Raw genomic sequence first — 72,089 nt, forward strand, 5'->3', positions numbered from 1 at the left:
AGAGGCAATAATACCATTACTTGATAATCATCTCAAGGGACTTCCATCTTAGGAAATTTGGGAAGGGTCCCGGCTACTCTTCAGGGCCTCGTAATACGGTTGCATTCAATATACCTATTAAATATGACGTTATGGCAGTTCTGCCCTTTGGTATTCATTCTTTTTAAAATAGACAATTAAACTTCACCTGCCAAATTGAAGTCCTGTTGTTATCGGTGCTCTTTTTTTTAGAAGAGCGTAGCCAGGCACTCGTTAAAACAAATTATGAGGAACCATTTGGCCGTGGCCGTAAGCAAGGGTCCCCACCGACGATGAAGGGGCTCTCTTGGGCCCGATCATAGGATCCAATCATATATATCAATTCGCATAGAATTAATTCGAATGATAATATGTGAAAATTCTTTTCTTATTATTATTGATTCAATGGGCCCAGGCGGCGCCTTTCCACCGGGGCCAGTCCGCACCTGTCTAGAACTTTTTAATTTTGCATGTCCGGTGACTATACAATATTTTATTAATGACCGTATACTCGCGTGTAATGTCTGCAACACCATTTTCCTGGAAGTACAGAAGGAAAAAAAATATAGACTCATGTAATGTTCATTTCCTAATTTCCACTAGCATTTCCTAATTTTAGATATTTTTCTAATAAATGAAGTTCGCACATGTTTGTCTCTCTAAAATAGCCAAACAACTCAGGTCTGTGTAGTAAAGTACCGTATATAGCAATATTGAATTGTGGTATTTTCGTTTGCTCTTTAAACACCTTTTATTTGCTTCACACACGGTACAAATACCAGTATTCAAGTTTACGAACTGAAAGGCCCGTGTAATGTACACATCCTGAAATGTTGGGTAAAAATGTGTGGACATTAGACGAGCGTATACAGTATGTTTGTTTTTGTTAGGCTAGTTTTAGACGGAAGCATTTATCGTAGCAAAAATAGTATCATGGATATCCTACCGTGTAAAGTAGCAAATGCTATAGCATTTCCCATGCCATGGCATATCCTATGGCATTTCTTGTCGATAGAACCTGCTCTATTTCGTAGCATTTTCCCCAGCATTTCTGGTCCGATTGCAGCGCCGTGGTGTGTTATAAAGAAGCGAAAGATTTTGTGCCAAATATCCATGCTCTTTGTTTTGTGTGGGAAATTGAATTGTAGTAAAGAAAAATGAGTTGGAGTAGGGATGCTCTTTGCCCACATACTTCTTTGTTATTTTCGTTTTTTAATATGACCGGCGAGAACTGTTGTTACAATTACTATAGCTTTAGCTACCTCACGCTTAATTTCGGAGCCATAATTGCGTTCTTCTCCAGTGATTTGTTTGCTACGTCACGACAGATGCTTATCAAATGCTACCGTTTAAAAAATGCTACCATATAGGCCTACTTTTGATGCCATAGAATATTATATAAATTTTCTGGCAGCACATTTACTACGAGAAATGCTACGATAAATTCTTCCGTCTAAAACTAGCCTCAGGGGTGTCTCCAAAATCAGTATGGATGAAGCTCCTGATAGGTCTCACTTCTAGATTAACTCAAAGGTAGAATTTCAGATTTTTTTTTTTTTTTTCAACGTAAATGTAATTAAAAAGCATATTTTACGCAGAGGAGAAACCAGCTTTTGTTAGGATCGTCGCTAGAGGTAGTAGACATACATTTAGCATACCGTAAGACGGGGTTACTTTGCACAAAATATGAAAAGAGAAAGTCCTCTGTCGGTAAAACCATGAACAGAAAAGAGAAAGTTTCTACTGGCACCTTAAGATAGAACATCTAGCTGTATTTTGGCTATAATGTTGGCGGTTAACATTAGTTCTAATTACCGGGTGGGTTCATTGTTGTAGAGGTATGGAACGTAGTCACTGTAAAGGCCGCCAAAATTTGAAAGATATCACGTAGAAGATTTTCCGTCAAAATTAAAGTCAGTTTCGTAGAATACTACTGTGTATAATGGGACTTTGATGCAATAGTTGAAATTGAAATGTGAAACGTTTCAAAGTCATAAAAAATGTAAAACTGCGAGAAGGTTTTAGCCTCTGCTCGGGGTTACTTTGCACCGGTCCAAAATACCGCTTAGATAGGAAATTATTACTACTAAGATGCTGGAATAAATTTCTTGTTGGAAAATAAATTATGAACAGTGACGGATCCAGAAAAGTAGTTTGAGAGAGGCTTCACTCACAAAGACTGTTTGTTGTTGTTGTTGTTTTTAAGAAATCATTAGACTTTTTTGGAGGAAGGGGGAAGGTTGCAGCTTATACGCATAGGAATGACTAACATTAGATTTTTTAAAAAAAGAAATCATGCAATTTGGGTGGGTTTCAGCCTGAAAGTCCCAAGTCCCGTAAATATTCCACTAAATACGGTTGGGATGATATTCTTGGACGTAAGGAATAACCAAGGCAAATCGGTTCACGGGGAAGTTTCCTCTGATCCTGAGTTGGCATTTGTGTGGGGCATATGCTAAATTATTAGAATGCGGTTTCTGTACTGGTACCAGAAACTACATAATTTTCTTTACAAATACGGATAATTCAGACTAAGTACTCATACCGGTACCACCATTCTAATATCAATATTTGTAGACTGCATGCAGTTTTGTGTAGAAAGTAAAATGTATAAATACTGAAGAGAAAACATTGCACAGAAACATTATGTTCATATGTTGAACATACTTTTTTGTATGTTGTGCAAAGTAACCCCAGTACTTTGCACCAAAGTTTATATTTCAATAACTATAGTTATACTGAATGTTTACTAATAAACTTACACGAATGTTTTCCTTATATATCTAGCTATTATATGTTTAAAATACAGTGTTCTAAATCATTACGTTTGTAAGTTACATGCGATTTTCTTTAAAATGGCTTAATTATCGTGCAAAGTACTTAATGTAACGTACTTAACGATCTAAGGTCTTACGGTATATATATCTTTAATAAATTTCAAAAGAACAGAGTTTGAATATGTAATCATGTTAACCTAGGCACACATACTAAATATTACACAAATAGTAATATCTTAGAAAATGTTCCATGTACAACGCAACATTGAGAGTTCTGGGACATTTATATTAAATAAATTTCAAAAGAACGGAGTTTGAATATGGCAATCATTCTGAAGTCAAAAGGCAATTCGATATTTGATCCATGTTCCGTTAAGGGGGTCCAAAACTACACTGGACCCCCTTAAGCTAACCTGTCCTAACCTAACCAAACAGAACCTAATATAACGTTATATTATGTAATCAAATGAAAATCAATAGAAAGAAGTGGTGTCAAAGACACTGGACCCCTTAACGGAACATTGACCCGATATTTTTCTCTCGGTTGGCAGGAATATCTTGCTTTCCGTTGTCTTTTCACGGCACAGATATTTGTACTCCTATCCATCCTGCTGTCACTCAGTCACAAAGTGATTATACGTCGACATTCACACTTCAAACGATCCGAGACCCAATAAAGCACAGACATAAAGACGAACGCTAGACGCGGTCAGAGAGATTCACACAGGAGTCAGACATTTTAACAAAAGCAGGCCCCAGCTGAAAATTTCTGAGTGGGAGGGTTACAGCTGCGTTGCCAAGTTTTTAAAATTCAAGACGGAAGCTTAATTACTGTTTTTTTTTTTTTTTTTTTTTTTTTCAAAATCTAACGGTAAGATAAGTAGGGCATAGATATGTATCTCCTCTACGTTTGTTCGAATTTTTACGTTTGAACCTTAACAATAAAGAAGAAACTAATGAAAAACTTTCCTATGTGTTGGGGTGTAGTATAGGCAGGACGTTTCATGAAATTGTACACATGCCGTTATCTAGCTGTTGTTAAGTAAATGGCATGTGTATTGTTGATAATGTTAGAGAATCGCTAGATTACGAAGTAAGTTATCGATGTATGATTTGAGATTACGAAGTAAGTAATGGATGTATGATTTGAGATTACTTAATACATATTAGTTATGGGAATAGCGATTGTTTATCCAGTGAATAATGTTGGGATAGTTTCTGTAAGAAGTGTATACCAATAAGAGGTATAGAAATAAAAGTGATCACTGGTACTTAAGTGAGTTATTGTGATCTGGACAAGTCGGTAGTAATACATTAGAAACAATTGAGGTGTGTTTATATTCTTGTAACAAGAATATAGAATTCTACATTTGGCGCAGTCGTTCATTGAAGTTACACTCTGTTTAATCATGTCTATCATTCCAACCTTTCCGATCTTTAATGTGGAAACTGATCGCCTCCAAACTTATTTGGAACGCTTTGAGTTTATGTGCATAACAGCACAAATACCAGAAGTTCGAAAGATTGCAACATTATTTACAGTAATGAGAACAGAAGCTTATGATCACCTATGCAAAATTTGCTGGCCAGATTCTCCATCAGCAAAATCTTATGAAGACATCAAGATCGTGATGAAAAAATATTATGCTGCAAAAGTAAATATAATTTCGGAGAGATATCAATTTCACATCATGTGGCAGAAGCCTTACCAGTCAACTTCATCTTTTGTATTGGATTTTAAAAAAAATAAAAAATAAAAAAAAAATCCTTCTGTGAATATACCTGTTGCTTGGGCGAAAATGTGAGGGATCAATTTGTATTGGGGATTGCGGACGAATCAATTCGTATAAAGTTACTCAATACACGAGATCTAACATTCAGTAAAGCAAGAGAAATAGCATTAGCAATGGAATACCGCACAACAACTTCGGCTGTATAAAACATCTGAAAAAAGTGAATTAAACGCTATCCAATCGTCAAGAGTTTGTCAAAAGAAAGACAGTACACCAACATCACGTAGCTCTTCGTCATCTTCTGCTCAGGCTTCACCAGTCAAAGAGTAAATGCCGATATTGTTCGATGCAGCATAAAAGAGGACGTTGTCCGGCATGGGAAAAAATTTGTTTACGTTGTGGACGAAAAAATAATTTTGCTTTGACGTGTAAATATGATTCGTTTGTGTCTTCAGAATCAAAACGTCAAACACAAGGTTTAGTCAATTCTGGATATGAAGAGACTGCAATTATTGATCAAGATGAAGCCCAAGCATTAAGTAATGTGGCTAACATTCTAAGGCTTGATGCAACCTGGGTGGAAACTCCACATGCAGATACGGCAGGAACAGACGCATCTTCGGCTTCGGATATGTTACCAGCAATTGCAGACAGTATAAGTATCAGTATGGAACAGCCACAGATTAACGAACATACTTTAAGTATTCTGTAGATTCTGTGACGGACGAAGAAATAGGATTGAAAGACAATTCAACGTCAAATGATGAAATCCAAAAACTAGTATCTATTGTACAGCGTAAAAGACGCATGAGAAACAAAAGAGCATCATGGCACCGGTAAGTAAAATCAGCTACTGGTACCGAAACAGAAGAAGCAAATAAAAAAGTGTAGTAGAAAAGATGTCGACAGATGGCATGGCTAGCAACTGAAAAGGTGAAGATCCTTTGCATAAACGGTCAATTGATCGAGATAAAATGTTAGTTATGGTAATTGAGAAACTAGAGAACTTAGAGGCACAGATTGATGAGCTGAGGACCTGGTGTAAAGCACCGAATAAGAAAGACAAACAGGATTGACACTTCAGACTGTATTCATGATTAATTGTTGTAATGAAAAAAAATACTAATTGTATATAATGTTTTTTTTAGTGCGGCGGGTTTTTTTTTCTTTCTTGTTAAGGAAACAGGGGGAGAGTGTTGGGATGTATTATGGGCAGGAAGTTACATGAAATTGTACACATGCCGTTATGTAGCTAAGTAATCGATGTATGATTTGAGATTACTTAATACATATTAGTTATGGGAATAGCGATTGTTTATCCAGTGAATAATGTTGGGGTAGTTTCTGTAAGAAGTGTATACCAATAAGAAGTATAGAAATAAAAGTGATCACTGGTACTTAAGTGAGTTATTGATCTGGACAAGTCGGTAGTAATACATTAGACACAATTAGTGTGTGTTTATATTCTTTTAACAGGAATATAGAATTTTACACTATGCTTTTTAAATGGGCTAACTTTCAAGGTTGCTAGGGGTACCAGATCACCTTAAAACGTTTCCCACTTCAATTTCAACTATTGCTTCAAAGTTCCATTGTATACAGTATTATTTTACGAAACTGACTTAACTTTGACGGAAGTTCTTGTAGGTGATACCTTTCAAATTTGTCGGCCTTTACAGTGACTGCTTTCCATACCTCTACAACAACGAATCCTCCGGGTAATTATAATTAATGTTAACCGTCAACATTATAGCCAAAAGTTGGATGTTCTATCTTACAATGGCAGTTGAAAGTTTCTGTTTACAGTTCGTGGTTTTATCGACAGAGGACTGCGCAACTCTTTTCATATTTTGAGCAAAGTTATCTCGTCTTACGGTAATATATGAAAAAGAAATGATTTCCTATATGGATAAATATACTTGGTATGATTTCATCTAGAATTATTATTTGGAAAAAATAATGTTCGGTCACTCTTAGAGGAGGGAGGTATTATATATAGCATTGATTATTTTGTCTCATGTAGGGTGGTGGTGTGTGAGCGAGACAAGTAGCCCACGTCGCAGTGCATGTACTGCAGCAGAAATATTGCGGAAAGCAGACGAAACAACTTTCATCACCACTCACCCGCACAGTGATACAACATTGAGTTGTGCGCTTTGTTTTTGAAGGCTGCAAAGCAAGGTGACCAGACGTCCCGTTTTAGCCGGGACAGTCCCTGTTTTCCAACCGTTGTCCCGTTTTTTCTGATTCTCGAACGGGACGGCTAAATGTCCCGTAATTATTATTCAAAATATAAATCGTCAATGCAAATTCTACTCTCTTCCGTACCAACACTCATTGCCAAGGTTCAGCCGTGTCTAGTACTTCTGAATTTTTAAATGGGAATTGAGTGGGAATTCTGAGTGTTCAACTTGTTAAAAGAATTGGGGGCTTGAACTTGCAATCGGGAACCATTATTTGTTGCGTGATATACGTAAAGTTAGAAACGGTGTGTTATCACTTTTACTTGTGTATTTTGTAAATTGAGAACACTGCTGAGTCCCAACTCAGATACCCCCACCCCCCGTAGCCGATTCGTATGCGTCCTGTTGTCGCAAGTGAAAATTCTGGTCACCTTGCTGCAAAGGAATATGAAAATAGTTTCAGCTTCTTGTAAGTATATGCACTTGTGCCTCTTTCTATGTTGTTTTCATACCCATCATGTCCCGTAGAAATGAACTAGCAGATTCGTTTTCGTGGAAGGTAATCTTGTAATTTACTTCTGGTACAAGGAACGAGTTATTTCCAGTCATCGAAAGTGAACTGGTATATTTCCAGTGTCTATACGTTATTATGTTTCAGACTTGTTAACATTCATCTTCGCCTGCAACCTTCTACATAACTGATTCTATGGGATTCATATTAAGGATGTATGCTCCTGATTCGATGTTCCTAATCAAATTGGTTTACATTCTAGTAGTAAATTTTATGAACCTAAGTAAACTCATCATCGCGAATCAGCAGTGATCGAACGAAGTCCTAAATTACCCGATACATCTTAACAGTAATCCCGGATGGACATCGTAGTGAAGAAACTGTTTGATTACAATGTAGTGCTGCTGTATTGAAAGTCAACAAACGATGGCTCATGCTTTGCATTACCATCCCTTGACAGTATTTTTTATCTCCGCTTTCTAACGCTATCGTACAGCAATAGGTGTATGGTAAATATTTTAATCGTGTAATTGAACCCACTTCCATTCATTAAGATATACATTTCACTCAAACTCTGAAAGATCAGGTCAACCCAAGTGTTAATTGTGTTTAAAATTTCATTTTAAATGGTTAAACCGTCTCCTCACTTTCATCATTTTATGAATACGAAATGGGGAAATTAAAATATTACAGAAATTGACCCTTAGGACCTTAAAATGCAGAAGTTTCGAAAACACCGGGCTCATATTCGTTTATTTTTAAAGCGGAATTTATATATCGAGTTCCATATTTCTAACTAGAGGGGCTCATGAGGGATTCAAATTTTGTTTCCCGCCCCCCTCTTTCTGTCCCTCAGGAAATCCACTTTCATCAAAGTGGCATGATATAAGCCCAGTTTGAGATAGATGATAACGATATTGAAAAATTCATTTCAAACCATTCTGCCGTTTCCCCGCTATACCCCTTACCAAAAAGTACCCAACCTTTACTCGTAAAAGATAAAATATATTTCTGAACTTCAGCTCCTAATTCCCTTTACAATAGGACACTTAAGAGACCACACACACACACACACACACACACACACACACTTGCTCCAACGGATCTTCTATTGTTGGAAGCAATTTTGGAAGCCATCTTGTGGTATCGCTAGCAGGTTACGCATGATCTCTCCTCTACTCCGAGAAGAGAGACCTTTCAGTGAAAATTTGAGCTTGAAGAACATAGAATCTATGTTCGGCGAGTAGGGAGCTTGATGTAGCTGCGGATTTGTTATTTGGCCAAAAATTCTTGAACTAGATAAGTATCGTGTACTGAAACATGATTATGATAGATCTTCCAAGTTGCAGAACTCGAGAGTTCCTGTTCCTTGCAACAAACTGTGTCCCGAAGCCGATGAGGAACTTCGAGGTAGTAATAATGGGTGATTTCGACCCTCCGGGCGTACTTGTGATGCGCACTACACTGTTGTGGTAAAATAAAACAGTTAATATGACCTTTCGATCCTGAATATAATCAATTTCAGGAAGGAAAGTCTGAATTCGAACATTTAAGTTCATATGTACCAACTTTAAGGCGCAGTTGTTGTTAAGACATTTTGTTTGACTATAAAATGCGATAAAATACACGCAACACACACAGAACAAATATCACTGTGCACTTTTCAATAACTTTCCAACACAATGAACTTGACCGCGTGCTGAGAAGAGAATCATGAATATCCCAATCAATCCTATTTTATCCGATCTTACATAGGGGATCGAGAAAAAAAATCAAGGTTAGATTCTTTTCGATCAGCGTATTATGTGATAACAAAAAAAAAAAAAAAAATCATCATTTTCATTTTTATTTATACAGAGGCTATAGTTGTTTGAGAAAATAATGCTTTCATAATATTTTTCAATGTACCTGACACACATGCTATCTTGCCCGCCTATTGAACGTGATAGGCCCATGCTTCACCGTGTATCGAAAAGTGTAATAATTGTGATTTACATTTACTAAAACTCAAATTTCGTTGAATTATGAATTTAGTGAGGAAATATGAATAGTAAGCTACCAAACCTATCAATCTTCAAAGAACTAAATTGGTATGAAAATAACAGGAGGGAGCCACTAAGTTTAATTACACATCTTTTGAGTTTTCTGAATAAGTTTAATTACACATCCTTTTAGTTTTCTGAATAGAAAATAACAGGAGGGAGCCACTAAGTTTAATTACACATTTTTCAGTTTTCTGAATAACTACTATTACTCCCCCCCCCCCTTAAAAAATAAATAAAATCCAGTAACTAAAATAAATCTATTGAATATTTCCAGTGTCTGCATTGAGATTTACTATGTTACAGGATTGACTCGAGCAGATTCAAAGCCCACTGCTGCTTGAATTTTTCATTAAGTAATGACACACGATAAATCGCACTGTACCTCATCTATATCGAAATTTTTGTTATGTATTCAGTTACTTACGAAACAGTATTTCGTTCTGATATTATCAGTAAAATTAGCCCACATTCGCATAAATTCGGTTCCCACAATACATTTGAGAACTGTGTACAGACACCACTGGTTGTGAATAATCAATTAACTTAGTTGGAACTAACGTTCAATATTTTTGCTCATTTTATACAATATATGTTGGCACAGTAGCTCAATGGTAAAATAATCACCTCTGACCGACCGATTCATAACAGTTTATAGTTGACAACATAGTACAGGGTTTGTATGATAAGTAATGAGACCAGGTCTGGAAACATTGTTTTATTGATCTGATCTGTACAGGGACTTAAAAGCTTTCGAAGTACTCTCCTCTTGCGTCGATGCACTTCTGCAATCGATGTTTCCACGCTGCAAACGCCCCCTGGAAGTCAGCAGCCGGCATGTCCTTTAGAAATGTGGTCACGGCTGCTTGGATGGCTGTGACGTCTGCAAAACGGGTTCCTTTCAAGCGTGGCTTCAGCTTCGGGAAGAGGAAGAAGTCGGCCGGGCTCACATCTGGGCTGTAGGGTGGTTGTGGAAGGACTTCCACCCCAATCCGGGTCAAAAAGGAGGTCACTAAGAAGGCGGTGTGGGCAGGGGCATTGTCGTGATGCAACTTCCACCGGCTAGCGATCGCCGGTCTTTTCCGCTTGACGCTCCTGTGCAGTCTCTCAAGGACTTGTTTGTAGAAGGCGGCGTTGACGGCTTGTCCTTGGGGTACAAACTCCTTGTGGACCACCCCCAGCTTGTCAAAAAAAACAATCAACATTGTTTTCACCTTTGACTTCGACATTCTGGCCTTCTTGGGGCGCGGGGACGCAGGAGTGTGCCACTCCGCGCTTTGACGTTTCGTTTCAGGGTCGTACTGGAACACCCACGACTCGTCACCTGTTATGACGTCATCTTCAAAGTTAGGGTCACTGTTCATGAGGTTCAACAGTTCCTGACAACAATCAACACGTCGTTGCTTTTGTTCGTCAGTCAACACTCGCGGCACCAGTTTCGCACAAATTTTTCTCATTCCCAATTGTTCCGTCACAATCTTGTGCACTGTTGTGTGGTTCATATCGAGTTCATCAGCAATCAATCTCAACGATAATCGACGGTCTGAGTTCAGGAGATCCCTCACTTTTGCCACAGTTTCGTCCGTAGTCACTGTTGTCGGGCGTCCAGCCCTCTCCAGATCCTCAACGCTTTCCCGGCCGTTCCGGAACGCACTGTGCCAACGAAACACCTGGGCTTTGGATAGGGCTTCCTCTTTGTAGGCCTCCTTGATGAGAGAAAGCGTCTGAGTAGCCGTTTTCCCCAGGCGAACGCAAAATTTGATCGCATAACGCTGTTCGATGGAACCCTCCATGTTTGTTGATTTTCCGCCGTGACAAGAATGTTCACAAGGGCTTTGTCCAAGGCTTGTCCGCGCTCCACTAAGGCTCGGAGCCAACTGACGCGCGGTGCGTTGCTTTGCTCGGACCCCCCCCCTACATCCTCCATCACCGACAAACCCGCTCCAGCGACACGCGCGCCGCGGCGCGGCGAGTCTCATTACTTATCATACAGACCTTGTATCTGTGGGTTTTCTCCAGTTTTCTCCCATATTCTGATTTCACCATACCGTTTATAATTATTTCCTTTCACCACAATTATTTCATCAAAAATTCGTCTTATTTAGCCTAACGTTCAGAATTGTTGAACGTTCAATTAAAATTTTCATCCCGTTTCGTTTTTAATATATATTACTTGCAGAGAATATTATTATAGAAGGAAGAAGAGAACAAGTGACTAGTTTTCGATACCTGGATAGTATCAATACTGATGATAGGACGAGCGAACGTACGTTAAATAAAAGCAAGGACAGGAAAGGCGAAAGAAGCATTTAGGAGGAAGAAAAGTCTATTTTGTGGATCTTTGAATAAAGATTTAAGAAAAAGACTCATAAAGTGTTACGTGTGGAGTATTGTACTGCATGGGACAGAAACATGGTCACTACGCAAAAACAATGAAAAATACTGGAACCTATTTGAAATGTGGATGTGAAAAAGAAGAGAGAGAATTAGCTGGGTCGAGCGGAAAACGAATGAAGGTGTTAAAAATGGTGTGGGACAAAAGACGAAATTTAGATGTGATTGAAAAGAGAAGCTGGTTGGGACATAACTGAGAAGGAACAGTATCATGAAGACGTGCTTAAAGGGTATGGTGGCAGGAAAGAGAGGGAGAGGGCGAAGGAGACTACAATTGATGGACGATATCAAAATAGAAAAATCCTATGTGAAGACGAAATTAGCTGAAGACTGCTGATCATGGAAGCTTCTCAGTTGCGGCACAAGTAACCTTCCAATAATGGCAGAATATGTACGATAATAATTATGTTGAACATTCTATCGAACAACTGCATATTGAAACTGGTTCCACTGAAACAATAGTATTACCCTCGCATTAATAAAAACAGGAATATATTTGTACAAAAAAATCCTAATACATTATTTCTTGGTAATTTCCAGATTAATCAAATATTTCGTATGAAATGAAGCATACACATTGTTGCAATGCACATTATTATTCTGCCTTGATCTAATGTGTTCATCATCTATACACAGATCTTGTTCTAAAATAACAACAAAATGATATGACACTCACATATTTAACGTACTGCATTCTGTCACTCACATACAATGTTCGAGGTTATAAACTCTTTACACTCAATCACTTATATGTACACACAGCAATCATCCTTTCAACAGAATTCAAAATAGATCTGAAACATTATTTCTTTTTTATTAAAAAAAAAAAAAAATTAAGTCCTATGCTTTTTCTGGCCGTTACAGTTTCTGTGATTTTGGAGTCCGATTTCTGTTCGGAAATTTCTGCCACAGTCTAGACAGGAATAAAAAGTCTCTCGTAAATGCAGTGCTCTATGGTGGTCCAAGATATCCTCTGGGAAGGGCTTTGCACAGTATTCACACATACGGTTACTTCCAGAAGACATCAGTTGCTGATCTCTCCTGTATCACGTAATACAAAGAGAAAAAAAATAATCGATTAAATAAATTACGCATTCTGACAACTCTAATTAGACATAAAGGTACAAGAACCTGTCACAAAGGAATTAAAGAAAAAAAAAATACTCTAATTTCATTTGGTCTTTTATCTTCTTATAGAAATAGCAAAAAATACAGGTAGAAATATTATAAAGACATATATTTAGTCTTTTTTTTCCTCTCTCCCCCAATGTAAAGCCTCCATTTTAATCAATGTGTTTTATTTCCTGGATAACCCATTACACAGAAAAAAAAAGTATTTAAATAACACAAAATGACTACCACTTTGCCGTGTTACTTGTGTGTTAATTCAACACCAAGAACATCGCCTTCCGAGCATATCAGGAATAACTAGCTACCGGCTGTGAGAATTTGCACTGGTTTTTATTGTTTGGTATAAGCAAAGCTTTACGCAGTATATTTGGCATTTATATTAAACAACGAATAACGTTGGTCACAATAATGATTTTGTAAATTTGTAAATTGTCTAACAACTGTTACATGAGTAACAGTTCTGCCATCTTCTGTTCTTACTTGCTAAGACACAAGAATAACATATAAGAAACACAGATGGTAGCACTCTTGTCAACAATTCACAGGATTACAAAACTATTAATGTGACCGATTGCAGAAAACATAGTTTGTTTAATCGTTATTTGGTATAAGTGCCAAATATACTGCGTAAAACTTTGCCCATATCAAAGAATAAAAGTCAATGCAATTACTCACAGCCAGTAGCTAGTTATTTCTGATATGCTCGGAAGGCGATGTCCTTGTTGAATTAACACACAAGTAACAAGCTAAAGTGGTAGTCATTTTGGGTTATTTCAACACTTCATTTTTGGCTGTGTACGAGTCATATAATGAATGAACTAAACTTTCATCTTTCCTGTACAGGAAGAGAAGTAGTTGTATATACCTTCAAAACTTTATTTAATACTCGACTACCAATGGTGGACAATTTGTCCTTTTTGATTTTCTTTTGTTCATTAGCCCGTTAATTTTGAATCCAGGTTTGATTATTTTCGTGATTTTCTATTATTTGAACTAAATAACAAATCTGGGGCGTCTGTTTATGTGGAAATGGATGTGATACATTCCTTTTGGCTTAAGCATGAATTAGATTTAGTTATTCCCACCACCAGATATATTTGATGTTTGATTCCTTCAGCAAATGGTAAGACTTACAGATTGTTAGTTCCGTTTCTCTTGGTTTACATCCAATGTTGAGAAAAGAAGTTACATACATCAACCTTGTTGGACGTTTTTGATATTTCTATTATAATTAAAACTTTCTGCAGCGATGCTATATGAGACGGAACATACTGATAAACGTAGAATCCGAACCACATGAGCTCCCGCAGGGAATCGAACCCAGGTCTCCCACTCCAAAGGCGCGTAAGCAAACCGCTTAGCCATGAAGGAGCTCTATATTTAAAATAAGTTTATGGTTAAATTAGCATATGTGTACTAGGAAGGAATCAACAGCAATAGGTAAAAGAAAAAACATGATTTGAAGAAAAGAAAGGAAACTATGGCTACGTTGAAGTGTTTTAACTTAAAATCGTGTGGAACAACATAGAAGTGTACTCCCTCAGGGGTAGGAAGAATTAAAGGAGCTGGACATGGCCAAACCATTATCACCAACAAAGCGATATAACTACAAAAGGAATGAGGAAGACCACATCAAGAAAAGAAAGAATGTTCAAGAATATTGCATTAAGTAACCAAACGACTGCTGTTAACAACAGCTATTTGTTGAGGGAAGCGAAATGTAAACTTCCATTTAAAAAGTTCGGACACATCTATATGATTTTGTAGTCCAATAAAAAAGCAAATGTAACACCAGCTATGAAGAAAAAAAACATTGCGTTGGCCATGAGACTCAAAGCATGGACTGCAAATGATGAGTTAAAGTAGGGTTATTTGTTTCATTACTTCATGAATTAGTAAGTTTATGAATAATGGATGTCACTCAAACTCACCAATACGGAATGGTTATGCAGGATGAAACACTGTGTCATACTTCCAAATTTATTACGAATCGCCTGTAGCAGCAAGAGATCAAAATACAGGATTTGCCAGGAAATAAATCAGACTTTAATTCAACACAAGGACCTAAAGAACAAGGTCAGCAATCCTATTTGAATTTAATATTTCTGAACTTAAAGAGCGTCTAGAGCAAGTACGGTAATACAAGACTATTCCGGAAATGATAGCACGGAGCATCCAAAGCATGCCAAGTCACGTTCAGCCTGTTATTGAGGCCAAAGGTGATGCAACAAAATATTAACCATACCACGGAATGCAAAAATAAGTATGGCGGATACAAACATTTGAAATGTGGCGATAAAATTATAAATACTAAGAACAAACTCAAATTAAATCACAAATTACAATATTAGGAAATTCCAAATACGTTGTCCAACCACTGTATAGTATCCTTGTCATTGATTTTCGAAGAAAAAGTAAAATGAAGGACGATATATGGTGTCTCTCATTGATCTCCCGAAGAAAGAAAGAAAGAAAAAAAAACTGAAGGATGAAAAAATAGAAGGAATCTTATCTATTTCTCAGAAGCCAGAGAGAGATTGAAATAAACAGCAAATGTAATACATTTACCAATAAGAACGTTACAAAATTTGAAATCGTTTTTTGCCAACACTGACTAGACTAGAGAAATTAAATTGACAGCTGTGTGCGGTAGTTTGTGTGATAAATTAGCATGAATTGATACCTAATTCAACAACACCCGGAAATTACACGAATTTACCATCAAAATGTGACAAACTGGACGTGTTCTGCTGAGAAATGGTGATGTTAACTGGCCACCCAGATCATGTTAATTTTTTTCACCCTGGACATCACAAGGAGTTATTTCATGTCTCCGGTCTAAAAGAATAAGCCACGAAAAATTCATGTACTGAATGCAAACATCGAAATGAAATGAAATCTTTGAGTTTTACGTCCCACGGTTATGCCGGTTAGGCTAAAGGAGACGGTGATGACGAGTAATGAATGAAATGGTGGAATGAAGAAAGTGGGAGGAAACAGGAAAACCCCGAGGAAACCCATGCACATGGTGTTTGTCCATCTGCAAACATCGAATGCACAATGGCGAAACTTACCGCGCAATATATGCGCAAAATTCGACTTCTAGAATCCATTCCACTCTCTGACGCAGAAGACATTTGAATGACATTATCTTCAAAACATAATGAGTTTCAACAATAAAACAAAAATTATTTTATTACCTGTAGTTTTCACTTTATCTCATTTTAAAGTTTTATTTCACCCTATTTAAGCATACTTGCTAATAGACGCTACACATACATTATCTTCAATTAAGTAATAAGCACTATCTTGATACCTCCCAACATGGAGTTATCATGTTGAAATTTTCGAACGCCCTGTATAATAATGTAAAAATATATATATAATATATGATATGTAAGGATGTAATGTTGTTATTGATTTTCTCGTAATATTAAGAGGTAGGATTGAGTTAGGACGTGCATTAAAATAGGTTTAGGATTTTATTTCGTATTTCAATGTCTATGTTTTGTTTATTTCTATCTTAATTTCCTATATTTCTCTAACAATATTCTGCTTATTTCTTTTATTTTATCTGTAGAACGCTTTTCCTATCCCCGATCATTCTGAAAGGATCCCTAAAATTTTCTTAAAATTTTTATTTCAAAATTATTCTTCATAAAATTCTTTAGATTTTCAGCCATCTTGATAGAAAATCGTCAAGATTCACTCGGTTTTGGTGCATCATCTTCAATCTTGTCTTGTGTGACGTCAGTAGCACAGATTTACAGAATTATTTATAATTGGTCGCTTTCCTTTGAACTCTATGATAATTAGCTCATCTTCATTCTTCAGTCTGTTACGTCACATTGTTGTTGGTACTGTAATGGCGTCAGCCTAAGAAAGCAATCCTCAGTTAATGCCCGTCCGATATTATCGGCCTAAAGTGATAAAGAAACCCGCTCCAGAGCTGATTTTTACTACTAAAAGATTTAAAAAGGTTCGATTGCAAAATTTGCGATAATTTTTGTGCTATTGATTGAACGGAACGGAGCGAATAGCGAGGGGAATTAGTGAAGCGACGCAGCCCAATGTTGTAAGTTGTCTGTATGCATTATGGACGAGGTCTGGTTCCTGTATGATTGGATCCTGAATTTTTTGGAAGAACCGTGATAGTTAAAGGTCTTTTAACGGGTTCAAGATAGACTGTATGTTTGTGGAAGATGTGAGTGATAGTTGTTTATTCTGGAACTATGAAATCCATCACATAATAAATAAGAAAGGTAAACAGGAACGGGTGCTGGTAAGGATAACATTGGATTCTGCGTGTACACAAACTCATCCGAACTGTAAGTAAGTTTTCTTTATTTCTAAAAGTGGTTTCAAGCAAAGTAACTTGGTAGCCTGGATTCATGGATATTGTTCTTTTAACCTCAAAATTCACCAAGTTATCACGTTGGAATATGGTGTTTAGTGAAACATAACAATATAACTATGTCTTCGTAAATTCCTTTCCCGTAGGATCTACACAATTACTGAGACAATATGTGACGGCTTAGGCTTATCTATAAAAAGGGGGGGAAATAACAGGCAGAGCAAATACTGACGGAATATACATGCAAGTGTAAAATTGTCATTTAGAGTGACCATCGAAATTCCTGTTACTCAAAGAAAGCAAAAATCTTGTGAAAGGCTATATGCAGTATTTTTTTATTATTGTTGTGATTTTTTTTATTTTATTTGGCTATGCATCATTTGGCTGTATATTAGAACAACGCTAACCAGCTAGGATAGGAATGACGTTCTCTAGTATAGAACATATATTCAATATATTTTATTCTTTTAAACGTTTTACCTTAACGTATCCGTGAAGTATAAGAAAGAAACCGAAGCTGTACTTTGATAAAGAAGCACGATGGGCGTTTTGTTATAAATTTCCGATAGGGGCAATTGGTTTTCTACACCGTGCGAACAATCATATAACTTTTTTTTTTTTTTGTAACAGAATCTCATTAAAGGAAAGGTGGCCTGGACTGCCAACCAAAGCGTTTTTACGTTATAAAATAAATTTGTTGGTGTGAATGTGTAGTGTGAATGTGTCTTAGGTTAGTGTAGGTTAAGGATTCAGTGATTTCATGTGTATTTTGTTGTAGACTATGTAGGCAAGAAATGAATAAATATAAGAAAAGGGGTGCCTAGTAATTGTAGCTGCTGTGAATAGCTAAACGTAAGATTTTTTTTTTTTTAATGAAAGATATGAATGCCAATGAGAGGCACTTTCCTTAAGATAGTCGAGAGTAAATAACTATTTAATAAAAGTAATAACTGTTGGGAATATGTGAAATAAAATTTGAAAGTCATGAGAGTAGGTGTGCTTGTGATATTGTAAATGATGGGTCACGAATTGTGACACGCACGGTAAAAACCATGATTCTGTAAAGTGTAATACGATGTATTGCTGTGCCCCTAAACTCAATGTAAACCGTCTGTATAAAGCTTCGGTAAAACAAGTAAAGCTTCAGGTGGACAATTATGTTTTATTAAATCTAACAGAGATACCGTAGAGTAGATTTTTTTTTCTTTCAGTAAAACATGATTTAGTCGAGATCATTAGTGCGTCTTCCTATCAATCCGATAATGACTCATCGAGGGGAGAATGATATGAGTGAAACGTTGCGGGGAACCCATCAGTGAATGTCACGAATCCTGAGATTTATTTATTTTTTTTTATTTGCTTTCCAAATTCTCGAGTTTATTTATATTTTTGTTCCGTTGCGCAAACTTCATTTAGATAATACACTTGTAGGGCAGGTCTTCTGAGTTCGATTCTTTCTCCCATGACTATGGAGCGAGTGAGTGCATCCCCGGTTGCGAGCTACTTTTCTGTGATGGCCACATAGACTGGTGGCTGGTTGAACTGGTGATATACTCAAACGCACCTTGGTCCCGAGAAAGCGAACATCTGAGAACAACAGTAGACACGAATACATACACATAAACGAAAAGAAAGTTATATTAAACATTAAATAACAATCTTTATCCAACTATGGTTAGTTGTTCTTCAAAATAGTTGGCATTAAGCAAATTTACAAAAGAAAATTTAACAACACAGAGTCAAGATTTCAATTTTGCAAATTATCCGTGTGTAAACGTGTAATTTACTAACATAATAATACTTACGCAAAGAAGAAACTCTTTCAATGTTCTATTTGCCAAGCTGAATGTGAAAAGGTGGAAAAGGGGTTTATTTTGTAAATAAGACTAAGTATGTGTCGTTCGGATGGAAGAACATATTTTTCAACCACTTGTAAATAGTTTTTTTTAAATTCTATCATTTAAGAATTTAATTTTACAATAAAGATATGCGAGGAGCTAAAAGTGATACTACCAAATTTAGTATATAAAAATAATAATTTTGAAAAAAGCAGAAGCAGGAGGAATGTTACGAAGAGCCAGAGATGATTGAAATGATTTAAGAAGAAATAATTATAGTTGATACGAGGTTAGTGCTTGTTGTTTAATTATGTATATCAACCTGTTTATGCGTACTGAAGTTTTGTCACCCAGCAAAGACTAGTGTTTCTCATAATTCACTAAAACCAAAGCTGTGTAACAAGTTACAAACTTCAATTCATTTAATTGCTCGAATTCAAATATTTATATATACCAATAATTCAAAGGCTGGGAGTTTGCTTAGTTCCCTTACCTCTGATCCATCTGCATTCCAGATGATTGATATGGCATTTGCTGTTGTGCCATTTGGCTTGTACTTGGCATGGGTTGATTGTTTTGTACATGGTTCTTCATTACGTTGTGATTGGAAGTGGAAGGCTGAGGTTCGGGCGTTGATAACCTTGTTTTGCTTGAAATGGGCGTCGGTTGCATCACTATTTTACTGTTAGAAACATTGGGCACTGAAAAGCTAGTCGCCGAATGATTTCTGTCCGTGTTCCTTCCTGAAGGAGTGAAGTTGGTCGCAGGAGGATTATAGTGATTTGCAGACTGTCCCTGATTCATCGTCGTATTTGAAGATGAATGTGGCTTATGCTGTTGACTCACACTGGAGTAAATCATAACTGTAGGCTGCTGGTGCTGTGGTGGGGGCGGGGCAGGAGCTGGTGCGTTGTAAGCAGGTACTGGTGCATTGTAAGTAGGTGCTGGTGAGTTGTATGACGGTGCTGGTGAATTGTATGTAGGTCCTGGTGAGTTGTATGAAGGTGCTGGGGAGTTGTATGCAGGTTCTGAGTTTCTTGTCGTGTGTTGATTGTTCATGTAATTGAATTCCGGCTGTTGCTTCACTCTTTTGGCTGGAGGAGGAAATTCTGTTTTAGTTGTTCCCATTTCCACGTAGTCCTGCGGCTCTGACTTGATAACTGGCCCCTGAATTTGTTGCATAATTTGAGTCTGTGCCTGTGGTTGGACAACATCTACTGGAACTGTAACCTGAAAAAAAGAACTGGAGCTTTACACTTGTTATACATCCTAACTCACCATGATACTTGTTTTAACAGATTACTACAGAATTCAACAACTTTAGTAACCACTATTTCTCTAGATTTTTTATAGTTTCTAAGGAAGATATAATCAAAAATGAGTTTTAAAGACGGGATTAAGAGCCTGACATACTAAAATAATACAAAATTTATAATTTTTCTTTTGCTTGTTTTCGTAAGTGAAAGGAGACAATTAAATGCAACTTACCACAATCACAGATAATGTTATTCTACAACAGAAAATATGCACCTAAATAATTTTCAGTGTTGCCATCCATAGAAATTACAGTGATGCCAGAATAACATTTTCCCCAAAATCTAAGTTAAGGCCGCGACTAGAGGAACGAACTCAACTGTATTTGATTACGTATCATGTTGTTTTGGTATCCTGTGAAGTACTTTTTAATAACATTATTACTTGATTTTAATAAATGTATGTTAAAACTATTTGGTTTATTACAAAATAAATACAACTAATATTTAAAAAGTAGTTTATAGGATACCAAGGCAACATCCAAGACCAAGACAACCTTCAGGTTCACACTTTTTGTTGTAGAATAACGTTACCCACGATTGTGGTTAAGTTGCATTTCATTATCTCCTTTCAATTACGAAAAACAAGCAAAAGAAAAATGGTAAGTTTTGTATTATTTTTAATATGTCAGGCTCTTAATTCATCCTCTTGTGAATGATTTAGCGCATATCCTCGAATATAAGCGCCCCCTTCATTACTAAATGTATGGCTAAAATCCTTGAGGAGTGCTTATATTTGCACAATAATTTTTAGAAAAAAAAATACACGTCCAACAACAGAATTAAAGAAATAGGAGAGGAAGGGAAAAGGAGTGGTTTAACATAAAGCCAATGTTAACAAATTACTGCCATTGTTGGATTTTTCTGAAAAAAAAAAGAAAAGAAAAGAAAACGAAAGCAATAAGAATGATCTGAGAATTTTGGCAGTATCAAGTTCTATCGCTGACTGGTTGATTTGCTCACTTCATAATACTGCATGTAAATTCAAGCATACTGTTTCCCAGAGCTGGTACAATTACGACACCGGTAACTCTACCTGGGATGATGCTTTTAAGAAGCCACTCACTGGTTTTACAGCTAATGATGAGTCGTTGCAAGATCGTTGGTTTAACAGTTGCGTGAATTTTCTGCAGTGACTTCATAAGGTGATGCTTGCATCCGCATAATAAATGGATTCTCAAAACAGGCACAATTTTTAGGAAGCGCTTAAATTTGAGTAAATGCGGTAATTTTACCAAGTAACAGTTCTCAATACAGGGTGTCTACTGAGTTTCGTTTTCAAAATTCCAGTATATTTCCAGTATATTCAGTATAACTATCAGCAAAATTCCAGTACCTAATACAATGACTTTTTTAAAGTTCTTTAGGAATAATCACACTATTGATTTCAGGTTTGTAATTGTTTTACCATCAAAACAATATTTCAATTTTAATAAATTTAGTTATCCTTGTTTTTTAAAAAATAAAAATACAAATGATTTTTTAACATTTTTAAAGGGCCTCCCAACTCCCCTCACAGCCTTCCACGCCACCTATTGCTTTAAATGTCTAATTACAAAATTTATACAACTCTTGCTTTAGAAAAATTTACAATCTCAATGGATACAAAATGATTAGACTATTAAAACAATTATAAAAAGGTGTTGTTTGCAAATTACCAGTTTCATGATTTTTCCAGTATGTGGATCAAAATTCCAGTATATTTCCAGTATCAAAATTAAATTCCAGTATAATTCAAGTATTTCCAGTATCAGTAGACACCTTGCCAATAGAAAGGCTAAAAAAAAATGAAATGTAATCTTTCAGTTTAACATTCCACGATTATGTCGGGGGCGCGGTGGCTCAGTGGTAGAGCGTTCGCCTCCGGTGCTTGGGGTCCCTGGTTCGATCCCAGCTCGCGCCATGAGGACTTTGTGGTGGACAAACACCGTGCTCGTGGGTTTTCTCGGGGTTCTCCCGTTTCCTCCCACTTTCTTCATTCCACCATTTCATTCATTACTCATCATCACCGTCTCCCTTAGCCTAACCGGCATAATCGTGGGACGTAAAACTCAAAGATTTCATTTCATTTCATTTTTTCCACGATTATGTCCTTGAGGCTAAGGGAGACGGATAATTAAGACAAGTAAATGATGGAAAAGCTGGTGGAATAAGAATGTGGAAAGAAACGGAAGCACCCCGTTAAAAATCCACGGACACCATGTTGTCCACCACAAATTTATTTGACCAGGAATCGATCCATGGGTCCCACGCACTAAAGGTAAGCGTTCTACCACTGTGCTACTTTTTAGATTAACAAGAGATTTATTACGACATACAGGGGTATTTTATTATTTATTAATTTGATGTGTATCCCATAGCATCCATTACCGAATATAATAAGTGATGTACGTTTCTTTCCCTGTCTCTTCCCACTGTCCCACCTGTATCCAATATGCGGTCAATGCATTTTTCCTTCGCGAATTCTCCTGCCTGCTCTTCCTTGCATGCTGAATTCCAACTTGCAACCTGGCTAATGGTTTGAGTACAAAAGAAGCGATAATTTATATAAGTTATATTAGTATTTATATAATTTATATGTAAAAAGTTGACGAATTAGTGCGCGAAAAACATACCTTAAAATTTACAGGGTGCCTACTGCAGTTAACTTGGGTATTTCAAGTATACAGTGCTATTGTAAATGATCTTCCCGATCTCAAAGTTTAATAACTTACGTTCATTTATACACAATAATATGTTACGTTTGGCAAAGTTGATGTTTAGCTACGCATTTCGCCGCTAGAACGACAGTATACCACTATGGCAGGAAGCGAATATAAAAGAGCAATTTTTTCTTTTTTTTTTCAAAAAAAAAAAACTAACTAAAGCAAATCTTTTAGTAAATAATAGAGTTACATTTTCTGCAATGTATCTTGCCTTTATCAGACATATTATGAAATAAAATCTAAATGCTACAGCTTATATACAAGGTACTTCAAAGCAACACCGTCAAAGTTTGGGAAGTGATTCCTGACACCAAGTTACGACAGAATGTATACACTAACCTGTGTGCGCAAATGCTTCCTAGGAAGTAATATGTGTGCTATCCAAAAATACATGTTTCAGAATCCTAAGGTACTCACACAACAATTTTTATAGTGGGAGTTTGGCTACGGGCATATAATTTCAAGTTATCACCAACTACCTCTATAAAAATTGTTGCGGAAGTACCTCAGGATTCTGAAACTTAGATATTTGAATAGGGCATATACTAGTTCCAAAACTATGGACCTTTAAAATTCATTTTTTTCATGTTTTCAGCAGTACATAACTCCCAAAGAAAGCATTTGTGCACCCAGGTTGGTCTATACTTTTTGTCTTATCTTGGTGCCAGGAATCACCTCCCAAACGTTATCGGTGTTGTTTTGGAACACCCTGTATATCTCAAATGAGATCCTGCCTTTCACTTTTAACAACATGAAAATACAGCAAAGAGAGTAGGAGAATATTAGATTTATTGAAAAGGAAGAGAAGATGATAAACGAACATTCAACGAAGTGAGGAAGAGATGGTATATAGAATTTGTTACGAAGAATATGGAATGAGTTATAGACGAGAAATGGGGAAAAAGTTAGAAGAAAGGATTAAACAACACAAGGACGACGTTAGATTGAAGAGGGACAATAATGCAGTAAATAAGCATGTGATAGAAAGAGGATATGACATAGGACCGGGAAGGTGTGGATGGACTGGAAAGGGAAAGAAGCATTGTAAGAAAATGGAAAGGGGTGAAATGGATACGGAACGAAGAGAGAGAGAAACTGATGAATTGAAATTCTGGACTGAATATCTATGATTTGTGAAAAAAAGATTGTGGATAAAGCAGAGAAGAAAGAAAATATAACACAGGTATGTTGACGATCTACAGAGTACCGCAGATGTCCAATTAAAAAACTTAAAAAAAAAAAAAAAAAAAAAAAAATAAGTAAAGCCTGGCTGTTGTAGCCACTTTATCGCACTCCATTATTCTGTTTCGAATTTAAATAATTAAATTCATCTCCATAGTTACAGATTCTTATATTTCAAATAAATATGCTATTATTTATCACTACTATTACTGTTATGCGCAACGGTTATCGATTTTAGAAAGAGAATAGAAAGAAAAAAAATATTTACCTGTGAATCCAAGAACTTGTGGTAATGGCATTCTGATAAGCAGTCTCATAAATATCTTATCCTTAGGTCTGTATCTAGTCATCCCATGTACTACTATATTATTCAGATTTCTATTCTTTCTTTATACTAATGAAAGGTGATTTTTAATGTTAGTAAAACATTTATTTCTTTTTGTTAAGAGCAAAAGAAATCAATAGAAGAAGAAGAAAAAACTATTCAAAACTATTGTCTTTAATTTTAAAAAGGAAGATTATAATTTAGACGATAAACAATTATTACATTCCAATTATTGTTATTCTCTGATGCCGACATCTATAGATAGTTTATTTTCGTATTTCACTGTATATAAAATATCACAATAAATTATCGCTGTTAAACATATTTTTAATCATTTAAGTAGTTAGTTGCAAAACTACAAGATTTAACGTTTGATCAGTCTAGGTATAGTTCCATCCAAGTATTTAATATATTATAAACGTATAGGTTATATCCATATTAATTTTTTTACAACTGTTCACGGTAATACCACAGATTTCTTCATTAGATCTCTCTCATTTGACATGTGGTTCACATATTTAAACATATTATTATATCTCAATATTCGAATTCAAATTGTCGTTACACTTAACCATATGCATTTATTACATTATAACACTCAAATCAATTGTATATATACATATTGCTAACTAATAGAACCCCTAACCTAACTTAACCTAAACATATTATCGACACATTTAAAGTAACCAAGAGAATAAAATTATCGCACTCTTCTAGGCATTTCCCGTGAACGACGTATGAAAACTATTACCTAGACTGAACTTAAAGTAGCATATGAGACAGCTGCTATCCCTGTTAAGATTTAATTACTATTATAATTGGCAGCATTCAGAGCACCATTCCATTATTGCATATAACTAACATAATTATTTGTTTCACAAATTTTCCGAGTTAACTATATTTGATTTTCGATAACGTTTTCCATAGTATCTATTGAAGCTTTCCTGGCGACGTATTGTGAACAGTTCTTCTCGGGCTAGCAGCCAGGTAAATACTGTTATATCTTGCGACGTTTCGAGGGCTGACATCGTCCTCATCTTCAGGCGAATATGATGGTGCAATGGAGTGTATGGGATATATATACTCATGTATGTATGATTGGACTCTTCTGATTGGTGGTTGAAATGGCGGCTTCTGATTGGTGCTTGAAATGGCGGGATATGATTGGTGTCCATGTTTTGCTCAGTTGGAATCCTGTGTCTCTGTTAAGGTTCGTTTTTTCTTGTATGATTGCAACGGCTTCTTTTATCCTCCTGTCCCAAACTCTTGAGCATTTTGCTATTATTTCGGCATCTGTAAATAAAATCTTATGTTGCTGTTTGATGCTATGTTCAGCCAGTCCGGATTTTTCTGGTTGGTTTAGTCTGATGTAACTGTTGTGTTCTTTGCATCTGGCTTCAATGGTTCGTCCTGTTTGTCCAATATATGACTTACCACATTCACATGGGATGCGGTAAACTCCAGGAGTTCGGAGGCCCAGGTCGTCTTTGGTTGATCGTATTAAGTTCTTTATTTTTGCTGGAGGCTTGTGTATTGTCCTGATGTTGTACCTGGCAAATAGTCTGCTGAGCTTTCCAGAGGTGTTCCCGGTGTATGGGAGGCAGATTGTGTTCTTCCGTTCTTCATTCACAGTTTCTTCTGCACTTTCGTCCTTGTTGTCAGTGTCCTTCGTTCTGGTCCTTTTCAGGGCCATATTTATATCTCTCATTGAGTATCCATTCTGTAGCATGGCGCTGCGAAGGTGATTAAGTTCCTCTATTAAAGAATCCTTGTCGGAGATGGAGAATGCTCTATGTGCTAAAGTGTTGAGAACTCCAAGCCGTTGAGCTTTGTGATGGAAACTGTTTGCGTTCAGATATAAATCTGTATGTGTTGGTTTCCTGTATACCCTATGGCCTAGGCTGCCATCCGGTCTTCTGTATATCATGATGTCAAGAAATGGTAGACGTCCATCTTGTTCAACTTCCATTGTGAATTTAATATTCGGATGCTGGTTATTGAGATGCTGTAGGAATTCCTGTAAGGAGTCGCGTCCATGTGGCCAGATGGTGAAGGTGTCATCAACATATCTATAGAAATGTGTGGGTGCAAGTGGTGCTTTCTTCAGTGCTTCATGTTCAAAGTGCTCCATATAAAAATTGGCTACTGCAGGTGAGAGTGGAGAACCCATGGCGACGCCGTCTGTTTGCTCATAGTACTGACCACGGTATAGGAAGAAGGTTGAAGTGAGAACATGTTGAAAGAGATCCAATATCTCAGGCCGGAAGTGTTTCCCAAGAAGCAGTATTGTATCCTGGACCGGAACTCTGGTAAACAATGATACCACGTCGAAACTAACCATAAGATCTGTGGAAGAAATCTTCATCGTCTTCAGGCTTTTTACAAACTCTGTTGAGTTTTTCACATGGTGTTCACACTTGCCCACGTATGGTTGGAGTAATGTTGTAAGATACTTGGCCAAAGAATAGGTTGGGCTTCCTATTGCACTAACAATTGGTCTCAGTGGTATCCCTGCTTTATGTATTTTTGGTAAGCCATATAGTCTCGGAGGTATGCTGCAGTGTGGTGTAAGTTGTTTGCGTGTATCTTCGTCCAGTCCCGACTTCTTAAGTAGTGAGGCTGTTCTTCTTTCTACTGCAGACGTTGGATCTCGTGACAAGGTGGTATATGCTGGATCTCGAAGTAACTCTGAAATCTTCTCTTGATAGACATCTGTGGGAAGCACTACAGTGATGTTTCCTTTGTCAGCTGGTAGAATAGTGATACTTTACCAGACTGCACTTCCCTCTAAAGTCTGCCAGAATTTCAAGAATCTTAAGACACACAAGTATGGCACTTGTAAGAGAACGAATACATTTCATCCGTCAGCAGCTGGACCGTACGGACCGACAGCTTCTAACAACTCACCTGGAACTAGCCGGCTGTCTCTCTCCAATAGATTGGGAATGGATTGACATATCTTCAACAGCGTTGGCCGATATCTCACGCACCAAAAGGACGACTAAACAAATTAAGAAATTCAATAGACTAAAACCATCCATACCAACCAAACAGGGAATCGAAGCTGAGAAAGTGGTCGTAAATCTCACCAATGACTACCCCTAATGGTTACAAATTCCCGTGGAAATTAATATCCGAAGTTTTAGGTTTTAACACTTAATTGGCAAATACCCAGCTGTCCAATTAATCTAAAGGTTGTCCTGATTTTAATTTTTATAAGGTTTATGGCCAAATTACACTTTTGCGGCGATATTTTCCAAATTTTGGGTACTGCCCTACATACAGCACTTACATTACCTGTATTCCTTCTTTTTCACTGCACTGGATATAATAGCGCCCCCTGGAACAACTATTACTATATACTTCAATATATATTCACTTTATTATTAAATTTAGTATTATTTCATTTTCTAAATTTCTATTTTAAATTTAGCAATCCAATTTTATTAATATTATGTATGCACATTATGAATTTTATATTTAATTTGAATTATCAAACTTCCTTTTTCCGATATCTCAACTACGGCAAGTAGCGATGTAAATAAACACTCTTCATTGATTCTCAGATATCGCTATCACTATTAAGCCAATTATCTAATCTTAATAATCATATTAGAAAGTCTGTAAGTTCTATTTGAAACTAAATTTCTACTTTTTATAGAGGAAAAATGCTATAGAAATGAACTACTCATATATTTTACATAGGCCTAATCCAGCAATATGATTATTTACTCTGTTCTTTATCATGTATATTAATAACGTGTTTCTGCTCTACATGTCCAATCAACGTCATAACTGTCCTCTGAACCCCGATTAACTTGTAATAAGTGAAATTTATAGCCTGAGAAGCAAAGCCTAAATACCGGTAAAACAAGACTGTGTGGAATACAAAATCGTAAACATTGTCAGCGGAAATAATGTTCACCCGCTGGCGCAGGTTAAGAGTAAGCAGGCCACAATGCTTCCTCCTGAAAATAACCCGTAAGATTCTCAATGCAGAGTATCTACGTATTTATGTTTATACGAACAAATAAAAATTATATTGTTATAGTTTACAGGAAAAGTGAACTGTAACAAAGGATCTCATTGGTTGTCAGAAATAACTTTCTCTCATTTTCTGATACATATATATATATATATATATATATACAGTCCCGTACTGATCAACTCATTGCTTTTTATATCATTTCTTATTGCTATCCATCAGGTACACTTAGTTTCTTTATTATTTGTTCTTAATGTCTTTTTACTTATATCTTAAGCTCGGAACAGCCGAAGCAAATAAACCTATAAGCTAGAATGTTATACTTTATCAATGCCAGGGTGTATATACACCTACTTTTGGGCCACCCTGTATATATATATAAAAGCCGTGACATTTAGATTTTATTTCACAATATGTATAGTGAAGGCAATGATACATTATTTATTAAAAGTGATTTGCTTGGGTCAGATTTTATCAGTTCCAAAGCTAAAATGAACAGCATTTTGTATTCTTGAATTTCATGTAGAACAGTCTGTAGTTAGTGTTCAACGAAATTTCAGAACGAAATTCGGGTTAGCTCCCACTCAATTTGGAAGTGGTACAATTTAAAGAAAGTTGGTGTATGTGTAAGGGAAAATTAAAAGGCCCGCCAGAAGTTGATGAATAAATAGTTGATTGTGTACCTCCCTGAACTTTTACCAGAAGACCACAAAACTCAACGATTCGTGTAAGCAAGAAACTGAACTTGAAGCAGACAACAATGTGGAAGATTCTGCCAAACGTTTGAAATTTCACCCATAATGATTGAAATTGTTGCAAGCGCTTAAATCTACTGACAAGGATAAGAGACAAGTTCTGCGTTGCGATGCAAAACCATATGGAGAGATGATTTCATTGAGTCAGTTGTGCTTAGTGATGAGGCTATCTTTCAAGGAAAGTAAACAAACAAAATGTGAAGATCTAGGCGTCGGAAAATCCTCTTGGTTATGGATAACATACCTGTGATCTCCCAAGAATGAACGTGTTTTGCGCAGTCACCCATAAAAAGTATATGGCCTCACGTTTCTCGTGAATGACACTATAAACGGACATTCCTACCTTTACATGCTGAGACATGGCTTTTCCCGCAGCGAGAACAGGACATGGGAAATGTTATTTTCTAGCAGGACAGGCACTCCCACATTGACACTGGGACATCAGGAGGGATCTTAACAGGTTACCAAATCAATGGTCAGGACGAGTTAGTCATGAGGATCAGAGTTCATCTTGTGCACATTTTATTTGAGGCATTGTGTTAAAACCAATTGTACTACCCACCCTACCTAACAATTTTCCTCAACTTCGAATACGCATTCAAGAAGCAGTTGCATCTATTGATTCTGAAACAGAGTTTGAAAAACACGGGTATATTAAAAAAAAAAAAAAAAAAAAAAAAAAAAACTGGGCCCGTATGGTTTTTTCGGGTTTAATTGGGTTTTCGAAATATTTCAATGAATTTGGGGTAAAAGTGATTAAATGTGATTTATATTTCAAGATTGTCATTGTCGCAACTTGCAACAATTTTCTGTTCAGTACTGTTTTGAAACAATGACCGTCATTTTGAAATTTTACATTGGATCGCTGTGAAAATTTATACAGCAAATTTAGAATGTCTCTTGCTTCTACTCTCAAGATTTCAACTTAAAAGTCCGAAAATTGCACCCTGTAGCGTGGATACCCGCTAGTTAAAAAATGCCCGCTATTTTGAAATTTTATGTTGGATCGCCACCAAAATATATACGGCTAGTTTAGAATGTTTCGTACTCAAAATATATACAGCTAATTTATTGATTTATGCCATTTTGAAATTTTATGTTGGATCTCCGCCAAAATATATACGGCTAATTTAGAATACTCTGAAAATTTATATTTAAAAGACCGAAAATTGTGCTTTGTAGAGTAATACCCGCTATTTAGAAAAAAGACCGCCATTTTGAAATTTTACGTTGGTATGCCGCCAAAATCTGTATCTCGTGCTTGTACCTTGAAAATTTAAACTTGAAAAAACGAAAGTTGTATCCTGTAACTTGTGTGGTACATGCAGACAAACGAACAAATGTAGATCGAGTCATTCCAGGAACCTTAGTAACGTTCGCCAAATATGAATACCGAATATATTAATTTAAAACAAACGTATAATTCATGTATTATAAAATAAATGTTTCAAAATATCTTATATGGCAAATATTTTCCAGTCTAAAAAAAATAAAAAAAATAAATAAATAAAATAAAAAATAAAAAAAATTGGTTTTATTGTTGAAGTTCACTTCCGATACTTTGCGCGTTCAATTACGGGATTTTCCTTAGCACTATCAAGACGGCAAAGAGATAATTAATACTTTATAAGATAAATGTTTTAAATTAAATTAACTATCTTCCAGCTTAAAATAAATATGTAGTTTTATTGTTGAAATATTCACTTCCGATGCTTTGTGCGTTCAATTGCGGGAATTTTCCGAGCACTTGTATCACGATGGGTTTTCCCCGAAAATGCAGCTTTCTTTACTGTACATCGACACTTCAACTAGTACGGAAGTTTTAATCCAGCACTTGAAATAGTAGCATTACATAGTCTTCGGAACTCCGAGCATTAAGCTTCTTAAATTTGACAAGAATTTTTACGCTATTCCTGGTGTTGTTTCTACAGAATGCTTATTTGAAGAGTAGCAACTAATGACTGAACTAAACTACTGTTGTTGGAACACCAAATTTTACTCAAGAATATTTGAGTTACCATCAAATGTATGAAATAGTAGTATTAGTTTTACTAATGTATTTACATATTTACTGGCGGTACAGGCACCTATGGCCTTAAACTCATCACACGTATGAGGGATAAAACTCACAGCGTGCCACTATCGAAGGAGTGAATTGAATCACAGCATCGCTGATAGCTCACCAACTCTCATTGCCATGGTAACGACGTAACGGCAGAAACATTACATTAAAGGCCGCAACAAACTCACATTTAGCAATGATGAAAACCAGGGTTTGCCCAAGTGGACCCAGCCCGAAAAAGCCCACCGGGTTTTTTCGGGTTGGACCCACCATAAAACCCACCTGGACTTTTGAACTTTTTGTTAGTATAGTGTTGGTACAACTAAGGTGATCACATTGAAAGTGAATGTTATCAGATTTTGGGCTTTCTTTGGGCGAATTAGATGCTTTCACGTTAAGGTATATAACAATATTCAACGTAAGACCTTTATAAGGTTCTGAATGCACTAAATGAATACAAAAACATTCCCTTACCTTAGCCTGAGATAATTATAGAACAAATTAATGTGTGGATTATGCATATAGCCTATTTGAAGTAAAATATACGATTTTATATTGTAGAAAATACTTTCCGTGAATTGTGCGCTCACCGACTCGGCGAGGCCGAGGGACGTTATCCCTTATACGTTTGACGGGTTTAAGGCCATAGGTGCCGGTACTACCAGTAAATATATAGTGCATTCGTAAAACTATTAGTATTATTTTTGATTACCTTTAATGGTAACACAAGTATTCTTCAGTAAAATTTGGTTTTCCAACAACAGTTTAATTCTGTTATTTGTTGCTACTCTTCGAATAAGCATTCTGTAGAATCAACACCAGCAATAGCCTAAAAATTCATTCAAATTTAAGCAGCTTAGATCAGAGTTCCGAAAACTACTAACGCTTATATTTCAAGTGCTGAATTGAAACTTCCGTGCTACTGGGAATTTCGATGTACAGTAAAGAAAGCTGCATTCTCTTAGAAAGAAAAAAAAAAAAAAAAAAAAAAAAGTCGCAAAAGAAGTGCTAGGGAAATTCCCGTAATTGAACGCACAAAGCATCGGAACCGAATACTTCAACAGTAAAACTATTTATTTTACGCTGGAAAATATTTAATATTATTTAAGATATTTTAAACATTTACTTTATAAAATATGAATTATATCTTCGTTAATTGTTTTAAATTAATTTTCTGGAAATAACCGTCTTGCAACAAGTGCTCGGGAAATTCCCGTAATTGAACGCACAAAGCATCGGAAATAAGCTTTAGCAACAAAACCATTTACTTTACGCTGGAAAATATTTATGTCGTGTAACACATTTTGAAACATTTATTTTATAAATATGAATTATATTTTTGTTTTAAATTGATATATTTGTTCATATTTGGCGAACATCTCTGAGGCAGTGCCGTCTTAGATTTTTTCTTGGGGTCAAGCATTAATACGTGTATTTCGGCCCCCTAGAAAAAGTTGTTTTACTAATTCTTGGGCCCCATCCTTCTCTTACTCTTTATGGGCTCCCCCGAAGCCTGTGGGCCCTGGCGCAGGGCAAAGTCTGCGGGGCCGTTCTATACATGACAAATTAATTAAGGGGATAATATTGACAAATTTCAAAGCCATACGAATAAATATTATTTCTGGAGCCCCTAATGGTAGGCTTTATATATATATATATATAACTGAAATGGGCCCAGAACTCATTTTTGTTTTATTTACCCTTTGTGTGTTGTTCTGTTTATGTAATGTAGTGAACCTGTTTAATGCTTCATTTATAAATTCATGAGCGTATTGTATATGGAATAAGAAAATTTTGACTTAAAGTGAGCTCCCTTCGAACGTCGGGGAGCTTCCTTGGGGACAGTTTCCCCCTGCCCCCTTCCCCCACAAATTACGGCCCTGCACTGAGGCTACTGCGATGATTCGATCTACATTTGTTTGTTCGTCTGCCTGTATCATACATACTACAGAACTTTCGGTCTTTTAAGTTTAAATTTTCAGGATACAAGCACGGCACACTAATTTCCTGTATAGATTTTGGCGGTATACCAACGTAAAATTTCAAAATGGCTGCAATTTTTTTTTCTTCTTCTTCAAAATAGCAGGTATCCACGCTACAAAGCGCAATTTACGGTCTTTTAGGTTGAAATTTTCAGAGTACGAGCACGGGACACACTAAATTAGCTGTACCGTAAGACGGGGTCACTTTGCACAAAATATGAAGAGTCTCACAGTCCTCTATCGGCAAAACCATGAGCAGTAAAGAGGAAGTTTCAACTGCCACTGTAAGATAGAACATCTAACTGTATTTTGGCTAGAATGTTGGCGGTTAACATCAGTTCTAATTACCGGGAGGGTCCATTGTTGTAGAGGTATGGAAAGCAGTCACTGTAAAGGCCGCCAAAATTTGAAAGATATCACGTACAAGAATTTCCGCCAAAGTGAAGTCAGTTTAATAGAATACTACTGTGTATAATGGGACTTTGATGCAATAGTTGAAATTGAAATGTGAAACGTTTTAAAGCCATAAAAAAAGTAAAACTGGAAGAAGGCGGTTTCAGGCTCTACTCAGGGTTACTTTGCACAGGTCCAAAATACCACTTAGATAGGAAATTATTACTATTGGAACCTCCTGCATTCTAAAGTTAGGTAAATTTCCTATTTAGGTGGATGCCAGAATAAATTTCTTGTTGGAAAATAAATTATGAACAGTGGCGGATCCAGAAAAGTAGTTTGAAAGGGACTTCACTCAATAATGCTTTGTTTCTTTTAGAAATCACTAGACGTTTGGGGGGCTTACAGCTCATACGCATAGGAATGACTAACAATAGACTTTTTAAAAAAGAAATCATGCACTTTGGGTGGGCTTCAGCTTGAAAGTACCAAACCCCGTAAATCTTCCACTGATTACGGTTGAGATTATATTCTTGGACATAAGGAATAACCAAGGCAAATCACTTCACGACGATTTTTTTTTTTCTGTTCTTGAGCTGGCATTTTGTCGGACATATGCTAAACTATTAGAATGTGGTTCCTGTGCGGGTACCACAAAATACATAATTTTCTTTACAAATATCGATAATTCAAACTAATGTAACGTGAATAGAGACTAGAATGAAATTTTTTATTGTTTATAAAAACAATTGATTGAAAATACCTAGAAAGAATTCACGGAAACAATCCTCTTAATTTCAACAAACATAGTGTAGTGAAAGGGAAAGCAAGAACTATTTCTGACAATAGAAAGGTAGACCTGTGACGAGATAAACAAGGACTTCCTGATTGACGTCACAAAGAATAACAATTTTGTGGTTAAGAAAGTCCAGAAATAGAGAACAGGAAGATAGAAGAGAAAAACAAACTGTGTATAAAAACACTAGTAAAAATTTACTAGGGGTTCAGTTCGTTTAGTTGACCAGTAAATCATTATCGGACGAAACTATACGAGTCGCGGTATCCGTACGCTGTACACGCGTAGACTTTATCCATCTATCCTTTCAACTGTTGGATGTGCTTGGAAACATGTAAGTTGGGATTGTTCTTTATTTGTTTCTCATCAGGCATAAGATTAATACCAGAGGTAACATAGATCCTAAACTAATTCCTCAAGCACCTTAGGCCCATGTGCCAGGACTGTAATTTTAATTCAACATTGTTCTCTAATTAATTTGCATATGAAATTAATCCAAGGTTTTGAACACTCATGTCCAAAACTATTTGACTTAATGGTTCAAACTAATGTTATTTATTTAAATAATGGACTGGAGAAATAGATATAATTTCATTGTAAATGATTGTCAATGTTTAATGAGCTTGTTGGTCCAAGGTCTTGTGCCGACATTCGCGTCGTGCCTTATGTAGAAATTGATTTAGTTGTGAGGGCCAACCAAGCTCACTCCTTTCAATTCAGATTTACTGTGAATAAAAATGATAGACTAGATTTCTAGTATCGTTATTTACCAGCAGTAATAATAAAAATCCCCGCTCTCTCCCGCGTGACAAGGTAATTCACTTAGAATAGTTATCTATTCACTAGTAGTGATCACATTTATATTTATATTCATGTAATTATATTTATATATGTGTAATATGGCTCCCCGAACTTATAGAGGAATTATAAGGATTATGCTACTTTGGTTTTGATTTTATGCTATGCATGACCTTTGCTCCTAATCTTTAAGTGACATTGTATTTTTCGCTGTTCTCTCTCAGTGCAATTTGCCATTTTTTTTGTTTAATAGTGTTTCTTAGTGTGTAATTGTGTTAACTATGGCTAATACGCGCTCTGGCAGTAGATCTAATAGTACTAACCCCGTTTCGATGATTATCCCTTCTGTTTCTTTAGATGTGTTCTCTGATGGACCTTCCGAAAATGTAGAGAGATTCTTAGCGAACTTTGAACGTTTAGCAGAGATTAACGGTTGGTCTTCAGATCGCATAAAGGCTATTTTTCCCACGTGTTTGAGTGGTCCTCCCTTATATTGGTACAAAACACAGGAAAATGTTTTACGTACAAAAGACTGGGCAGGATTAAAAGCGGCCTTTGAAGAACAGTTCGGTTCATCTCAGTTACCTTTAACGGCGTTGAATGCGTATAGATCGCGAGTGCAGGCCCCGAGAGAACTTTTAACACATTTCTTATTCGAAAAGAAATTTTTAGCAGATAAATACAATCCCAATCTATCGTTTAAAGATTTCGTAGCCGACGCGGTCATTGCTATGCTTCCATCGCATATGCACTATTTTTCACAAAAGACGTATCCTAATTTTGATGCTTTTGTGCAGGACGCGTTTACACGTCAAAAAGCAGACCTACTGCTTCACAAACGTCTTTGCGATCAAGATACTGTAGCTAGCGATCCCAGGCACCATGCAGTGGCATCGCCAGCAACGGCTCCCAAGATGCAATCGAACCCGGTAGCACAGGCAGATCCCCTTTCTGAGATATTGGAGAAACTCGAATCACTCCAATTACAGTTTAATCAAAAGGCATCCGTTTCGCATGTTCATTTTGCCGAAAAACCTTATCGCCCCCCCACCCCACGGGCACATTCACCTGCTAATGATGGTAATTATCAGCGGCAGTATCACCATCCTCAGGCGCAACCGACATGTCAAAATTGTCCACCGTGCTCTCATGGATGGCAACAAAAGGGACATAAGAAAGGGCAAGGTTCTGACAGAGGCTCGGAATCGAACCCAGTACGTAACACGAAGCAGAAGCCCAATAACAAAAAGAAAAAACAGGCAAATAAACAGCCCCTTGGGAATAATCCCCAATCATATGTTGGTCAACTTCCCCCAGCATACCCTCCGTATGCAGCACCGTATCCATACTATGGATACCCTCCTCCTCCTCCATACCCATTCTACCAACCTACGCCGCATCAGGTAGCCCAGCCACCCCCTACTTTTAGTGCCGTTACTGATCAAAAAAACTAGGTACGGTGCAGGAGCCCTCCGCTCCTGCAGTTTTGCCCGAACCTACCCCTGTAGCAACAACACTACATCATGCAACTTCGTCAATTACGCTACCACTACACCTCGATGGTCAACTAGCATATGTGGAAGGTCATTTAGGTAATGAAAAGAAGCGTTTTCTTCTGGACAGTGGCGCGGAAACGTCTATAATTCCGTGGTCCGCATTGCCAAAAAACGTGTCTGTTTTTCCGTTACAAACATCCATTTATGGTATTAGTGACAAACCCATGGTTCTGACCCATGCTACGTATATTAAAATTAAATTAGCTGGAAAATCCTTTACTGTCTTGTTTCGGCTTATCCCCATTCCGAAATTCCCCATAATTTTGGCAAATAATTTCCTCAGAACACACCAGGCAGTAATTGAATACCAGACGAATACGCTTACATTACGTCATTTAGGTTACTTTCCTAACAAAGAACAGAAACTACCACAATGCATTAATAAGTTGCCGGAAGAAGTTGCAAAACAAGTGAAAGCAAACAAACACTTAATTTTGGTTTGTAAACAAACTATCACGGTTCCTCCACGTTCAGTGACGTTTGTCCCACTTGAAATCCCGTTAGCTAGTAATTTCGATACTCTGCACATTCACACGCCGATAAACAGAAACCTAAACGTTGTTTCATAGCACACACGGCAGCCAGCGTAGACAACATAGCGGTTCCAGTAGTAAATTTGGCTTCCAAGCCCAAACGTTTTCATAAAGGAACGCCTTTAGCTATTGCGTCTGAGCTAAGAGACATTCCAGAAACAGCGCGAGTGAATACTATTAGAAAGCTATTTTCTCCTACTAGGCAGCAAGTGCAACAAAAAGTTAAACAGCGAATGGGAACGATAGGACATCTCATTGACCAATCTAAATTTAACATTAACCAAGATCTCACGGCACAACAGCAAAAACAGATTAGAGATAGACTAATGACATACGCAACTGTTTTCAAATGGTCAGACGTAGATTTTTCTCATATTGAAGCATATGAAGCATCATTAGATCTTCAATCTAGGGAATCGTTTCGCTCTCCGATGTTCACCATTCCGCACCGTCTTAGAGAACGTGCGCGGGAACAGATTCTTAAACTTTTAGAGATGGGAATTATTGAGCTTAGTGATTCTCCCACTAGAAATAACGTCTTAGTTATCCCAAAACCTAACTCCAATGAACTGCGCATTTGCCTGGATCTCAGAAAATTGAACCTTCACTCTTTGACTATAAGAGATGCTCCAGCCAACATGGCGGATGTTATAGATAATTTGGCCGATGCTAAATTCTTTTGTACCTTAGATTTAACACAGTCATTTTACCAAATTCCATTAGATAAAAAGGATAGACCTTTTACGTCTTTTTCGGTCCCATCCCTAAATTTAACACACTCGATGTATCAGCTGACAGCCATGCCAATGGGTCACGTAAATAGCACAATTATGCTTCAACGTGTTTTACGGGACATTTTCGAAAATATAGACCCAAGTAGACTCACGATGTACGTAGATGACATATATCTACACGCCCAAACCTTTGAAGAACTGCTTGAGACTTTGGATAAAGTACTTGCTACTGCCCAACAGTATAACGTACTCTTCAATCTTAAAAAGTCCGTGTTTGGCGTTACTCGCTTAAAATGTCTCGGGTTCATTATTGAGAATGGTCTCATACAACCTGACCCTGCTAAAATAGAAGCAATTCTGAAAATTCCCAAACCAACGACGGTGAAACAATTGCGGTCGTGGTTAGCTTCAGTTAACTTTTTTCGTGGATTTTTTGCAAATATTTCCATTAATTTGGCACCCTTGTATGATGCCTTAAAAGGAGCACCGAAAAAGTTAATTTGGACGCCGGAACGTGATGAGGCTTTCCAAGAAATGCGTCAAGCATTGACGAGCCCACCCCTCCTCCAAATTTACTCTACTACTGACACCACCCATGCCTTAGTAGTGGATGCCTCAACCATTGGCGTTGGAACGTGCCTGTTACAAAAGCGTTCATCCGACACAGAATGGCATCCGGTGCAATATGCATCATCGCGTCACCCCCCACGGAAAACACCTCCGCCCGTCTATGAATTAGAACTGTATGCAGTCTATTTTGGCTTACGCAAATTTTATAAATATCTAATAGGTCAGGAGTTCATAATTTACACCGACTCGACGGCAGTCACGGCTTTAAAAACTTCGGATCATCTGAGTGGCAAACTTCAGCGTTGGCGAGATTTCTTTAGCACATTCTCGTTTACAATTCAACATATAAAGGGCCAGAATAACACATTAAGCGACTTGCTTAGTCGGAACCCACTTCCGGTCACAGAGGACACCATTGAAGAGGCGGAAGAAACTCCCCACGAATTTCAATTGTTGGCACTTGATAAGCGTGTTGATGTTGGCGAACTACAGCGCCAAGATTCATTTTTTGGCAAAGTGATAAGAACACTACAAGCAGATGACACATCGCACAGACAGTATAATCAATGGAAAAAGGAATTCACGATTTCCAAGGGAATTCTTTATCGAAAAATTAAAGCTATCCCACAGGATAGACTTGTACTCTGTGTCCCTAACAAACTAAGGGACTCTATTTTTGCTGAGTTGCACACGCACTCTTTGACCCACCCAGGCTTTACTAAGCTGTATCAATTGTTGAAGGCGAAATATTACTTCCCACAAATGAAGAAATGGCTGCATAATAAACTGCGGAAATGCCATGAGTGTTCCTTATTCAAACGCTCTTACAACCCTTCTGTGGAGACTATTCAACAATTGCCCCAGAGTACTATTTTACGATGTTTTTCCATTGATCTTGCTGGACGTTTAATACCGTCTGAACCGGAGAAGTATCAATACTTCTACCTGGCGACTGACCACGCCAGTGGTTACGTCATCACCGCACCTATTAAATCCCCAACATCAGAAGCGTTCATTAACTTTTTCATGGATCACATCGTGATTCCCTTCTCGTGCCCATCTACCTTGTATTTAGATCGTCAAACCAGCCACACCTCCATAAAAACCAAGAAATTCTTAGAGAGTATGGGAGTAGAAGTAAAGTACGCCCTTCCCGCACACCATCAGACACTAGGTCACGCCGAAAGTCGAATTGGCGATATACAAAATGCGCTCCGCTTTCTCACGAAGGATCAGCATTCACGCTGGCCTGAGTTTCTTCACATTGCAACGGCATCTGTGAATAAGACTCCGATTACAGAGATTGGAGTGAGTCCATTCTCGATTTTGTATGGTATTCAACCTGTATTTGCCATAGATCGTGTATTGAATGCCCCGGAGGATAACCTCGACAATCATGAACGGCTCACACAAGCACGTGAAATGCGTGATTACGTTTTACATAGACGAAATCAGATTTTCGAGCGTCGCCAAGAAAAGTTACACTCGCGAAAAACGCCGACGGAATTCTTACCCGGTCAGCAGGTTGTCGTCCAAAGGCTATACACAAAACCTGGAGATTGTAAGAGCTTTCAACAACTCTATGACGGCCCTCACGAAATCCATAGTAAACTTGATGGTAACTCATATCTAGTTACTATCAATGACAAACAGGTTCCGATCACTAAAGCGCGCCTCAAACTCTACATTCCAGAAGACGGACCTAATCCAGAGTTTGTAACCAAATACAGGCAATATTTAGTCAGATTAATAATGTACAAATGTGGAATATCATGTATATGAGTGTTTGGTATAATTGCAACCTTCATGTTTGAACTCCCAATTCTATTTCACGTTCTCACAATCGGTTTCAGTTATTTTTTTCTTTCCCAGTAGCTGTAGCAAGAAAAGAGTAGTTCTTTTTTTTTTAAAAAAAAAAAGTAATTCTCTACTCGATGCTGTTTCACTTACTTCCCCCTCCGCTATTACAGTTATTGTAGGAGACTCAGATATGGATTCCAACTTTCACTAGTGCTATTTCTAGCTTACATAATATGTTATGCGCTCCCATCACATTACTTGGGAATGCACATTCACTGGTTAGCAGGCTGCATAGCATTGTTTACGGCATACGCACGAATGTATACTCATTCGTTACACAAGTCATCCTACACGTTTTTTTTCTCGACCATCAGAAGTGTGTCTTCTCGACATAACTGAGGGAGGCATTGCCCCCCCCCCGGAGCGCTGGAATGATCCCCCGGAAACGACTAACGTTATTAGCTTTGAATATTTAACGTTAAGCATTGTAGGCCCCGCACTATTTACGGGCGCCCCCCCCAACAATATGATTTCTCATAGAAACACTGACCATATGCGTTCTTTCTTTTAAATTACGGAAATAGTATGATATTAAATAGAGCAACACATATTGGGCTAGTACCCTAACAAACTCATATCATAATATTGCCCCACTTGTACATACAACAAATCACTAGACGACAAAATAATTTGGTGGACATCATGTTCTGTACTGTTGATGACCTATCCCGCCTACCATATCAAACTAATGAAAGTAAATTCCTGTGAACTACGGATTTTTATGGTTGGTCACAGAGGGGACTTAACCCGCGTTTCCCCCATTCGGAGATTCCCCCCATTCTGAGCTTAAACTTCTTTTGCATTTTAAAAATAAGACTTGTTCACCTCTAAACACTGCAGTAACACTTATACATATATGAGCAATGACTAATGCAATCCAATATTTTAAACATATTACTCATAGATTTCTGTGAAAATATATGTACTGATAATCTTCGTAAGCAGAAAATGCATTCAGTTGTAAAGATGAAGAAGTAGGAAGCAGCTTAGTACCGCATGCTTCGACATAGGCCGAAGTTAGGTAACGACACATTTGTGTAACACCCAAAGAAAACACGACATAGGTCGTGGTTAGGCCCAATAAAAACCCTACCCTCCCTTCATTGTGGTATTCCACTTTCCTTTACAGCAACCCTTTTTGAATGCATTTCCTTCTATACCAACATCTCTAACCTGCGATATTAAATACACATTTAGTATAGCTCCATCTTCAAAAAAAAAAAAAAAAAATATACGTAATTTACAGGTACTCACCAGTGCAGCTTCCCCACGCTACGGCCAGTAAAACAAAACCAAAAAAAACCGCGTATTTTTTTAACAGAACAACGATACGCACTACATACAATTCACACGCGAACACTATATTGCAACAAGGAAGTCTGTATGACCATGTTCCACGCTGGAAATTCCAAGGTCAAGATTTCCTACCCTCTACGATGTCACTAGCCTATCTCCCCCAAGTACTGTGCATGATCGCTATTAATTGCACGCATTACTTCCTGGTTCACTGAGATGGCAACCCCCTGACGTCATTGGTAAAGCTATGTGCACCTGACCTGATTTCAGCGCTGATATGTATGAGGAAGTTACAAAATTATCTCCACCTGTAACAAGTTCTCTTCCCCCATATGGAAAATTGTTAATATTAGTTCGCTGTTTTCTACCCTCAAAAGAAGCTCAGAAATAAACTATTATTTTTCATTTTCCCTTTCTAATATGGTGTAAGTTTAGGCCTTTATCTTTCATGTAGAGTCATTTATTATATGTAGATATATATAAAAAGGAAGTCCCAGTACACGTCTATATTCCGACCATATTTTCCTTACAGGATTCTCCTGTGGATTTTGTGGATACCAGTGGCACAGGCAGCAAACCTCATTGAAGCATCCACCTTTGTGATCACTTGTGCCAGTTTAGGTTCGTTGGCATTAATAGCTTCGTTAATTGCTTGTATTTGTATTTACAAATATGCCCGCCGACGGCCGCGATCACGATTCTATAATTCCAATATCACGTCTCAATACAGGAATAGTCCCCATAGACGGACGAATCCCGTAACTAGTGAAACTGCGGTGCTTATGTCGTCTTTACTCAGTCCATCAGAAGCATCCCTCTCCACACCTGCGTCCCCTGATTCCATGAATGTTCCCTTGACCAGCCCATATTATCATCGTTCTACTTCACGAATATGATTACCTATGTAAATATGTTTTGGTGTTGGGTAAAAAAAAAAAAAAAAAAAAAAAAAAAAAAAAAAAAAAAAAAAACCGAAAAACCCTAGTCTGTCATGTTTTTCTTTTTCGTTCATTCATTGGTCTCTTGATTTCACCTTGCATTGTTATAACGATTAACCTCTCATAGTCCATAACTGCTAATCACCTTTTAACTATTTCTGTGATGGCGAATGTGCATTTGAGAGAATAGTAGACGCCTAGGGCATCTCACTTGATGGAGCAATGGTTGGTGCGAAAGAAAAACCAATACGGAATTAATTTCCAACAATATATATATTATATTATGTATACCCTATGTATTATTAGTATTTAATTTCATAGTTTTAAGTATTACTTTTAGGTATCAATGTATATATGTTATGTCATTCTAAAATACACATGGAATACTGATGTTCACCTCTTGGTTCATAACAATTGTTATAATATCTGTTTCAATTCCAACAAATTTCACGTTGACTAAAGTGTTTCCAAGCTTCTAATAATGTTAAGGTTTATGTGACGTCGTTGTTTCAATACTTCTCATGTTACATTTTAGACTAGGTGGTTGAATAATCTAAATCTTCCATACCATTTGTCTATTTTACGATTTACGTAATTTTGTGTTATGTAACTTGGTACCATTAACGACACACAGTCTTTCACTTCCATTCTTTCGTGTTCTCTGTCTGGCATCTTACCCATATACTGTGACGATCACTCTTCACTTCCCTCTTGCTTTAGTGCTTCCCTCGATCTGGGTTTACTACAAGTGTTTACCAGTGTTTCAATATACAGGGTGTTCCGAAAAGACTAGCCTGAAATTAATTATTGGTGTCCATTTCAGGATCACTCAGTAGTATGTTTTTAAGTGGAGGAGTGTAACGTGAATAGAGACTAGAATGAAATTTTTTATTGTTTATAAAAACAATTGATTGAAAATACCTAGAAAGAATTCACGGAAACAATCCTCTTAATTTCAACAAACATAGTGTAGTGAAAGGGAAAGCAAGAACTATTTCTGACAATAGAAAGGTAGACCTGTGACGAGATAAACAAGGACTTCCTGATTGACGTCACAAAGAATAACAATTTTGTGGTTAAGAAAGTCCAGAAATAGAGAACAGGAAGATAGAAGAGAAAAACAAACTGTGTATAAAAACACTAGTAAAAATTTACTAGGGGTTCAGTTCGTTTAGTTGACCAGTAAATCATTATCGGACGAAACTATACGAGTCGCGGTATCCGTACGCTGTACACGCGTAGACTTTATCCATCTATCCTTTCAACTGTTGGATGTGCTTGGAAACATGTAAGTTGGGATTGTTCTTTATTTGTTTCTCATCAGGCATAAGATTAATACCAGAGGTAACATAGATCCTAAACTAATTCCTCAAGCACCTTAGGCCCATGTGCCAGGACTGTAATTTTAATTCAACATTGTTCTCTAATTAATTTGCATATGAAATTAATCCAAGGTTTTGAACACTCATGTCCAAAACTATTTGACTTAATGGTTCAAACTAATGTTATTTATTTAAATAATGGACTGGAGAAATAGATATAATTTCATTGTAAATGATTGTCAATGTTTAATGAGCTTGTTGGTCCAAGGTCTTGTGCCGACATTCGCGTCGTGCCTTATGTAGAAATTGATTTAGTTGTGAGGGCCAACCAAGCTCACTCCTTTCAATTCAGATTTACTGTGAATAAAAATGATAGACTAGATTTCTAGTATCGTTATTTACCAGCAGTAATAATAAAAATCCCCGCTCTCTCCCGCGTGACAAGGTAATTCACTTAGAATAGTTATCTATTCACTAGTAGTGATCACATTTATATTTATATTCATGTAATTATATTTATATATGTGTAATACTAAGTACTGATACCGGTACCACCATTCTAATATCAATGTTTGTAGACTGTATGCAGTTTTCTGTAGAAAGTAAAATGTATAAACACTGAAGGGAAAACATTGCACAGAAACGTTATGTTCGTATGTCATACGTACTTTTTTGTAGTTGTGCAAAGTAACCCCACCTACGGGGTTACTTTGCACCAAAGTTTATATTTCAATAACTATGGTCATATTGAGTGTTTACTAATGAACTTATGCGAATGTTTTCCACACATATCTAGCTATCATATGTTTAAAATACAGTGTCCTAAATCATTATGTTTGTAAGTTACATGCGATTTTCTTTAAAATTCCTTAAATCGTGTGCAAAGTAACCCCGTCTTACGGTATACATTTTGGCGGCCAACGTAAAATTTCAAAATGGCGGCCATTAAAAAAAAACAGCAGTGAATACAAAAAAATGTTGCAAGCTGAGACAATGATAATCTTGAAATATAATTCACATTTTAACACTCTGATCCCAAAGACATTGAAATATTTCGAAAAAACAAAATTAAACCCGAAAATATCCGAAAAAAACATGGGCCCAGGTGGGTTGGGCTTTTTTTTAAAAACCGGGTTTTTCAAACCCTGATGAAAATTCTATGTACAATCCATATAATAGCAGAGTACCATGCAGATAGTAATAGGCTACTCAGCTATGACCCTGCAACATTTCCGCCACTTCGAATTTCGTATTACAGATAGACATGAATGAGGACCACTAGAAGGAGGTCATTGTGCTACAGTTCGCTTTTGATAAGTGAAGTAATTTCCTTTCCATCCTCTTCCCACATTGTGTCCAATCTGTATCCAATACACAAGTCAAAACACTGCCTTTTTGCAAATCCTCCTGACTGCCTTGTCTTTGTTTCCCACATTACCATTTAGTTACCGAGTCCTGTAGCATAAGCATAAGAAACAGAAAAGACTAACTCTGTACCTACCATAGTCGGAGTTAGCCGCTTCTGCTCCACTTCTGCAGCATTTCTCTTCTTAGTCGGATTCATCATTTGTTTCATTTTAAATTCTGCTTCTAGACAAGTCTCAAATAAATCATAACAAACGTCCAATTTGCTAAGACAAGTTAAACACACCTGTTTGGGTAGGTCGTCCTCCTCCAGTACCTGCATGTGCAGAAAAGAAAAGGATATTAACACCAAGGAACGCTTTTCTCAATTCAAATCAAAGCATAAGGTGCGTAGAACCTACATATGTACCACTATGTATGATTCGTCTGTTCAATGACGAATGACTTCGGTCAACGCTGTCACCTTTTTCGATAGGTTCTCTGTATTATTAATATGTACCCTATCAATAAATGTAATTAATAAATAATCAAATCGCGCCTATATCGACTAGACTTCTAACTGTAAAAATCTTTTTTTTTTTTTTTTTAAACCTTTTTGTTACGAAGTCCATTCTGGTAAGGGCGTTCCGCTGATTTTTACAAAAATTCGATTTCATATTTACTTTGGAATGTTCGCACCTTATACCCTACTGCCTAAGCACATAAAAAGAGCAACACTCAAGAGTAAAATAGAGGGAAACAGGCAATTCATTCATTATTCTGATTCAGTGATTTGGTTCAGTTCGTTGCTGTTTTCTGAACGATTCTGTTCCATTCGCTACGTCAGAGTGATTTTGCAGCAAGTAGAGAGGTCACGTGTTGTTTCTGTCAGCTAGTACGAAGCTACCTTACAATAATTATTGATCAGGCGGTGTGTGGTGAGAGTGATATGTGGCGCGCAGTTGAATGCCGTGTTTCAGATTTGAAAAATATGTTTAATGGATAATGTCCCATTTGGTGAGCTATTTTCTGAAGAATGTCTTTCATTTAAGTTAGACACATGGTTCTAAAAGAATGGTTTTGCAGTTTGCTTATTACATATGGAAAAGGAAATTTTGTATTGATGCCAGTATTAGTGAGAAGTATGTAATATTTACAAGGTATGCAGCTGGATTCATCTGATATAATTTTTTAGGTATGTTATGTTTTAATTATATTTTTTAATTTTTACATAGAGTAGCAGTTAGTGTTAGGGGTCTTGCCCCTTCACATGTATTATTTCATTTCCTTTTGCTAAAAGAATTCCGATACAGTGGTTACTTTTAAGTTTTTGTGAAGTTTGTTCTGGAACTTGATGGAGCTGGGATATTTAGTTGTTCCTGGTGCATTATTTTCATTTACTATTTTAAACATTGAATATTTGAAATATTGATTAATCTAGGACTATTCTAAGACAGGGTATCTACTAAAATTCCAAAATGAAATTTCGTGACCTTTTCTTCACCAAATCATAAAATTTCCTAACAGTTTCAAGAGCGAATTTGGGTACGAATTAGGCCGAATTTTCATCCATGTGATAGAAACGTACTTTGGTTGCGATTTGGTAGCGTCTAAAGCCGACCATAGACATTTTTGGTGGTGAATTTTGACGTTTTATAGAACAAAACTTTCCAATCTGTACTTACATTTGTAGTTACAAAAAAGTGACCCAAAAGCTAAATTTCGGGACTTTCATGACCGTTTTCTGATTTCGTGACTTTCGTGACCGATAGACACCCTGTAAGACTGGAAATTAGAATAGTAATACATTTTTCATCACTTCAAAATACAATGTTTTTTAACATAAATACAGAAAAATTGACAGCAGGAACTACCATGATTCGTAACCCAATTTCGTTTCGGAGGAACTGGTTTCTCGGAACATTAAAGGAACTGTTGCAAGGAATCAGTTCCTTTGGAATCGGAACTGGAATCATTGAAAGAATCGAAAATGAATGAATTGCCTAAAAGAAAAATTTGCCAGATTGTGACTTTCTATTTTTACTACATATATTTGGACGAGCAAATTTTTGTTCAGAACGCAGTGTAGAGCACGTGTTATATGTTAAAAGTGTCACTCAAAAATTTGGAAAATGCACATACGCTGAAATGAATATACTGTATGCACTACTTCCTTTACGATGCTAATTCTACTTCACGTTATTCGTATCTAATTGCTTCAGTTATAGGTGACAAATGCACAACTTAAATTCCTTCGACATAAGCCTTTCTTTGTGAAATAATATATTTACATATTGATGATTAAGGAATTAATGTATCTCTGCAGAAGCATATACATCATGTATGAACAGAGATACAGTATGAAATAGTTTCATCTATTGCCACGCAACTGTATGTAAATAATACATTACGATCCATAAATCTCTATATTCTTGCGCAGATACTAACTTTACAAATCAATCTTCGTTCACACTCATAGCCACCATGGTGCGGATTTACAATAGGGATCCACGTATTATAATCGAAATATGTTTTGATCTTACCTGTGAAATGCGTATCTATGTAGAAATACTTTAACAAAAGTCTAACTTGTTAAGTATGGATAAGGGCCATTAAGTTATACAATATACAAAATTTAGTATCTGAAGGAAGGGGTTAAGTGTTGAATTACCGAACTAATTTTAGGAAATTTACCGGGTCAATTGGAGAATTTATTTAGGTTTGTTAGGAAAATTGAGAGAAAGTCAGGTGAGGGGAATAGTTGAAACTAAGAAAATATTTGTTGTTTTCGATGTAAGTGACACTGTATGTGGAGGCGGAAGGGACTATTTGGAGGAGAGGGTGCATTTGTTATGATTTAGTCGCGGGAAAGGCAGTATGGAAATGGCACGTATATTTCTTCATGATTGTACAGTCTTTTTTTTTTTTTTTTTTTTTTTTTTTTTCGAAATGGGAAAAAGGTTACACGGGTCATTCCACGTCAACTCAACACAATTTCGGAGGAAATTCTGACTCGACATCTCAGATTCTAAAGATATTTGGTACACAGATGTTGGCCTCATAGACCTATGAAGAAACGTCAAATTTTAGGTCTTTTACTCCATTGGTTCTTAAGTTATTTAATTTTGAAATTTGAAAACTTCGAGAAAATTGGACGCATTTTGACGCGTTTAAGTGCAGAGCAGCGACATATTAAGATACAAACCTGGGAGTGGTATCGTTTAAAAGCTCTTCTAATGGGCTTTCATGTGAGATGCTACTTGATAGGGGTTAACTTTTAAAAAAAAATTGTTTTTGAAATTTTCAAAATTATTTTTTTCAAACAGTGACAATTTTAAAATTTTGAAAAACTTCTCAAAATAAGTCCGTAATGTCTCCTTACATCACCCAAAGTTTTGTTCTGGGATCTCCATCGGATCAAGAGTTACAGTGCATAACGCTCACATATATTCAGGAAAAAAATGCACTTGTATCATCTTCCTGTTCTTAAGACTGATAGATGTTTCTCTTTGCAGAATTTCCAATGGTAGGTCTTGCCACTGTAAGTCTGGACAAGTTTGTGCATATTCACACCTGACCATGAACTGCTTCTTCCACACCCAATAGCGAGCTGTAAATAGGGTTGCCAATTTAGTCACTTTGTGGCTAGATCTGGCCATTTTGAGGAACTTGCTAGCCACAAATTTTCGAAAAAGCCACTAGTGGCACTTCTAACCATATGCTTTTTGCTTTTAACCATTTCTAGCAATTTTTGGACTTAAGCTACTTCTGAATATATTGTGTGTATCATTTTCTATTTTTTCAAATTTGATTCGTTCGTTTTCTAACTGAGATCCACTGCTAGAATTGACCCCCTAAAAGATTGCATTACTGGTCATATTGATCCCGCCCCGTATCTTCGTTACACAGTAGAGAAGCTCGAAACCTGTAAGTTACCAGCAGACGCTGAGAAAAATTTTCGGGGAAGAAGTGAAAGTTTGAGTATATATATGGTTGTTGTTGTGGGGAAGAAGTGAAAGTTTGAGTATATATATGGTTGTTGTTGTAAACATATATATGTTGTGTTTGAGTATATGTATGCTATGTTTTTGTATATATACAAAATTACTCGTTAAAGAAATCCAGAATAGACTTCCTGATAACATAAGACACCCTTCAGAAAATGTCGCTTTTCATCATTCATTAGGATTTGAAACCCCTGAAACAGTCTTTTAATGACTTAGTTTTTGCTTCACTTTGGGATTTGAAAATAATATCGATAAAACTGATAATCAGTGACGAACATAAATTTCATGAAATGCGTAAATACGTCCTCAAATGAAGAATGTCTGCAAGATGTAAACCTGTGCACAGATGCTGAGGGAGAGTCTATTTTTAGAATTGGTTTTGTTGGCTTTTTTCATGCTAAAGCTTCCATATTCAAACACTAAGTAAAGTGTATATTTAACCAGGTGAATATAGTAACAAAAGACCCAGGAACAAGTTGAAAACAAAAACGCTTTCTTCAATTTTAAGAGTAAGATTTAGATTGTGCCGTGTGCGAAAATATTGTTTTCTATACGAAATTTCAGCTGCAGCCCTGCACTAGTTGGAACTAAAGCAGCCGGGCACTAGCAATCGAGACAAATGAAACATCGTCTCAACCTGATGATGATGATATTCATGACAGGGGCATCTTGTTTTAATTTTATAGGAATCGAATTTATTTAGTATATCTGAGCGCAAAAGCGTACTTTTTTACAGCCATTTTTAACTATTGATTGTAGCCAGTGGAGCACTCACTACTTGACTACCGCTTTTCATCTAGTTGAGTGTTGGGAACACTAGCTATAATCAGTCAGTGGAGCTCCAGACCTGAAGGAGGGTAGTTGATCCATGTGAGTGCATTGTGTTCAGTGGGCCGTGTACTACAAATATGCAGAATGGATCCTTCAGGCAAGAGACAGAGTTTGAATTGTTTTTAACCCTTTTGTTAAATCTAACTATTCACACGTTAGGAAAGGACTGACAGATGTGACCCAGTGGATGTGTGCCTTGACGCCAGGGACAAGTGACAAGTCTAAAGTGTGTGAGAGTTGCAGGAAGAAACTTTCCAATTTGAAAGATCAAGATACCGCTTCTCATCTACCAGGCAGCACTCACGAAGATGCAGACGTTGTGATTTACCTTAATCAAATACTACAAAACAGGCACTTCAATCTCTAAACTGCTCTCTTTTAGAGATGGGAGAGTCACCTCTCGACAAAAGGAAGATTGGTTACAAGTCATACTCGAATGAGAAAGCAGCAAAGATCAGTGTTGCAGTGGAGAGGAAATTGGTGAATGCTCCTTCTATCAGCGAAGACACTGATATTGAATGTGATTTCCTAAAACATGTCAAAAAGATATATGCAAGCTGCACTAGTAGAAAAAAGAAGGTTATGTTGCTGACTCTTGTGCCTAATAATTGGAGTAAAACAATGAAGGAATTTCAGGCCCCCAACTACATTGTAACACATGGGCTGAAAAGTCCCGGGCCTAACAAAGAAAACACCGTTTTTTTGGTTCAAAATTAGCTTTATTCATCAACGTAATCTCCATGAAGAGCAACGCAATCAGTCCAGCGCCGCTCTAACATTTCAATACCACTTTTGTAGAACGATTTATCTTTTGCCTCAAAATAGGCCTCAGTTGCAGCGATAACCTCTTCATTCGTGCGAAATTTCTTACCGGCGAGCATTTTTTTCAGGTCTGCGAACAGCCAGTAGTCGCTGGGAGCCAAATCTGGCGAATACGGTGGATGCGGGAGCAATTCGAAGTTTTTCCATTGTTTTGATTGACTTGTGACACGGTGCGTTGTCTTGATGATACAAAAGTTTTTTCTTTGCCATATGCGGTCGTTTCTTTGCAATTTCGGCCTTCAAACGCTCCAATAACGCTATATAATAGTCACTGTTAATGGTATGTCCTTTCTCAAGATAGTCGATGAATATTACACCATGCACATCCCAAAATACCGAGGCCATAACCTTGCCAGCCGATTGTTGTGCTTTCGGGCGCTTTGGACGAGGTTCACCAGTTGCTGTCCACTCAGATGCCGATCGTTTTGATTCCGGAGTGAAGTGATGGATCCATGTTTCATCGATTGTCACATATCGACGCAAAAATTCCGGTTTGTTACGTTTAAACATGGCCAAACACTGCTCAGAAGCATCAACACGTTCTTGTTTTTGGGCAACAGTGAGCAAACGCGGCACCCACTTTGAACAGAGCTTTCTCATAGTCAAATGCTCATGCAATATAAAGCCAACACGTTCTTTTGATATCTTTACGATGTCAGCTAACTCACGCACCTTCACTTTTCGATCATTCAAAACAAGTTTGTGGATTTTTTTTATGTTTTCTGATGTTACTGCCTCATTTGGACGTCCACTGCGTTCTGCATCATCGGTGTCTCTACGACCACGTTTGAAGTCAGCAAACCAACGTTTTATTGTTGTTTCTGATGGAGCGGAGTCCCCATAACACTTTTCAAGCCATTGCTTCGCTTGAACGGTATTTTTTCCCATCAAGAAGCAGTGTAAAATTAAAACACGAAATTGTTTTTGATCCATTGTTTTGAAACTAACACAAGTAGGGTCACTCTTAGCACAATAACTCACAGACGAATGAATAGAATATCATGAAATTCTCACAGCTGTCTTGTGAAGGTTAGTATTCACTGAAAACAAGGTGACTGCAATACAACTAGCGCCATCTATGTGTTAGGCCCGGGACTTTTCAGCCCATGTGTTAAGACAAGCGAAGACACTTTTGAAAGGAAAAAGTGTCTTGTCAAGCCATGACATGAAACCCGGTAAAGACCTATCAACTGAAACTGTGTCAGACTCTTAAGCAAGTGACGAAGTCAGTCGAGTGGTGCCAGGAATTAAGGACTGAATTTCTATGGTGAACAAACAGGTACTAAAGTTAAAGTATCCAAAAGACTGATGCTTTGTAATTTACAGGAGACCTACAAACTGTTCGAAGAAAAGTTCGCACTCAAAGTGGGTTTATCCAACAGGACCAACACCTTCATTTTCCTATTCTACGGCACCTGATATATTGTGGATCCCCACTGCAGAGATGCACAGTCAATCCAGTCACAGCAACTGGTCGAACATAAACTTTACCAGAAAAGGAAGAGGGTCAATCCATTTCAAATCACCCAGGCAATGTTGCTCAACATTTTTTATTTTTCTGATTTTTTTTTTTTTTTTTTTTTGTCATGAGTTCCCTATAGGTAGACAATCACAAAACATTGTTTGAAAAAAATTACATGCCATAGTTTTTTTCTGGCAGGCATTTTTAAAATGGAGGTTGCTCAAATTTTAATAAAAAACGTGGTTTCCAGAAAATTTAATTGCCGAGCTATTTTAAAAGATATCAGAATAATTCATGTGTTCAGCATGAAATGAACTTCAGGTATATATTATTTTAATTTTTCTATCATGCAAGAGTCAGTCAAACTCTTTACTATAAAAACTTGGAAAAATGTATAAATCGTTAATTTTGAAGATCATTAGTTTCATGAAGTACAGGAAACTCACTAATGATATATTATTTCTGTGTTGAATGCTTATATAACTACTTGCAGTATAAGTGTTAGTCCTGAGAATGCACTCCTTTTTCCCCAGAGCTTTTCCAAAATGGCCGAAAGCCTTTTAACGTCAATTTTCTCAGGTCGATATCTAAAATGGGACTGAATGAAAATAACTGAAAATTTTACAGAATATTCTTTATACAAATAGGAATATCTCACAGAAAAATTATGACTGAGACTAAGCTACATTTAGAGTAATAGAGCAATAAATTTCAGTAAAAACTCTACCCTCCTACACGCTCGTGCAATTCCAAGATAGTAAACTAGGCTTGGAATTATTACTATTGACATTGGTCTAATGATGTTAAAATCATTACAAACAATAAATGATCATATATTTCTACTTTGAAATAACAGTGGGCAATGCTAGCAATAGGTGAGAGTTCTAATTCTGAAACGTAACTAACCAACACATTTTTCTGTACTACAATGGCGTATAGTATACACACAAACACGGTATTTCATTGCATAGTTTTTCCGGATGTTCTGTGTTGTATCAGACACTGTTTTAAGTTCCTATGGAGTCACTTTTCGTACTATTTCCTTTGCAGGCACCCATGCAGTATCAGTTTTGGAAAGTTGAAAGTCAGTTCTTGGTCCAGAAGGGTAACAGAAATGCACCAAAAAACCATTGCTATCTTCACTTTTTCCAAGCCACCACTTCTCATCATATATACAAGCAACAAAGTCATTATTCGTAATAGATGGTACGTTTGTAAAAAGTACTGGGGTTTGATATATATTTGTATCTTCATATATCAGTGAGAGCTTCTTGTTCCTTTCACCGGTAAACAGCATTCAAATCTCTCACTCAGTTTTGTTTCCATTTGTTCAATTACAGATGAAGATACAAATATATATCAAACCCCAGTATTTTTTACAAACGTACCATCTATTACAAATAATGACTTTGTTGCTTGTATATATGATGAGAAGTGGTGGCTTGGAAAAAGTGAAGATAGCAATGGTTTTTTGGTGCATTTCTGTTACCCTTCTGGACCAAGAGCTGCCTTTCAACTTTCCAAAACTGATACTGCATGGGTGCCTGCAAAGGAAATAGTACGAAAAGTGACTCCATAGGAACTCAAAACAGTGTCTGATACAACACAGAACATCCGGATAAACTATGCAATGAAATACCGTGTTTGTGTGTATACTATACGCCATTGTAGTACAGTAAAATGTGTTGGTTAGTTACGTTTCAGAATTAGAATCTCACCTATTGTTAGCATTGCCCATTGTTATTTCAAAGTAGAAATATATGATCATTTATTGTTTGTAATGATTTTAACATCATTCGACCAATGTCAATAGTAATAATTCCAAGCCTAGTTTACTATCTTGGAATTGCACGAGCGTGTAGAAGGGTAGAGTTTTTACTGAAATTTATTGCTCTATTACTCTAAATGTAGTTTAGTCTCAGTCATAATTTTTCTGTAAGATATTCCTATTTGTATAAATATTCTGTAAAATTTTCAGTTATTTTCATTCAGTCCCATTTTAGATATCGACCTGAGAAAATTGACGTTAAAAGGCTTTCGGACATCTTGGAAAAGCTCTGAAAAAAAAAAGGAGTGTATTCTCAGGACTAACACTTATACTGCAAGTAGTTATATCAGTATTCAACACAGAAATAATATATCATTAGTAAGTCTCCTGTACTTCATGAAACTAATGATCTTCAAAATAAACGATTTATACATTTTTCCAAGTTTTTACAGTAAAGAGTTTGACTGACTCTCTTGCATGATAGAAAAATTAAAATAATGTATACCTGAAGTTAATTTCATGCTGAACACACTGGTCTTTAAATTATTCTGATATCTTTAAAAATAGCTCGGCAATTAAACATTCCGAAAACCATGTTTCTTATTAAAATTTGCCAAACCTCCATTTTAAAAATAGCTAACAGAAAAAACTATGGCATGTAAATTTTTTTTCAAACATTGTTTTGTGACTATCTATCTATAGGGAATTCATAATATAAAGAAAAAATCAGAAAAATATAAATTGTTGAGCAACAATTTTGTGTAAAATTGGGCGATTGAAATGGATTGACCGAAGAGAAAAAAAAGTGAGGACATTCCAGCAGTTCAAGGCTTGTCACTAGAGACAGTAAGTGATACAAGGCCATTTTTTTCCTGAATATGTGTGAGTGTTATGTACCGTAACTCCTAATCCCATGGAGATCCCAGAACAAAACTTTGGGTGATATAAGGAGACATTATGAACTTATTTTGATATTTTTTTCAAAATTTTAAAGTTGTCACTTTTTGAAAAAAAATTGAAAATTTCAAAAAAAAAAAAAAAAAGATTTTTTAAGATTAACCCTTATCAAGTAGCATTTCATATGAAAGCCCATTAGAAGAGCTTTTAAACGATACCACTCCCAGATCTGTATCTTAATTTGTTGCTGCTCTGCACTTTATTAAAGATGACAAAACGCGTCCAATTTTCTCAAAATTTTCAATTTAAAATTAAATAACTTAAGAACCAATGGAGTAAGAGACGTAAAATTTGGTATTTCTTCATAGGTCTATGAGGCCAACAACTGAACCAAAATTCATCGAAACCCAAACATGTCAATCTGGATATTTGCGTTGAGTTTACGTGGAATGACCCACATGGCTCTGTTTGAAGCTCTAACCTAACATAATCTATTGTAATTTAGCACCTAATGTAATACATTTTGGTACTTTTTTTTATGATGACATTTAATATCTCCCTCAAATCCACACATAAGGTGTTTCATGCCATGTACTATGTTTTTAGCTATCCTAGTTTACGTGTATACGCAACGTCGCTGACACGTCTATTCCCTACGGACGTACACCCTCGCTAACGTTCGGTCCCTCCTACCGCGCTCCTGTCCTGACTCGGTTAGATATCATTTGCGCATTTAGTGGCCACATAGCACAAATTGCTTAGTATCTTTTGCACAATAGTTATTGCGTACATACACTGAAGTTCTCCTAAAGTGAATCGGCACAGAGGTATGAAAGTCCACATCCCCATCGATGGCTCCGAAGCCAGTACTTGAACCAGAGTCACTACCAAGTGATTTGGTGGAGAAATTAAATAACACCCATGGTTTTCAATTTCCTGGAAAAGTTTACAAGCCTCTGTTTTGAAAGTCCACCTAACCTAATTTGGTACTTTTGATGACTTTTTTTTATTATTATTATTTTTCCTGTGGTCCAGCAACACAGCACTAATGCCGAAGGAAGTGTTCACACTCATGATGCGCAGCTACGGACGCGTTCGGGTTAAGGAATCCACATATTTGTGAAATTCAAATCTCCATATTTGTGAAATTGAAATTCATGTCTTATGTTATTTTAGAACACATATGTGGAAGCAAACAAAACATACCAAATCTTGCCAAGTAACGTTCATAATAACGTACAAATACATAATCCAACAAGTAAGTTGCATGTTTTACGCCATATATACAGCTTTTTCCGCTATCTTGGTTAATGTATATTTACCACCGCTGGCGCTCTGCGCTGACTTGGTCGGAAAGCATCATTCATGCTTTTCAGTGGCACCACAGCACAAGTTGGTTAGTGCTTTTTGTACAAGTTTTTTATTGCATACGTAAAGTACATTTGAACCGAATAATGCACGTGTAAACAGGAATAACGATATTGAAAGTACAAACAATATATACATATGTTTGTATATATCTACTCCTTAACCACTCCTCTAACGCGCCTGTTCTCACGAAGTACCACCGCGCGTCAGTTCTGCATCTTCGTTTAAGCACCGCTGCTTCATAGAAGTGTAAGAAAGAAAGAAAGAAAGAAAAAAAAAAAAAACCAAGAAGTCCAAACTAACTTGTAGTGACTACCTAGCATTGGTTATTGTGCGCTTTTTGCTCTTGCCTTAATCTACGAGCATATGCACCATCGGTAACACGCCTGTTTCTAAATGCAAGCCTGGGCAGGCTACCCAGTGTCCTGTCCTGAACCGAAATAGATACAAACGCAGCTTTTAATGGTACTTACCATAAGAGGATCAAAAAAGATTATCTCCTCGTGCAAGCATAATTAGTAAAAGCAAACGTTGGAAATAATAGTTCTTATGGCATATTACTTCTGAACAAAATTAGTGTCCATGTGCCATGAAAATATGACTTTTGAATGCATAGGGATCCTAGTTCCATTAACAACAGTGAATAAAAATATTTTTTGAAATGGCCTCCATAGTTTTAATCTGCACAGTGGCTTTGACAGTGTTTAGTTCACATCAATTTCTACAAATCAAATATCCAAATACAAACACATACTTACTATAATAGGAAGACATTTCCGAATCTTCATGTCTAATTGCTGACGAAAACCTTCATCTCCAAAAATTGGTACACATAATTTTTCATCCTTTGCACATAAGCGGCATAATACTTCTATCGCATTGGAAGATGAACTCCTCTTAGAACCCATCCTACTTTCAAAACTCGAAATTTAAACAAGAACCTTTTTCTGGTTGCTTGTTAGATAGCTGTGGAACAATCTATTTGTAGTTTTCAAATATACATTAATACTCAACAACCTTTCATACTTGTTACCAACATCATCAGTCTATTCTCAAACGGAATATCCTGTCAAAAAAATTGTATATATCAGCAAGTTCCTTCTAGCTTCACGTTTTGTGTCGAAAACAATTGATAAGCGCAAGCGCTCCTAGTAACACCACAGACTATACACAACATCGGTGCAAAGGATATTTATTCACGATTAATTTCTTTTTTTAAAATGTGTCTATGTTAAATGAGATTTTTTAATATAAAAATTAAAATAATCGTCGAACAGATTGTTCCTGTAATAAGTTCTATATATTTGTTTGAAGTACAAACTCATTCTTTTAGAGAGGTGCAAAAGCTTGCAGAGCTTTGAGTGCATTATGACCAGCTTTTAAAGTAGACAAGTTTAAATTTTATCTGAGATCAAAATTACACTAAAATGATCTGCGGCAATGTTAGTCCACAAGGGAACTGATTTAAATTTATTCGTGCGTACAAGTTACGAAATGTCAAGAGGAAAAAACATTGATAAAAAAAAAAAACTGTTACCAGTTCAAGTATTCTACAATAATTACGTGATTTTCGTAATTTTTGTATAATCTGTTCAGTTTGCATTAGAATAATTTGCTCATTAACAAATAGAGGCTATTTCTACAGTATTAGTAATTTAACGTTAGTATTTGTTTTATAGGTATTGTATTGTTTTATCATTCAACCGGTGAATCCCGCGCTTTCTATGAAGAGCTTCAAGCACTGTTCGTAGCACAGTTCGTAGAGGTTTCTTTAAAAAAATTTCCCTCGAATGACACAAAAATTTCCCTTTTCTTATCCAATTTTCCCTAGTTTATTGAGTGTCTGATTCCTATGACAGAAGTTATAAAATTAATTTAGCTGTATTAAAGAAAGTGTCAACCACTATGTTTTTTGCTTCTATTTTTCTTCACTTTTTCAACCAAAAAACTACACACAAATACACCACGATGGCTCACTGGTAGAGCTCTTACCTTTGGTGTGTGGGATTCCTGGTTCGTTCCCCGGCCAAGAAAATTTGCGGTGAACATCATTATTGTGTCATCTTTTAGGCTAATGGAAACGATGATTAAAGCAAAAGAATGATTATGGAAAAATTGGTGAAATGAGAAAGTGGGAGGAAATGAGTACCCCGAGATAACCCACTTTCTCATTCCACCAATTTTTCCATCATCATTCTTTTGCTTTAATCATCGTTTCCTTTAGCCTAAAAGATATAATGGTTTGACGTTAAACTGAAGGATTTCATTTTCATTTAGAAATACACTTAGGCAACAATGGAGTAGTATTGGCCTTACTCTGCCTAACTTTTAATAATCCAATTTGGTCCCCCATGCACCATAGTGAATGAATTAGGGATGCTTTGGCCCGGGATTACGTCACCTATTGAAATTTTGCTTATGCTTATTCAGGGGCCATGCACGATGGTACGAATGAATCAGAGGTACCTTGGTCCTGCTATGACGTCATTGAATTGGGAGTATTGGATCAGAGGTCATGATGATTCTTTAAAATTACTAAAAATATGGTCTTGATGATTCATTACGTTATGAAATAGTACAGGTTTTATGAATGCTTTCGTTCCCTTTTATGGCATAAAATTTGGAGATTGTTATGCATGGACTAACACGGATGCAAATGAAATCTTTTAGTTTTACGTCCCACGCTTATGCCATTTAGGCTAAAGGAGACGGTGACGATAAGAAAGGAATGAAAGTGTGGGAGAAAATTGGAGCATAATGTTGACCACCACAAAACTATTTTTGAGGTGTTTAAATCAGGGACTACATACAGCAGAGGTGAACGCTCTACCACTGAGCCACCGCACCTCTACTGGTATGAATGAATTAGAGGTAGTTGGTTCGAGCTAATATGTTCGTTTGACGTCACTGAACTGGGATTTTTAGCTTGGAACTTATGATGGCTTGTTTCGTTCCCTTTTATGAGTATAAAATTACCAAAACAAGGTTTGATCTCTTTCTTGATGACCTATTACATTATGAATTAGTAGACCTCAGTAATAGTATAAATTAGTATTAATATGAAACTCGAAAACTTTGGAGTTCCTCCGTGGCTAACCGGTTAGCGTATGCGCCTTTAACGTGAGAGACCAGGGTTCGATTCCCGACAGGAGCTCATGCGGTTCGGATTGTTATCCCTTTGATGAGATGGACTAACACTGGTGCAAATGAAATCTTTAGTTTTACGTCCCACGATTAGGCTAAAGGTGACGATGAGAAAGGAATGAAAGTGTGGGAGGAAACTGGAGCATAATGTTACCCACCACAAAACTACTTTTTGCGGTGTTTGAACCAGGGACCCCATACAGCAGAGGTGAACGCTCTACCATTGAGCCACCACCTCCCTTACTGATGCGAATGAAGTTGAGGTATTTGGTTTGAGGTAATGTGATTGTTTGACGTCGGGGTGACCCTATTTCACTTTTGGGACCCCCCACACATGGACCATAGTGAATGAATTAGAGATGTTTTGGCCGGGATTGCATTACCTATTGAAATATTTTTGCTTATGTTTACTCAGGGGCAGGGATCACTCAGGACACATAAGATCACATTGATTTACATCAGGAGGTGGGGGAGGGAGGGGAGTATCGCACCTCGTACTCTTTGATGAGTATAAAAATATTAAAATTTGGACTTTTTTTTAACTTATCCTATTATCTTTCACGAGACATTTTCGTTGTATAATAGAGTACAATGATTTATTTTGGGAGTTATCGTTCCCTTTGGAGCATTATTACGTTATATGGAGGCATATTTAAAATGATTTCCTTAAATTTGATAAGCACTTTGTGATCCATTTTGTTCCGCTTCAGGTGTGAACATGGATACCTTGCAATTGTCCCGAGTTCGATTCTTGGAAATGTTGAAGTTAATTTAATGTTTCCGCGAAAACGATGGTGATAGACCGAAACAGGAAAAACATGAACTTACTTGACTGAGGATTGAAGCAGGGACCTCATACAGTAGAGACAAGCGCTAAGCGACCGTACACGTGTGTTGATTACTATGCAATGGTCCCGAGTTTGATTCTTGGTGTTAGTTTCAGGAAATGTTAACGTCCCCCTTGAAACGATGATGAGAAATGAGAAAACATCATAAACTTATTTGCTTGCGGATTGAAGCAGAGACCTCACACATCAGAAAAAAAAAAAACGCTGAGCCACCATGCCAACTTCAGTGCGAGCAGTTTTGCGTATGAAAAAGAACATGATCAGATTATGTTACATTACACATTTCTGCTCGTTGTTACGCATAGAAGTTTGTTATTGTGAAATTGCAGCATGTGCTTTTACGAAGAGTACTACATCAGCATTTTTCTCAGCTGACGGACTTTTAAAGATCAACTTTACATTTATGTCAAAGACAGTTTCATAACATATCGATGAGTGTTACATTTTTCAATCAAGTTTAAGGAAAATGAATCACATTTTTTAGATGTGGTAATTTGAATGTCGTATTAAACTAACGAGTCAACGGTATGATGTCATGATCAAAATTGCGATACTAGATGTCGTAACGATTGATGTGTAAGGAGAAAACGTGAATAATGTCACAACCAATCAGATTGCTTCTTACATCACGTTTCGGCTCATGATACATGATGAAAGCTGTGTTTTCATTGGTTCTCCGTGATGTCATTGATTCATTTCCTCGTTTCTGATTGGCTGATAGTTTGTCACTTTATAGTTGAACCGTTTCAGACCTAAATAAAACTCTTAATTTCATTTTCAAATCCTACTTCCACGAAGATCGTGAATGAACGAAGGTGTACCTCTTGTGTCAGAGTGACTTTACTCCGTTCCTTGAATTTGAGGTAAGTATCAACCGCGTTTTCTTAATATCAATGGAGTGCATTTGCATGAGGATAACATTGTTATCACTGTTTTTTATTTTAGCATGAAATATTTAGCAAATGGAAGAATAACCCTTACTTACTTGACCGGGGATCCCACATATTAGAAGTAGGCACGAGAAATTTGTTGATTTTGGTTTAGCGTCCCTTCAGTAGTGAGGCTAGGAATACAGCTTAATGTTGAATCTGAGTGCATACTGGGTGTTGAACCCGGGGCCACATCCCACACATTAGAAGTAAGCACGTGAAATTTGTTGATTTTGGTTTAGCGTCCTTTCAGTAGTGGGGGGCTAGGAATACAGCTTAATGTTGAATCTGAGCGCATACTGGGTGTTGAACCCGGGCCAGAGGTGCGTAACGCTAACCACTTAGCTCAGTTTCTGAAAGTTACCATTATCGTAAACAAAGAAACTACGCACGAATTTGTTCCCTACAACGTGAGACGTGGACCTACAATTTAATGTGGGATCTGATCTCCCGCCGAGAATTGAATTCGAGTCTTTCTTGCCTTAGCTCGAGAAAAAGCAAGCGCATGAGATTTTGTTTTCGTTTCATGTTCGTTATACGTTTTAAAGTTCAGTGTCAGAGGAAAAAATGCTTACTACAATGATTCTCTCAACACAGTTAGAAAAACAATTTCATTCATTCTTTTTATCACTACAGAAAGTTAGGTCAGTTACATGTTGGTCCCGGGTTTGATTTCCAGTATGACGACAATAAAAATTTTTAACAGTAAAACTATTTGAGATATGATAATTCTTTTAGGATTGATCGTGTAGTCATTTTGATAACGTAGTGATCTCTGAATTCAATTTTAATTCGTGCTTTTTTTTCGTTTTAGATATTTGTTTTCTTTGCCTATTCCTTTTTGCTTACCTTACTTTTTTCCTATTTGAATATGGCTACTTCTGGCTTTACTGTCTTGCGAGAAATCAATAGACATTATCGGCGTTTTAATCTTGAAGGACGAATGCTGGAAATTCAAATTAATGCTCCGACCAGTGGCACCGATATTGTTGAGTGGGTTCAGGCCTCCTTTCAACAGATGTTGGATTACTTATTGGAAAATGTCGACGAATTATCGATGGTTGGATTATCGATTTTATCTCATGATGAGAAGAACAAACCGTTTTATTTATCTTTTCGGCGTGCAAGTAATCTGACACTGGAAACTTTATGGGCATCCTTTGATCGCATCCTTCAAAGTAACGATAGTTTTCTCATGAACGAACCTTTCATTGTACATTTTCATCATGTGGATGTGCCCCGTGGATTTGGATTGGTGCGTCGAGGTCTTTTATCAAACGACGAATTATTAAAACGCAAGACTGGCATTCTACGAGTAAAAAACACCGACAAGAATTGCTTGGCTTATGCAATTGTGATTGCTATTGGTTTAAAGAAATATAAGGATACGAACAAGAAACTGTACAGACAATATCAGAACCAGAGCAAGTGTGTCGTTCTCCCAGCCGTACATGAACTTTTATCCAGATCATCAGTGAATTTAGACCATGGGGGATCTGTGGAAGAATTGCGACAATTGCAACGTTACTTGACAAATTATAAACTTACCGTATACACCAGTTTTTCCGGAGAAGATATTCTGTATGAAGGGCCTGGTGGCGAAGCCAAGATTCCAATCAATTTAATGTGCATCAATTCTCATTATGACATCATCACGTCATTAACAGCCGTTTTCTCTACCAACTATTACTGTGCTGCATGCCACAAAAAATATGATCATCGTAATAGACACGTTAAGAACTGTTCGGCCATGTGTGAGAAATGTTTGCAGAAACCGCCATGCAGTAAGACCAATACGGAGAAACAGTGTCCAGAATGCAATCGTGAATTTTATGGTGAAACATGCTATACAAATCATCTGACTGTACCATATCATAAGGGCCAGCCAATATGCAAGATGGTGAAACAGTGCTCCAAATGTTTACGCATTTATTCGTTTGTCCATACAGGGGAAAGACAACATCATTGTACTGATTATTTTTGTAATGTGTGTCGTAAACACGTTACGTCTACCCACCAATGCTACATGAAGCCTGATACGACTCAATTAAAACCTGGAGTTCCATCAGTGTTACATGCCAAGAAGGCTATGATTGTCTTCTATGATATCGAAGCCACACAGGATACTTTCTTCGATGAAGACACGTTCATTCATAAGCCCAATTTACTGGTGGCCCAACAAGTTTGTTACAACTGTGTTCAAGATGAAGATATACATCATCCGTGTGAAGTTTGTGGACAGCGGGAACATATTTTTCAAGATGATCCGATCAATGCCTTTCTTGCGTATTTACGTCAACCACGACCCAACATCAAACTTATTGTATCTTTGGCACATAATTGTAAGGGATATGATGGTCATTTTATTCTTAAATCTTTAGTGGAAGAACATGAATTGAAACCTACTTTGATCTTGAACGGAGCAAAAATTTTAAGCATGAAAGTGAATCACTTATCGTTTATTGACTCTTTAAATTTCATGCCAATGGCTTTAAGTAAATTATCCAAGGCATTTCATTTACCAGCGACCAAAGGATATTTTCCACACTTTTTTAATACTGCTGCAAATCAAACGTATGTGGGAAAATTACCGGACATCCATTATTATGGTGCAGATGAAATGAAAGTGGATGAACGAGAAAAATTCATGACATGGTACAACGAACACCAGAACGATACGTTTATTTTCCAAGAAGAATTGGTGAACTATTGTGTCCAGGACGTCAACGTACTTCGAATGGCTTGTATATCTTTCATGACCACTTTTGAACAAGAAACTCACGTCAATCCTTTCCTGGAGGCTATCACTTTGGCGAATGCGTGCAATTTAGTATTTCGACGAAATTTCTTAAAACCCAATACTATTAGCATTCTCCCTGCACGAGGATACCGTCACAGAAACAATCAGTCACGGATTGCTTTGCAGTGGCTTGCCTACATGGAAGAAAAAGAGGGCCATCCAATTCTACATGCTGCGAGAGGAAAAGAAGTTTATGTTGCTGGTTTTCATCTGGACGGTTACTACAAAGATCCCGACACTAAAGAGGAACACGTGTATGAGTTTGAAGGCTGTAGATTCCATGGCTGTCCTCTATGTGTTCCTACAGGCCGTGATCAGCCCATTTATGAGAACTCCGAAGAAACGATGAACTATCGCTACGAGAGAACACAGCGTAAAATGAAGTTATTACGATCCATGGGGTATAAAGTACATGAAATGTGGGAATGTGAATTTCGTCAAGTGTTAAAATCCAATCCAGCATTGGCTTCTTCTTTAAGCACACATCCTTATACTAATAAGATACCATTAAATCCAAGAGACAGTTTCTATGGTGGTCGTGTAAATGCCATTAAATTGTACCACGTCGCAAATGAAAATGAAGGCGAAGAAATAAAATTCTTGGATATCGTTTCCCTGTATCCTTATGTGAATAAATGTGGACGGTATCCAATAGGGCATCCACGAATATATCTACAGGGAGATCCAGAAATGCCGGCCATTCAAGATGTCAACGGATTGGTCAAGTTGAAGATTTTGCCTAGCAGAAATGTGTTTCATCCAGTACTGCCATTTCGCTCAAATAAGAAGTTGTTGTTTCCACTTTGTGCTGCCTGTGCCACAGCATTAAATCAAGATTCTGAATGTACACATTCGGACAGTGAACGAAGTCTAACAGGAACGTGGGTGTCCTATGAAATTCAAAAAGCCATTGAACTTGGGTATCAAGTCATTGAAATTTACGAAATTTGGGATTACGACATCACCGTATATGATCCAGAAACCAAGACTGGCGGATTATTCAGCGAATACATTAACACATTTTTGAAATCTAAGCTGGAAGCTTCTGGTTGGCCTGCCAATTGCGTCACCGAAGAAGAAAAGCAGCAGTATATCCAAATGGTACAACAACGTGAAGGCATAACTTTGGATGCAACAAATATAATGACAAATTCAGCACGTCGTAGTCTTGCAAAGCTCTGTTTGAATGTCTTCTGGGGACGACTCGCTATAAGAGACAATTTCAGCCAAACGACCATCATTAACGACCCCAAAGAACTGTATCAGAAATTAACTGCTCCAGACATAAAAGTCAATCAAATTTTACCTGTTAATGATTCGTTGTTATACCTTTATTGGCAGTATGAAGATGATGTTCCAGTACAAAATCACAATGCTAATGTTGTCCTTGGAGCATTTACAACGTGTCAAGCTCGTCTGGAACTCTACAAATATTTAGAATTGCTGCAAGAAAGAGTACTATATTTCGATACAGATTCAGTGATATTCACGCAGCGACCATCAGAGCCCACAATAGAACCAGAAGTATTTCTTGGTTCAATGTCAAATGAACTGGAATCAATTGGACCAAAAGCATACATTAAAAAATTCGTGTCTGGTGGCCCAAAACAGTACGCCTTGGAAATCTACAACCCCGACACGAAATCAACCAGTTATGTATGCAAAATTCGTGGGTTTACACTCAATTATACTGCAAGTCAAAAGTTAAATTTCAATAGTCTGGAGCAAATGATCATAAATCAATCGAATGATAAAATCTCCATTAGCACGCCACACAAAATTTACAGAACCCACGATCATCATCTTGTCACAAAACCTGAAGAAAAGAAGTACAGTTTTAACTATAAAAAACGCCGATTAATACCAGACACATACGAGACATTGCCCTATGGGTATAAAAAAGCCAGAACAGAATAACAGCCATATTTTCCCCTAATATCACCAACATCACTTCCCAAAGACGGGGCAAAGAATCAAGACGGTGCACGGGACATGCTTCAACGAGGCCACAGCGGAGACAAACTCAGATGACATCACCTTGCAGAAACCAGTGGAGAAAAAAAAAGGAATTCAGGTACGTCACATTTGCTTTTCTTTTTCTCACATTACTCTCTTGATCAGTTAGTTTATGTTAATAATCTGTTTTTCTTCTTTCACAGGAAACAAAATAAATATTACCATGCATATTCATATGTTTTATTTTCTCTTTACAGAATTTGTACCCGTCACGGACACGTCTTCCTTTGAAGAAAAAGAAATTCTGTATTCTATTTCACTTGCTAAAAAATAAATGTACAAAAACATGATTCTGTGTTTTATTTCACATCCTAAAATCAAATTTTTTCATGTACTGCGATTTCAATTTCTTTTTTCTGAATCAGTTTACCGGTAAAATAAATCAATGTTTTACGGAAAAAAAATCAAACTAAATTTTTGTTTCAGAACTTTTTTCGTGTACGAAAAAAAAATGTGTACAAAATAAAATTCTGTTTCAGAAAATTTTTAGTGTACGGAAAAAAAACTGATTCAGAAAATTTTTGTGTACAAAAAAAATGTTTACAGAAAAATTTTTTGTGTACGAAAACAAAATTGTTTCAGAAACTTTTTTTTTGTGTACAAAACAAAAACTGTTTCAGAAAAAAATTTATGTACAATCAAAATTCTGTTTCAGAAAAAAAATTTATGTACAAACAAAATTCTGTTTCAAAAAAAAAAATTTGTGTACAAAACAAAAATCAGTTTTTCGTCACGAAACTGCTCCGACTAAATGAATCGATTCATTCTGATAGTGTTGGCAACACTGGAAAAATCTCGGTAAGTATCGCTCAGACACTGAGTTACAGCGAACACAACTAGATTCGAACCAACATCCTTAAATGTCTGATTCATCTCTAAAAACAGCCAACTAAACAATAAGATTATGTGTATACGTTTAATGCCAATGCTTAGCACTAAGTCAGCAAAGTTTTTTTCTTCAAGGTCAAAGTCGCACACGAAGTAAAAAGATGACAACACAGATCTTCTATCTTTCTATTTGAAACATAAACCTAGTGTAAACTGCTCGCACTGAAATGTGTAATGTAACATAATCTGTTCGTCTTCTTTTCATACGCGAAACTGTTCGTACTGAATGGAGTACGGCGGCTCAGCGCTTGTCTCTAACGAGTGAGGTTCCTGCTTCAATCCACAATGAAGTAAGTTCATGTTTCCTCCTATCATTTTTCATCATCGTTTCAAGGGGACGTTAAACTCAACATTTCCTGAAACTAACACAAAAAAAATCGAACTCGGGACCATGACATAGCAATCAACAAACTGAACTTCTCAATGGAGTATGGTGGCTCAGATGTGTGAGTTCTCTGCTTCAATCCGCAAGCAAATAAGTTTATGATGTTTTCTCATTTCTCATCATCGTTTCAAGGGGGACGTTAACATTTCCTGAAACTAACACCAAGAATCAAACTCGGGACCATTGCATAGTAATCAACACACGTGTACGGTCGCTTAGCGCTTGTCTCTACTGTATGAGGTCCCTGCTTCAATCCTCAGTCAAGTAAGTTCATGTTTTTCCTGTTTCGGTCTATCACCATCGTTTTCGCGGAAACATTAAATTAACTTCAACATTTCCAAGAATCGAACTCGGGACAATTGCAAGGTATCCATGTTCACACCTGAAGCGGAACAAAATGGATCACAAAGTGCTTATCAAATTTAAGGAAATCATTTTAAATATGCCTCCATATAACGTAATAATGCTCCAAAGGGAACGATAACTCCCAAAATAAATCATTGTACTCTATTATACAACGAAAATGTCTCGTGAAAGATAATAGGATAAGTTAAAAAAAAGTCCAAATTTTAATATTTTTATACTCATCAAAGAGTACGAGGTGCGATACTCCCCTCCCTCCCCCAACTCCTGATGTAAATCAATGTGATCTTATGTATCCTGAGTGATCCCTGCCCCTGAGTAAACATAAGCAAAAATATTTCAATAGGTAATGCAATCCCGGCCAAAACATCTCTAATTCATTCACTATGGTCCATGTGTGGGGGGTCCCAAAAGTGAAATAGGGTCACCCCGACGTCAAACAATCACATTACCTCAAACCAAATACCTCAACTTCATTCGCATCAGTAAGGGAGGTGGTGGCTCAATGGTAGAGCGTTCACCTCTGCTGTATGGGGTCCCTGGTTCAAACACCGCAAAAAGTAGTTTTGTGGTGGGTAACATTATGCTCCAGTTTCCTCCCACACTTTCATTCCTTTCTCATCGTCACCTTTAGCCTAATCGTGGGACGTAAAACTAAAGATTTCATTTGCACCAGTGTTAGTCCATCTCATCAAAGGGATAGCAATCCGAACCGCATGAGCTCCTGTCGGGAATCGAACCCTGGTCTCTCACGTTAAAGGCGCATACGCTAACCGGTTAGCCACGGAGGAACTCCAAAGTTTTCGAGTTTCATATTAATACTAATTTATACTATTACTGAGGTCTACTAATTCATAATGTAATAGGTCATCAAGAAAGAGATCAAACCTTGTTTTGGTAATTTTATACTCATAAAAGGGAACGAAACAAGCCATCATAAGTTCCAAGCTAAAAATCCCAGTTCAGTGACGTCAAACGAACATATTAGCTCGAACCAACTACCTCTAATTCATTCATACCAGTAGAGGTGCGGTGGCTCAGTGGTAGAGCGTTCACCTCTGCTGTATGTGGTCCCTGATTTAAACACCTCCAAAATAGTTTTGTGGTGGTCAACATTATGCTCCAATTTTCTCCCACACTTTCATTCCTTTCTTATCGTCACCGTCTCCTTTAGCCTAAATGGCATAAGCGTGGGACGTAAAACTAAAAGATTTCATTTGCATCCGTGTTAGTCCATGCATAACAATCTCCAAATTTTATGCCATAAAAGGGAACGAAAGCATTCATAAAACCTGTACTATTTCATAACGTAATGAATCATCAAGACCATATTTTTAGTAATTTTAAAGAATCATCATGACCTCTGATCCAATACTCCCAATTCAATGACGTCATAGCAGGACCAAGGTACCTCTGATTCATTCGTACCATCGTGCATGGCCCCTGAATAAGCATAAGCAAAATTTCAATAGGTGACGTAATCCCGGGCCAAAGCATCCCTAATTCATTCACTATGGTGCATGGGGGACCAAATTGGATTATTAAAAGTTAGGCAGAGTAAGGCCAATACTACTAATGGGTGCAAATTATCCTGCTTTGGACACTCGGACAGTGGCGTATTTACGATTTTGTTTCGGGAGGGGCTTTGTTAACTTTCGGGGGGGCTTTGCCTGAAAATGTGAAAATTCTGCAAGATATTTCATATACTTGACTATAGTAAGTAAGATTTCGGGGGGGGGGTCTTTAGCCCGGAAGCTCCCCTAAATACGCCACTGCACACGGATACTATTCTATTATATTGGTTTGTTTCTGACGAAGAAAATTATAAGCATGTACTTATATAGTCATTGGGTGGCCAGAAGACAGTGATTAAAAAGCCGGTCACTTTGACTTAGAAAGACGGACTTTATGAATTTGTAAACCTTTTCCCCATATATGACAATTCAATTAATTAATTGCGTTTAGGCATCTTTGGCTGAAGCAAGCTGGGAAAGGTACACTTACAAATAGCTACATTTACATGTTAAAATTCTTACCTTATTGATATTTCTCTGCACTTCAAGCAGCTTTCAGTAGCGTAATTTCAGATTTAGCTTGGGGGGGGGCAACACCCCTTGACATAAGTAAAATTTCGCGTTTTTCATTGACTTATTACTATTCTATTGATAAAATATATATAAATCTGAAACTCAGGGGGGGTAAATGCCCCTCCCTGCCCCCCTAAATGACGCCCTGGCGGCTCTCAATAGACTTTTTTTTTTTTTTTTTTGCAAGAATTGTTTAAATATTTCACTGCACGTTTCATTCTCACTTTTTCCTTCAAAACTGAAACAAACTTGAAGTTCGGACTTAACTGTGGAGATATTAGGCCTTATGCAGAGTCGTTTTGACGTTTTATTAGTGTCATACTAAAGACCTTACTACTGCAGGAAACCTATGTTAGTCGAGCTCTTTAGTATGGTACTAATCACGCTTCTGAACGACTCTGCATAAGGTCCATTAAGTCGGCTGCGTTCTTTTTTTCCAAGCAGCATTCATCAATGAAAATTTCCATTCTCGTACTTTGTATGGAATTATGAACCGACTTTGGAACTCGAAGCTTTTCTAACTTTACGACTTACAAAAATGTACTGACAATTTGCATATTCTGAAATGTCTGCGACTGGATCGAGCCATCAGAATAATGGAAAGCTATACATTTATAATGAGACAACTGAAAAGCAGGACAAATGGGCATCCGGCTCGACTACTAAGCCGGACACGGGAGATGACTTCCAAAAGCCGGACTGTCCGGCCAAATGCAGGGCATCTGGCCACCCTAATCAGTCAGCGCGAAAATTTTCACGTTTTATCGAAATAAATCCCTTTTTCGCTTTCTGCTAACTTTAACTACGAAATTTCTCTAGATTTTGAAAATTTCTTTCAAACTACGCATACTCGCTTCAAGTAGTTCCAGCATTCGTTAACAGATGGCAAGACTATTTATTTTTTCTTCCAGAGTAAATGGAAGTTGTAGGGGTAATGCCAACTCGATCTTCAAAATGAAGTGGGAAGGAAGAACGTAGAAACAGATCAAAAATTTAAGATATCCGAAACAATTCTCAGCACCCTGAAAATGGCTGCTATGGCATTATCCATTTAATTCCTATTTAATCTGTTTTTCTGTGCGTTTTTCAGGTAGACACAGCGTTGTCAATTCAGCTTTTCTTGGATCAAAACAAAGGATCCAATATACGTATTTCAATAATTCATTTTCTTGTATGCCTTATATCTGGAGAACTACATATAGTGTAACCAAACGTAAGCTCAATATGATGTGCTTATTCCCAGTGGCGGCCAGTGGTTTGTGGTTTCGGGTGTTGCAGTACGAACGAGCAGAGAAAGAAGATATAAAGTGGATTCATTGACTAGTCAGCATAAATTTAGGTGCAAATGCTATGCGAGATGTTAAATTAAATAAAAATCTGTTTTTAAAAAATAAAAAATGGAGAATATTTAATCCGATTAATCACCTTATTTAATTAGTAAGTTCATTCTTCTCTTCTTGATTGGAACAAATCTGTCTAATACATGCTGGTTGAACTCTAGTATTCTTATTGTCAGGTCTTTTTCGATGGAAAGCATAACCAATGGTGATAACCTTTCTTGGGACATTCAATTTCTTGAAAGTGTCAATTCCTTTTTATGTAAAAAAAAAAAAAAAAAAAAAAATCTGTTCTTTTACTGACGCCATAGGTACAGTTAATATTATTAGCTCTGCAGATTCACTAAATATTTTTTCTAGATTTTTGTGAACAATTCATTATTGTGTGTGAATTAAAGCACACACAATAAAATTAAATCTAATAACTAATAACCAAAACAGCTGATACAAAAGAGATACTAGTATATGAATTGCGAATGTCACATATTCATACATAGGGCTGTAAACTGGCCGGCTTTTCATTGGCCTGTCCGGAAAAATTGATGTTATTTTGATTAAAGCCGGTGACGGGTACAAACTTCTCACCAGCCCCTTTATAACCGTTTTTTTTTTTTCAAATTTGTGTTTAGTTCGAAGTATAGATATGGAAAAGTAGCTGTCATTGTGTAAACTCAAAACTGTTACCTTTCACCATGTATCAACGATTA

At 36.9% G+C, this 72,089-nt stretch overlaps 3 protein-coding genes and 1 non-coding gene across 4 annotated transcripts; 2 read left to right on the top strand and 2 right to left on the bottom strand.

Annotated features, from left to right (window-relative positions):
* Window positions 1-12,453: 12,453 nt before the first annotated feature.
* On the bottom strand, window positions 12,454-57,742 carry LOC145663129 (uncharacterized). The gene is made up of 4 exons (XM_081729420.1): window positions 57,344-57,742; window positions 45,588-45,767; window positions 19,475-20,211; window positions 12,454-12,699 (listed from the first exon to the last, which is right to left on the bottom strand). The coding sequence occupies exons 1-4, from the start codon at window positions 57,491-57,493 to the stop codon at window positions 12,492-12,494; spliced, it is 1,275 nt and encodes a 424-aa protein (XP_081585546.1). The 5' UTR covers window positions 57,494-57,742; the 3' UTR covers window positions 12,454-12,491.
* On the top strand, window positions 22,126-22,197 carry TRNAR-CCG (transfer RNA arginine (anticodon CCG)). The gene has a single exon. It is a non-coding gene; the product is annotated as a tRNA-Arg (tRNA).
* Window positions 24,590-27,892, bottom strand: LOC145663128 (uncharacterized). The gene has a single exon (XM_081729419.1). It carries the CDS (start codon window positions 26,869-26,871, stop codon window positions 25,591-25,593), a length of 1,281 nt encoding a protein of 426 aa, XP_081585545.1. The 5' UTR covers window positions 26,872-27,892; the 3' UTR covers window positions 24,590-25,590.
* A 3,268-nt stretch (window positions 57,743-61,010) lies between the features above and the next one.
* LOC145662194 (uncharacterized) lies at window positions 61,011-66,608 on the top strand. Its single transcript, XM_081727526.1, has 2 exons — window positions 61,011-66,380; window positions 66,520-66,608. Exon 1 carries the CDS (start codon window positions 62,378-62,380, stop codon window positions 66,221-66,223), a length of 3,846 nt encoding a protein of 1,281 aa, XP_081583652.1. The 5' UTR covers window positions 61,011-62,377; the 3' UTR covers window positions 66,224-66,380; window positions 66,520-66,608.
* Window positions 66,609-72,089: the final 5,481 nt, after the last annotated feature.

The sequence above is a fragment of the Thermobia domestica genome, chromosome 10, assembly GCF_964235325.1.
Source record: "Thermobia domestica chromosome 10, izTheDome1.hap1.1, whole genome shotgun sequence".
In the NCBI taxonomy this organism is placed as follows: domain Eukaryota; kingdom Metazoa; phylum Arthropoda; class Insecta; order Zygentoma; family Lepismatidae; genus Thermobia; species Thermobia domestica.

Bases quoted from the DNA above. Each gene is read 5' to 3' on its own strand.
- LOC145663128 (XM_081729419.1), bottom strand. From the start codon at position 26,871: ATGAAGATTTCTTCCACAGATCTTATGGTTAGTTTCGACGTGGTATCA.
- LOC145663129 (XM_081729420.1), bottom strand. From the start codon at position 57,493: ATGGGTTCTAAGAGGAGTTCATCTTCCAATGCGATAGAAGTATTATGC. The intron at 45,768-57,343 runs GTAAGTATGTGT...CTGCACATGCAG, and splicing joins GGAAATGTCTTCCTATTATA to GTACTGGAGGAGGACGACCT. The intron at 20,212-45,587 runs GTAGGTACAGAG...TCTTTTTTTCAG, and splicing joins AGCGGCTAACTCCGACTATG to GTTACAGTTCCAGTAGATGT.
- LOC145662194 (XM_081727526.1), top strand. From the start codon at position 62,378: ATGGCTACTTCTGGCTTTACTGTCTTGCGAGAAATCAATAGACATTAT.